At 36.2% G+C, this 72089-nt stretch overlaps 2 protein-coding genes across 2 annotated transcripts; both read right to left on the reverse strand.

Moving 5' to 3' along the window:
* Positions 1-8922: 8922 nt before the first annotated feature.
* On the reverse strand, positions 8923-10994 carry LOC131597939 (uncharacterized). The gene is made up of 3 exons (XM_058870599.1): positions 10468-10994; positions 9919-10425; positions 8923-9727 (listed from the first exon to the last, which is right to left on the reverse strand). The coding sequence occupies exons 1-3, from the start codon at positions 10992-10994 to the stop codon at positions 8923-8925; spliced, it is 1839 nt and encodes a 612-aa protein (XP_058726582.1).
* Positions 10995-33285: 22291 nt separating this feature from the next.
* On the reverse strand, positions 33286-42540 carry LOC131624679 (pathogenesis-related protein 1-like; the record flags this gene model as incomplete). The annotated part of the gene is made up of 2 exons (XM_058895611.1): positions 33286-33737; positions 42519-42540. Coding segments are annotated over 2 exons (474 nt in total), but the record flags the coding sequence as incomplete, so codon positions are not given.
* Between the last annotated feature and the right edge of the window lie 29549 nt (positions 42541-72089).

The raw sequence follows: 72089 nt of genomic DNA on the forward strand, positions 1-72089 counted from the left end.
CCCAGAACCGAATTGAAGTTTTTGGTGATTTTTTTGTGTTCTTGATGATGGTTTTCTCTGCAGAAATCCGTCCCCTAATCTATTGCTCTCACTTGTATACTTATAGGAGAACTAATTTAGGTCCAAGAGAGAAGCCCAAAGCCCTTGAATCCATGGTTGCCATTTTAGAAGAGATTTGATTTGAAAATATTTCTAAAATGTGCTCAATTCCAATCTAATCTTACCAATCTGATTTAGCACGAAATTGGATGAATATTATGGCATTTAAGTGATTGAATTTGATTAGAAATCAAAACTAAAACAAATCTTGCACATTTCCTTTATTTATTTTGATTTAAAATATGTTTAAAATGAATAAAAATTCACTAAAATTATATTTAAAAATCAAATGGTCGTGGGATTTAATTTAGAGGTTCTTAGTAACCTTATAATCAAGATTGGGTCATAACAAGATAGGCCCATTTGCAAAGTTTCTTAATTTGAACCTTCTTTTTTCACATTTTGCCTTCAAAAATCACCCAACTTTGATCAATCATATCTCACTCAATTTTTAAGCTATGAGGGAGTTCTAAGACTTTTGGAAACCTCAAGAGGTCCTCTATAAGCCACTTTGGAATATATTTTTCATTTGGAGCTTTTATCTTGATCATATCCTCTTTGGAAAAAAACTGCTTTTGGAGGATGCCTGAAAATGACCTGTAATCTTTTGTATTGTATCTCTCAAATGAATCATTTCTAGCCCTGGCTTGTGAGAGACAAAGTTGTAGGGAATCCAATTTCCTTCAAAATAGGCTTTGAGTGGGGAATTTTTGATGTTCCATGTGAAAGTTATGCCCAGTCAAAGTTGGGTTGACTTTCTCCTAAGAAACCCTAATTTGAACCTTTTTGCATTTGTTCATCTCTGAGTTTCTATTAATGGAATCATGATCAATCTTTGATCAAATGATAGTTATGCACCTCTATACTTGATGTTTGACCAATGATCATAGTTTGAATCATGCTTTGATTGCAGTTGACCTTCAAGTTTGAATCAGTTGACTGTGGATCTTGGGGATTGTTTGAGCAAAGCTTTTGGCACTGAATCTTGAACCTTGAATCATTGTGAATGGAACATGGAGGGCAAATTTTGGGGTATGACAGTGACCTGAACCAACGATATAGCAATGGAGCACAAAATCTAACCAAACCTCCCTTCTGCCTACTCTTGTGATGAATGGAATGATAAACATCCCCCAGAAGTGTAGGAACCGGATTCTGCAGAATGAACATATGAATCGCGTGCATGTCAACAAAGTTAGGAATATTTGAGAACATCATAATACCATAGATACTTAGAGCCAGGATAGCTCTAAATGTGTCCCATTCCTCTATTTCAGCAGCCTCACAACCTCTTTTGACCAGAAACTCCATGCAAAAACCAAAACCTTCTCCCTTCTTGGTGAGATTTGCTTCCACGACCGACTTGCTCAAATAAAGAGCCTTAGCAATTTCAATGGAATCAGGGGCCCTCATGGTGCCATAGTATGGTACTTCCTTCTTTATAGGAACGCCAAGAAATAGGGAATACTCTTCTAATGTTGGAACCAAGAGGTAGTCGGTGAACGTGAAGCAGCGAAGGGGAGGATTATAGAACTGAAGCAAGGTATGAACTCCCTCTTGCTCGTACTTGGTGAACGGCATCTTAAGAATGCTCCGAATGTACCCATATTTTTCTCGGAAATTGGTTGACTCATCTGGCGTAATCTTCTTTGCTAAACACCCAAGGGAATCCAGATTCGGATCCAGGAAAGAATAAGAGGGATTACGTCTACCAGTCTTCATTGGTAGTGCCACGTGTTGGTCGGAGACAAAGCCAAAAATTCCTGAAAATAAATGAACATGCATGTTAAATGATATGGTGGAATGCATTTCATCGGGAGAATCCTAAAGTCTTTTCATTATTTTTCTTTTTCTTTTCTTTCCTTTTCCTTTCTTTTCTTTTCTTTTCTTTTCTTTTTTCCTTTTTGCAAAAAGTGTACATTTTGTCACTATTTCCGGAAATAGACTTTAGGATTCTCCACGAATGAAGTGAGGTGGATGCAATAACATGATGTGTCATGTGTGTGATGCGGTGAGAGACTGAATGTCCCTCGCAGCTCTGAATAACTGGGTAACACTGAATGTAGCAGGTTCAAAATTCCGGCTTCAGATTGCAAAATGGAAATCAGGGCATGATGAAGGCTAGTATCCTGTCCCACCCCAAACTCACAAGTATGAATTCTAGACATGGACAGGTGGTCCCTAATGGTCACTATGGTCTCCAGTTTCCATGGGGTACAAAGTGTTTGAGGCAGCAAGCGTGCCAGACACGGTGTTCCATGAGAACCTCGCCCAGTTATGGTACCCCATGTTGAACTGGATCGTAGCAAGAGCCACGGGAGTCAACATGAGCATCCACGCTAATCCTATGTGTCACTTGGCCTGGGTAGTGGGCCTTTTACCTCAAAACCCCCACCTGCAAAACAAAGCAGAAAAATATGTGGCCCCCACGGAATAGACATGATATGTAAGCAGAAAATAAAACATGCAAACATATATACAAGATATAAACATAAAAAAAATAAACACCCAATAAAAATAAAACAAACAAAGGCTAGGATCGACTTGCTTAGGTTATCCCCAGCAGAGTCGCCAGCTGTCGCACGCTCGCGAAAAATGAACAGGGTCGCCACCAATATATCTATCCCATAAGGGAAAGGAATATCAGGAAACCTAGCAAAGGAAGGAACAAGGTCTTGCGACCAAAGAATCAAGGTACGGGAGTCGGTTACGCAAGGGGAAGGTATTAGCACCCCTCGCGCCCATCGTACTCGATGGGATCCACCTATGTTTGTTTCTATCTAAAGGGTGTGTCTAATGTCTATGTCTACATGCGAATGAATGCAAAAAGGAATACGGGGAAAAGAAGGGTTATTTACAAATGTGCTCGTTCAAGCCCCGCGACTTGATGCCAACGTATCCTTTTCAGGAATCAGAGCGCCGTAGTTCGGCTCCATAGTTTCGTTTGTTTTTGTGTTTTTTAGTTGGACGGCGTTAACGCTCGCGCTCTTGCATAAGGGATCGCCTAGGATGCAATAGAGTGGGGATAACGGTGCCCTTTAGAAAGGAGATGAGAGAGAGACTTTGAGCGTTTCGAGGAAATCCCTAAAGCAAGGGAAACTCGAATTACTCTATGGTTTGTATTTTTTATTAGTTGGGAACTTACGCCTGAATGGGACCCTAAAGCAAGGGAGATCCAGGCACTCGAATGATTCCCTAAAGCAAGGGAGATCCAAGCTTCCATTCCCTTTTTAAGAATATTCACTTTGATTATTAGTGTTTTAAGTGTTCTCTTGGTATTTTTTAATGGGAGTTTATTTGAATATTTTTACATGTTTTATGTTGTAAAAGAAAAAGAATGGAAAGAGGGAACTAGCCCTAATTTCTAATCTATGTTTTATGAGTTATTCTAAGGGAAAATGAGGAGGAAATTATTTTGGTATTTCACAATATATGGAAAATATTCACAAAAGAAAAGAATTACATCTAAACTATTTACAAGCAAATGCATTTTATTCACGTGAGACTATTTGAATTATCAAAGAAAGCTATTATTTTGTTTATGGTTTATTAGCCAATTAACACTCGAAGAAAACAATTATTAAAAATCAATTAAAAGAAAATATTATTCTAAAATCTAAAAAATGTTTTTTATACCGTTTTTTGAATTAATGGGCAAGAAAAAAAGGATAAAAGAAAAATCAATTTTTATTATTTTTATTTGAGAAAAAAAGATTTATGAAACAAAGAAAACTAAAATTGAGAATAAAATTGGATCTATACTACCAGGGGGTGCATCAGCAATTAGAAAAGGGACTAAAATCATGCACAAGTAAAACTGGGCCTAATTCGTGGGGGTGGAGGAAGCAACTGGCGCTAGGCCCAGATCCAGATGGCACGTGGTGTAATAGCAAATGTGGGGGTACAGTTCCAGAAAGAGTCTAGGCCCAGGATTCGTGTGGCCCGATACATTGTTCTCTATTCCATTATTTCACTCTTATTAGCCAACATTTATTTTATTATTGTTTATTTGGCAGCATGTGAAAAATAGATGCAGCGTGACATGAAGATGTTAAGGCCTCGCATCAATTGGTCACTAAGTTTTTAAAGTGAGATGAGGACAAAACACAGGCCTAGCCATTCAGGATATGACACTTCACTTTCCAATCATTGCAATAAGACAAAAATCAACCAAACAAATAGGAGATAAGCTAATCACGACGTGCCACGTCAGCAGACAGAAACGAAAACATAACCAACAGAGACGCCGGAGCTAGGGCTCCCGCCGTCTTCCCCGGCCACTCTCCATCGGAGTCAAATGCGTTTTTGCCCAGAAATTCAAGACTCCACCATCAGTCCGCTCGGGATTTTATGCTGAACACAGACCCGGTCTCTGTTTTATCTTATTTTCTCTCTAACATCATAACCGATCCATGTCTCTAAGCCCTAACCTTCAAGATCTTCACTAAATCTCGTTTCAGATTCAAGTTTAAACTCGTACGCATTCAGAGAGCCTAAGCATAAGATCTAAACATGTAAACCACGCTCATAATAAAATCAATATCAAGAATCCATGGACGAAACACACATACAAACAGATCCAGCTTAGGTATTTGCAGATGCACATGTCGGCATTAAGAGGCTAAAGAAGATATGAACACTTACCTGTTAACGAATCTTGACCGAAGAGTGAGAAGATCCAACACTTTGGCTCCGAGTTCAGACGCACGCCATTGATTTGACGAAGCTTCAATCCTTTGTTGAACTCTGAGGGTGGAGGAAGAGATAACGAGGGATCTGCGACGGAAGCAACTCAATGAAAATGATAATTGGAGTTGAATGTGAGGCTGTAGATCAGCAGAAGATACAGTGTAGATTGATGAGTACGATTGGAGACTGATGAGGGCGGTTAGAGGTGATTGAAGGTGGCCGGAGAGTTCTGTTATGGAGGCGGTTAGGGTGGCGAGGAGGTTGTTACGGAGGTGGTTAGGGTGGTGAGGAGGGAGAGTGAAGGGAAGAGAGAATGAGAATGAGGTGAGAAACGAGAGTTTGTGTGTGTATGCTGAAAGTGAAAGAAAAAGTGTGTGAGGAAAAGTGAGCATAGTCCTTTATATAGGGTGAGGAGAGCGGTCCAGAATATGCATTTTTTGGTGTGGGGCTTGAGGTAACACTTAGTGCACAAGTTATGTGTAATTGTGGCAAATTCTTAGTGAACCTTTTGGACAATCAACATGTGCATGGCTCTTTATGGAACTGTTGCATTGTATGGAAAACATTGTATGCCAAGGATAAATAGTTAATGGCTGTGGCTTTATACACACATAACTCCCATTCCAGACCTCCATTTGACTCAAATTCAAGTTCTTTGTGAAGAAATGATGGAAGTGACGAATTAATATGTTGAAACTCCCTTGAAATAATACCTGGATGGATGACAAAAATGCTTGGAATGTGGTGGTACACAAATGGATGATGACTGCACGCGCATGACTCAGTTCCTTCCCAGATGCTAATGCCAATACACACTCTTCAAGTGCATGGCTTTGGACGCCTCTTACTAGCTCAATATGTGCTCAAAATTGATGAGATTGGATCCAATGGATAGGGAACATGGCAAAGAGTGCTTTAGGATCGAGCTTGTTCAATATGGGAACTTGTGGAGGAAGAAAAGTGCATTGAAATTTGGCACACCATGTGTTTGTGCAAATGCATGCGCATGACCTAGAAATCTGCCTTGGCTGCCTGCAGGATTTGACCAGTGTTGGGGCACTACTTTGAAGGATTGCATCTCACTCAATACTTGTTCCATTGACCCAATTTTTGTTTCAATGGATAGGGGGGATGGCAAGGAAGAGATACATACCAAGTTTGCATTCATGGCACTTCTGTAGAGCTTTGAAAATGGCTTGAGATTTGGCATGCCATGTGTTTGCTGAAATGCCTGGGCATGACTTGGCTTGTGACTTGGCTTGTGACTTGGTTCTAATAGATTTTCAGTAACTTCAAACAACTTTAACTCTTCATACAAGCTTCAAATGAAAAAGTGTCCAACTACAAAGTTGTTTTCTTCCATGAGAGGAACAACTTTGATGTTGGGAGTTTCTTCAAAAATGTCATTTGCCACGTGTAAATCAGGGCTGAAGTGGACTGCTCCTCAAGACTTAAAATGCCAAAATATTTTCTAAGTGTTGAAACTTTCTATTTTTGTCATTTTTCTATTTTTGGCAACTTTTTGTCAAACTCCCGATTTTATCCATTCTTCGACTTTTCTTGACCGATTTTCCACCAAAAGTCAATATTTGAATAATTCTTCTGATTTTGACCCAAAAGTCAACTGTTTTAATTTTTCCGACTATTGATGAAATTCCCGATTAAATCTTTTCCAGTCAAATCCAGTCAAACAAACACATCCCCATAGTTAGTATGAGAGCTTCTCACTCACAGAATCCACTCCTGATTAAATGTTGACCAAAAAGTCAACTGGTTGACTTTGGTCAAGAAACCCTAATTCAGGATGCCTAGATGAACAACAAGCTTGTCTCCTCTAACCAATGTCTTGAGTTGAGAATGAGAAAACCCTGATTTCAAAAGATCTTGGACGAGATGATGACACCCCATATTAGGCTTCAAGTCACTTTTTCTGATCAAGGACCAATGATATGGATGCATGCAATGGTATGACCTAAATGGATGTATGTTTATGAGTGGCAAGCCATATAAATAAGGGTAGGACAAACTAGGGGTATGACAACTGCTCATGAAAATGCAACAGGAATATGAATTTCACTATCATGCAAAATGTGCCTAGCTGGGCATTATTAACCTCTCTTTTGCAGATGATGTCTTACTATTCTGTCGGGGAGATACTCAATCTGTGCACCTTCTAATGAGCACGATTCAGAAATTTACAAGAACTACTGGCCTTGTGATCAATCCAGCAAAATGCAAACTATATTGTGGAGGGCTGGATGAGGACTTAAGGAGAAAGATCAAAGACATCACAAAGTTTGATATGGGGCAGTTACATGTGAGGTACCTTGGAGTACCTCTAACAAGTAAGAGACTCAACATTAAACTCTATTTACCCCTAATTGATAAAATTACTGATAAAATCAGGCACTGCTCATCTAGACTGTTGAGTTATGCGGGTAGGATCCAATTGGTGTGTACCATTGCCTTCACCATTGCACAATATCGGATGCAATGTTTACCACTGCCCAAGTTTGTAATTCACCATATAAATAGCATCTGTAGGTCCTTTATCTGGACAGGAGGGCCTGAAGTGAAGAGAAAAAGCTTAGTGGCCTGGAAAATAATGTGTAACCCGATAAGCCAATGTGGTCTTAACATCCCTAATTTAGGAGGTATGGAACAAAGCTGCAATGCTGAAATATCTATGGAATGTATGTAAGAAAACTGATAACCTTTGGGTTAAGTGGATACACACCTACTACTTGAAGAATCATGATCCGATGGTGGTGCCTGTTAGTAAGTCCTGGTCATGGATTTCCCAAACTGTCCTGGGTAATAGAGACATTACTGTGGTACATCTCCATGTCTGGGAGAAACAACTTCAATGTAATAGATTCTCTATGCAAGAGATGTACCAGGCCCTTGTGAAGGTTGACAACAGTGTACCTTGGAGATTCCTGATTAGAAAAAATTATGCTAGGCCTAAAGTTATCATCACCATGTGGCTAGTATGCCAAGGGAAATTAGCAACTAAGGATCGGTTGGTGCGTTTTGGTATGCTGCAGACTAATACTTGTAGCTTATGTGGAGACAAGGAAGAAATCATTCAGCACCTTTTCTTAGAATGCCGAGATACTAAACCGATTTGGCTAGCAATTCTGAAATGGAAGGAGATCACTCATGAACCTAGAGGGTGGCAGGAGGAGTTTAGCTGGATTCTGCATACAACTAATAGGAAGGGATGGAAACCGTCTGTCCTGAAGCTTGCGATAACTGAAACTCTACACGAGGTTTGGTTATACAGAAATAGTATTATATTTGAAAAAAGAAAGAACACAAAGATAGTGGAAAGCATTATAGAAAAGATTACTTATAGAGAGTGGATGTCTAAACACCTTAGGAAACACATAGCAATCCTTATGATGTAATTTGGTTTGATCTTGTCTTGTAAGAGGGTTGGAACCTTGATTTCGACTTGTAATCACTGTTTTTTGAATTAATATATTCCACTTGATTAAAAAAAACAATATTAACTTACAAAAGTAATAACTAAAAATATTAAAAACCAAAAAATTGGTTCCAAAATTGTTCCGTGATTAAATTGTATCTTTTGTGACCGAATTTCATATGTTTGTTATCTTTTTTTTTTACCGAAAGAAAATCAACTCATATCATTAATCATTAAAGTAGTAATACAAGGAGGGATCATATTAAACCAACTACGCCTAGACCAAGAATCGGCCGCTTTTACTATAGAATGAGCAACCGAATTCGCTTAGCGTTTGATAAACTTAACCTCAAAGTTTGGAAAATTATTCAACAAAGTGCGGATAGATGAAATAATAAAACTAAATTGCGAAAAACCGGGTTGAGGTGAAAGAATCGCCTGGATAGTTCTTTGAGAATCACTTTCGAAGGAAACATTCTCCATGTTGGAGTCGATAGCACTAAGGATAGCCTCTTTGATTGCCAAAGCTTCCGCTTCAACAATTGAGAAGGACTCAAAATCCTAAGCTGCTCCTCCGCACACGAAATTCCCCATGTGGTCTCTCATGCACCAACCCCTATTCGTAGTACCTCTATTAGTGTTAAAGCCCGCATCAACATTACATTTCAAGCGCCCCTCCACCGGGGGACTCCATCTAGGAATAGTTAGGGGGTGTGCTCCCTAGCTATGTGAGTTTGAGCCTTGAACCAATCTTGCCAATTACAAAGAGCATGAAGTCCGAGAATATTGTGAGCCTCACTTTCATTATTCCAAATCATGTTATTACGGTTTTTCCAGATAGTATCAATCATAACCGCAACTCTCCCCGCCACCAATGAATCTTCCTTACAACATATATCAAAAATCAAAGAGGTAGCATCATGGAAATTATGCTTACGAGGATCCACAATATGAGCCAAACCTGCACTTTGCCAGCACCGGTTCACAACATCACAACCGAAGAACACATGCCACGAATCCTCCATATATAACTCACAAAACGGACAAACAGTTGAGCAAGGCACATGAAATTGTTGCAGCCTAACTCTTGTGGGGAGACAATACATACAAATCCTCCAAAGAAGATGCTTCACTCTAGGTGGAGCCTTAATATTCCAAAGACTACTCCAATCTCCAGCCACCCCCTGGAAAGGCGACCGTACCTCCTTCCTCCATAACCTGTACCCTGACCGAACACTGTAACACCCATTTTGCTCCTCTTTCCAATTCCACTTATCTTCAACCACATCAACAATTAAAAGAACTTGGAGAATAGCTTTCCCAGCATCGGAATCAAACATCTCCCTGATTAAAGGGACATTCCAACATTTACCAACAGGAGATAAGAGATCACTAACAGAAAGACCATAAACATCTTGACGTTGAGGCCCACTCAATATACCCTCGGTACGACCTCGAAGCCAAGGTGCACCCATCACTGGAATATGCCTCCCATCACCAATACTCCACCTACAACCAAGAGAAAGAATCCTCCTAGACTCCTAAATGCTACGCCAGACAAAACTAGGATTATTTCCCAGATTGGCCTCAAAAAAAGAAGAGCGAGGAAAATACCTTGCTGTATAAGTTCTTGCCACCAGAGAATGCGGCCTAGACAACAGATGCCAACCTCTCTTAGCGACCATGGCCAGATTAAATGCCTTGAGGTCTCGGAAACCAAGTCCCCTGCACTCTTAGGACCTGTTAACTTATCCCACGCCATCCACTTGATGCAACTTTGATTACAATTACCACTCCACCAGAATGCGTTAAGCATTTTTTCAATATCATGAATAATGCCATCAAGAAGAACGAACAGACTCATAACATAAGATGGAATAGACTGCAGCACCGATTTGATCATAACTTCCTTGCCTGCTTTAGAAACCGGCCTACCCCTCCACGAATTAATCTTCTTCCAAATTTTGTCCTTCACATACCCAAAGATGACCTTCTTACTGCGACCAATAAGGGAAGGGAGCCCCAGGTAGGTTCCAGTACCAAGAACATGACGCACTCCCATGATGTTAGCCAAATCCTTCTGAGCAGAAATGCTGATATTCCTGCTAAAGAACACCTCAGATTTGGACAAATTAATTTCTTGGCCCGCGACATCGGCATATAAGTTAAGGATCTCCATAATGTTATGCACCTCCATGAGATTTTCCCTGCAAAAAAGAAAACAATCGTCAGCAAAAAACAGATGGGACACACTAGGTGCCCCTCTGCATATCTGAACCCCGTGGATATCCCCACGAGCCACTGCTCCTTTAACCAGAGACGAAAGAGCTTCTGTAACAAGAATTAAGAGATAGGGGGATAGAGGGTCCCCCTGTCTCAACCCTCTTCCTGGTTGAATAGGACCAATGCTATCCGAATTCACAAGTACAGAATAATTCACTGACGAAACACACGTCATCATCCAGTGAATCCACCTCTCCGCAAAACCCAACCGACACAACATACCCCTCAAAAAACTCCAATCCACACGATCATACTCCTTACTAATATCAATCTTGAGAGCCAAGTGGGCATTATTCCCCGAGTTCCTTCTTTTAAGAGCGTGAATAACTTCAAAGGCAATCATAGCATTATCAAGGATCGATCTTCCCTCCACGAAAGTTGATTGCTCCTCCCTAATGCACTTATCCAAACACTTCTTTAATCTGTTGGCGAGGAGTTTAGAGAGAATTTTGTACACCACATTACATAATGAAATGGGACGCAAATCTGACATACTAGCGGGATTCCCATTTTTCGGAATAAGACAAATATTAGTGTAATTAATATCAAAAGGAAAAAAACCTATTTCTAGCTAAAGCTTAGCTTCTATAAAAATGTCATCACCACATATGTCCCAGAAGTTCAGATAAAAAGTCGGGTTAAATCCATCAGTGCCCGGAGACTTGTCAGGTCAGGGTGCATCTAAGCGAGAGCCGTATACAGTTCTTCCTTAGACAAAGGTGTAGTGAGAGAGTCATTATCTCTATTAGTAATAACAGGATGAATCAGTGCCAACACTGGCTCATACGATCCGGACTTTGCTTTGAACAATTCCTCAAAGTAATTTTTTGCAACCCCACACAAACCATATTGATCCTGAATCTCAACTTGCTCGTCATTCATAAGCCTACTAATTTTCTGGAAATTCCGGCGAACGGAAGCTGTACGTTGAAAGAAGTTAGTGTTCCGATCACCGTCCCGAAACCAATGAGTCTTGGCTCTTTGTTTCCAATAAGTCTCCTCCCGAATAAGGACCTTGCTATATTCTTGATTAGCCACCATATAGTGAGAAACATTAACAGGGTCCGTGCTACCCCTATATAAATCCAGCTTAGCACAGAGGACATCTAGCTCCTCATTATTCTCCCGAACCCTCACCTTTTGCCACTGCTCCAAATCTAATGCACACCTTGAGATTTTATCCACAACAGAACTATGATTTGCATCTGTCCAGCTCTCCTTCACAACATCCAAAAGACCCTCCTCTTCTAACCACCAATTTTCAAACCGAAACCTTCTTCTACTATGCCGCTTTTGGACCGGATCACAACTCAGCAGGATCGGACTATGGTCCGAGTGTGAAGCTACAAGATTAGTTAGCTTAGCAAAAGGGAAATACTGCAGCCAACTTACAGAACCCAGGGCCATATCCAACCTCTCCTCGATCATGTGCGGTGCACCTCTGCTCTTAGTCCAAGTAAACGGGTAACCTTCGAGAGGGATTTCCATGAGGTTACAATCACCAACAACTTCTTGAAAACCTGAACACAACCAATCGGGATGGGGATGCAAACCTCGTTTATCATTTTGAGAGAGAAGATCATTAAAATCACTAATGATACACCACGGGAGCGTCGACATATCATGAAGCTCACGAATCAAAGCCCAAGCTTGTCTTCGTCTAGCCCGTTTCGGAAACCCGTAATAACACGTAAGATGCCAATCACCTTTAACTCCGTCTTGCACCAAAATATTTATGAAATTTCTATTAAAGTTAAGAATACTACACTTGCTACTGTTATTCGACAGAACAACAATGCCACCGCTCCTCCCTTCCACATCCACCGATAAACACGCATCGAATTTTAAGGTTACACGGATACTTTCCAACTTCCGAGAATTAGAAAGGGTCTCAGACAGAAACAAAATATCTGGGTGGTACCTTCGAGCAAGGGTGCGCAAGTTGGGAATCGCCCTCGGGTTGCTCAAGCCCCGGCAATTCCAGCTAAGAATCTTCATTAGTTCCGGCAGTCCTGGCTGCCAGGACTTGCTGATAAAAAATTCAGTTTATCCTCACATGGTGCAACCATCTTCACAAGGTCATCATCTCTTCTACGTTTTTTTTCCATCTGTGAAAGCTCTGGGGAGGTAATGTTGCTAGAGTCATAAGAGCTGGATGAGCCATTTAAACTCGAGGGAATAATCGGTTTATTTCGGGAAACAATAGGTTTAGAATATTTGGTGGAAGATTTTTTGGCTTTTGATAAACTGGTTTTTAGCTTTCCTAACAGCGGGTTAATGGGGACAGTGTGACGGTGTGACTCTAAATGAGGGAACGTTGGGGGCATTTGGGGTGATGTTATGGAACTGTTTATTATGGGTAGGTGGTTAGTGAAAGATGTTGACACAGCTTGGGTTTGTTGAGACACCAGGTTTTTGAGAGATCGGTTATTTGTGGGATTAATGAGGAATTTCCTAGGGGACATGGGTGTCCCACCTTGGCTTTGGGACAATGTGTGTACTAAAGGTTGAGACACACTAGAAGAAAAAACAACGTTATCCGCTGAAGCACCGAAAACGACATTCGGGCCCACCTGAAGAGAAGAGCAACCAGACAAAACAACATGTGGCAAAGGCAAAGGGCGTAATAGCTGGGCAGTATTTAATGTATTGCCGGCAGAGGTAATGGACTGATAATTATGAGGAGATGATTGCACATAAATGCCAACATTCTCTGAGTTAATAGCCAATGATTGCTCATTAAAATTCGGAACAGGCCTGTCCCCAACATTCACAGCGTGCGGGTCCCGCATTGTCTCTGCTGGAATTTCACTCTCCTCGCGAGTCACGTGAGTCTCACGCGCCTGGGAGGAAGAACCAGAACCAGTACGTTGACCACTACCCCCATCCTCTTCTCTTAGCCACCGAGAATTCCCCCTCCAAATCTTCTACCTTCTGCCCTAATGCCTGCTGAACAATCCCTGTGACCCGTATCATCTTCCATAGCAAAACAGACGTCGCAATGATGCTCAGAATGTCCTAGTATACCACAAACAAAGCAGAAGAGGCCCAGTTTTTCATATTTAAAGTTCACAGTGCACCACTCACCACCTGTGTTCTTCACTTTAGTATTCTTCTTTAATGGCACCCGCACATCAATTTTGACCCTCACCCGCATATAATGTCTCCAAAAGCTAGAGTTGTTGTTCTTATCATAATCCACAAAAGACCCAATAAAATTAGCTATTGTCTTCCCTACTTTCTCGAGCATAAAGCCTGCCGGTAGATTATGGATTTTCACCCAAAAATCCACGTGGTAAAGTGAAATGTTTTCGATCTGGACTCCCAGCTGCACTATCTCAAGTATTAGCAGATGGCTATCGTACGTCCAAGGCCCACCCTTCAGCGCCGCCTCCATATCCAACCGGTGATTAAATTGAAACAAGAACCTGCCATACATAGCCTCCTTAATCATGACTTGTTTAACAGGCCTCCATATATCCGCCATACGAGCTTTCGTAGATTTCCCATGAATCAGACGATCACTCAAAAATCTTCCTACTAAGCAATATTGCAAATTTTCTCCACTTCCGCCGTCTCCTTCTACGTCAAAACAAAACCCTTTGCCAATATCTTCGTCGTGAATCAACAAACCTTCAAACGTGGGACCAGTCGCAGATCCCTCCATATCAGTGAATAATCTGAACCAATGAAACCAGAAATAGTTGGACAAAATCAACCAGAAAAAAAGAACCAAGCTTCTCAAAAAAGAGAAGAAAAGCAAACCCTAGCAGAGACTAGGAAAATATTTTTGTTTTAAAACTGTTGAATTGATACTTAATAAACTATATGTTTGGCATCTTAATCTACATCATCTTCATAACCTCTAAATTCATACTTTAATTTTTAAGTTATTTAAAAAAGAAAAAAAAAACTCTAACTACTAGGTACGCCATTTTTTCATTTGGCGTATCAAAATAAAATAGATGTTGATTGCAACCAAACCAAAATCATACACAAAAAATAGTTTAAATTAAAAATATTGAAAAATTACAATTTGAAAAAATTTATAATTTATTTTGCCTTAATAACATGATTCAACTGATGGGGCCCATTTTGTTGAATTAATAGCAGGTTATGAATATTTAGTTATGAAAATATTAAGGTTAGGAGTTTTTGTTTTAATTAAGATATATTAATAAAAGAGTTAATACCACTTTACCCACTGCCATATCGGTGTATTTTGCTTTACCCCCTCTAAAAAGAAAATTTATTGGACAAACCTTACCAAATAAAGATTTCAAAAAATTTGACCGTGGATCAAAATTCCAAGAGAATCTACATATGTGGCATGCGCATGTGGCATTTTTCATTTTTATTTATTTTTAATTTCCACGTGGAATTTTGTTTTTTTTTTCAAACTGCACCTTCTGAGCTTCAGTGCATCCCATAACTCTGAAGATCTTCTCAATAGACTTTAGCCATTTCTGTGCAGCATCTGGATCATGAGTACCCTCAAATGTAGGTGGCTTGTTACTCTGGAACTTTTCCAAATTACGAAACTCAACATCTCCAGCATTCTGATTGTTATTCTGCACTGCTTGCGCAATAACATGCAACGCAGCAACATGAGCAGCATCGTTTCTCCCAGCCATACTCTTTCACATTAACAATACAGGTTAGAAGAACACACAAACATATCCATTCCATGGACAGACTCTACTACATTACCTGGCCGGACGGACCGACCTGCTCTGATACCAATTGTAACACCCTACTATCCCCATTAATAAAATATATAAAATAAACGCGGAAAATTTTCAGAGTGCATAGGTAGGATGTCACATTTCATAAAACACCATGAAGTCCTAAGTCACTTCAGTCACTTTATTATTCAGGAAATAAATTAAACAGCGGAATATTTAATTCAATCACTTCCATGGCATTAAAGCCTTAACAACAATAATCTCCACAAAGCACGTGGTTCAATGCACGTCTGAAAACGAGATACGTAACGAAATAAAACAAGTAAAACATAAAAAATTTCCCATCCCGTGTTACGTATCAGAGCGACTCCTAAGACTCGATCAAGTAATACGAACTTCTAGCACTACTTAGGTACTTGGTTATCTGTACTCCCCAAGGAGCACAGACACAACAAAAAAAAAAAGGGGTGAGAATTACATTCAATAATTAAACGGTGAAAAAAATAACACATGCTAAGGAGTAATAATTCACACCAAACAGACATTCACAACTCACACACAAGCCATGCTCAATTCACAACCAAATATAAATATATATCTATATATGCAATGTGACTCACTGACACAAATACATGCATGCGGTACCAACACAATCCATACGGTTCATTCATTGAACCCGATTACCGTCGGAATCCAGATAAGTCGTATACGTTCCTCTGAACTACGACTTATCTCCATCACAACTCCCACATGGAGTCCGGACAAGACTAGGCACCCATCATGGATTCCCACCTAGCTCATCTCCACATGACACAAATGAATGCATGACATACAATTATGCACGAGACATCACCATTGGTGCATAATACACGATCCTCCATGATCACACGTGAGCCATATACTCAACATAACTCCCACTGGAATTTACCATACCTGTATCAATACTGTTCACACACGAAAATCACTAAAATTATCTACCAAACTCCACAATTTATCACATGATATAATAACTTTAATTATAAACAGGCACCTAATTTAATTAGTCATCTAATATTAAATATTAGTACGGCTGAATTTGTTTAATATATTAACAAGGCTAGAATCGGTTTAATAAGGTATAGGCAATCGGCTTCCACCGAACAATAGTAGCGGTGAAGATAATTATCAATGTAGCCATTCATAACTCAAATCAATAAATACACTGTGTATCTTGCTCACACAACCTCAATTACATAATGCTATATAAGTTCCTGTGTAGTAGTTTTTTTTGTTGATGTTAATTTTAATTATATGGTGTAGTAGGCTAGTTTTTTTAAAACATGAATTATATGGAAGTATAGACTAATAGAGTTTAACACATCTCATGTCAATTTGTTTACTACACTCATTGTACAATCACATGTACTTAAAGCATGGAAACTATTAGTAACTAGCTACTGTCATGTATATAATTCAAAGCCGGTAAAAAAAAATATCGCTATTGCACCGAAAGATTTTCATGTGCTCACTATTATGAAAACAAGAGTACTTTGGTTAGTACCAATTATCCCCTCTCTTAAATATTAACAATACTACACAGTACCTATTCCAAATCAAATGTCTAAGACACATTTGAATCATTAGATTAACATTTAGAAACAACAAATATTTTCATAATTTTAATGAGTGCCTTTCAACGATGTTGCTTCAGGAAACTAATTAAGACATTTAGCAAATTATATTCTTATTCTAAAACACCCAATTTTAACATAACTTCATCTCTGAATCAATTAGTACAGAATTATAATTATAATTACTCATTCATCATACTCATCACCAAACACATTGAGAAAACACAAACCCTATTGGAGGTTAAGGGAAACCTCTATATCCTTTCATGATTTAGACACCTTTAAATGAACAATCTCCCCACTTACCTTAATTTTGAGCTTGAATCTACAAAAATTGATGGAGATTTCTTGCCCTAGGTCTCTCTTGTTCGCCCCCTTCTTTTTCACGTTCTAGCAATTATTCTTCCAGACTTTGCCAATCTCTCCCTAATTTTGTTTTTATTCCCCTTAATTAACTCCTAATAATAATATTACTAGCAATAAAATAAATTATTAATAATAACATTATTATTATTATTACTATTATTATTCTAACGGAACGTTATATATTAGTAATTTATTATTAACTTGAATCAATTTCTATGGCTATCAATTTTAACACTACAAAACTAATTAACAGGCTCTATGGTTTGCATATATAATCGAACGCATTATAATATGATGATACAGTAGAACTTATATATATATATATATATATATATATATATATATATATATATATATATATATATATATATAATCATTATGCCTATTTATATAAATGAATGACAATACTAACAAAACAATATATGTATATAAAACAATGGAATCGAACCAACAATATTCACAAACAACACACAATGATTAAATATTTTAAATGGGGTGTTACAATTACAATGCTTCTTAAAAGCGATAATCACAACTGTGATATTTCTCTTACAGTTTAAGCTTAATCTCACTAATATATAACAACAACAATGTAGTGAGCTTTGATGAAGATGAAGTCTGTGAGCTTTGATTTGAACAGCGTTTCAGCAAGTTTGTATTCATAGAAATTAGTCAGAATTTCGTTAACCTTGCTTCTCATCAGAACTTCATATTTATAGGCCTTTGAGAAGATGACCGTTGGGATCATTTAATGCTTTGGGTATTCCGTACAGCATTGCATTTAATGTTTCACGCTTTTGTCAACTACCTCGAGCCTTGTCCACGTTGTGTCTACTGACGTTGCCTTTAATAGCTTGTAACGTTCCTTTTGTCAGTCAGCGTAGCCTGCCATCTTGTACTTGCTTCTGATCTGATGTTTTTGTATACAACGTTTGAATATCATCAGAGTCAAACAGCTTGGTGCAGAGCATCTTCTTGTCTTCTGACCTTGAAGTGCTTCTGAGCGTGATACCATGACTTCAGCAACTTTTGCTTCTGATCTTCTAGTTCCTTCTGATGCTTCCATAGACCCATGTTCTGATTCTGCTTAACCATCTTTTGATGTCTTGTCAGACCATGTTCTGATGTTGCATGCTGAACCTTCTAAGTCAAAGCTTCTGAGTGTTGATTTGTGCATACTCTTTATATATTTCCTGAAAGGGAAATTGCGCAATGTATTAGAGTACCACATTATCTTATCCAAAATTCATATCCTTGTTATCATCAAAACTAAGAATATTGATCAGAACAAATCTTGTTCTAACAATATTTCTCTTAAAGTTTAAGCTTAATCTCACTAAGATATTACAACAGCAATGTAGTGAGGTTGATGAAGTTTTTGAGAGCTTTTGATTTGAACTGCGTTTCAGCGTTTTTGAATCAAGTGTCGTATTGAGCTTCTCATCAGAACTTCTATTTATAGGCGTTTGAGAAGATGACCGTTGGGGGAATTTAATGCTTTGCGTATTCCGTACAACATTGCATTTAATGTTTCACTCTTTTTTCAACTACCTCGAGCCTTACTTTTGCTGTGACTACTTACGTTGCCGTTAATAGCTTCTAATGTTCCTTTTGTCAGTCAGCGTAGCCTGCCATCTTGTACTTGATTTTGATTTGATCTTTTCTAGATACAACGTTTGAATCTTCATAGTCAACACAGCTTGGTGCAGAGCATCTTCTTGTCTTCTGACCTTGAAGTGCTTCTGTGCATGATACCATGAAACTTTAGTGCTTCTGCTTCTGAACTCATGTTCTTCTGATGCTTCAAAGGACCATGTTCTGATTCTGCTTGACCATCTTCTGATGTCTTGTGAGAGCATGTTCTTATGTTGCATTCTTAACTTCTTGGGTCAAAGCTTCTGAGCGCTGATTTCTGCATACTCTTTATATATATTTCCTGAAAAGGAAATTGCATAGGATTAGAGTACCACATTATCTTAAGAAAAATTCATATACATTCAAGACTAAGAATATTGATCAGAACAAATCTTGTTCTAACATCTATATCATGGATTGCGGAAGAAAGAGATCCAGGAAATACACCTTCAAGATTCCCCAGGTTGAGGAACTGGGAAAGCTCGGAAAACTGGTGGTTAACCCCCAGACTTTCAAGGAGAAGTATGGAAAACTTCTGCCTCTTTTAAATACCAACATTTTGGATGGTATCCTTCCCACATTGGTACAATTTTACGATCCAACGTATGACTGCTTCACCTTTCCAGATTATCATCTTATGCCTACGTTGGAGGAGTACTCTCGTCTGATTGGAATACCCTTGTACGCGCAAGATCCGTACTCCGGTTTGGAAAAGAATCCTGACAACATCATCATTGCAGCAACTACTCCTTTAAACGTAGTCGCATCATAACTCATATGGTGAGTAAAGGAGGAATTCAAGGAATGCCCTCCAAGTTCCTGTTGGATCAAGCTCGGTACTTCGTCAGCATCCAAGATATGAGCGCATTTGAGGAAATCTTGGCTTTGCTTATCTACGGATTGTTTTTGTTCCCTAACATTAACGACTTCGTCGACATCAACGCAATTAAAATCTTCTTAATTGGAAATCTAGTTCCAACCTTGCTTGCGGATGCCTATCACTCTGTGCATTCAAGAAACCTGCAGCGAGGAGGGTTAATCACATTATGCGTACCGTTGTTATACGAATGGTTCATCTCGCACCTGCCAAAGTCTAGCACTTTCTGGAGCATGAGGGATGGCCTTTAATGGTCACATAAAATCATGTCCCTCACTCATACTGACATTGAGTGGTGTAGTCCTGACAACGACTAAACCAAGATCATCTTCAGTTGCGGAAGTTTTCCCAACGTACCCCTTATTGGAACAAAGGGAGGAATCTGTTAAAATCCAGCTTTAGCCCATCGTCAATACGGCTATCCCATAAAAAATATATCGAGTAGTATTCAATTGGAGGGTCTGTTCTTCAAGAACATCGACGGTCATGGTAACATGCTGAAGAAGGAAATTGTCCAAGCCTGGCGTCTTGTTCATAGCAAAGGGAGAAGATTGTTAGGAAAACATCTTTGCATGTCCCTGGATCCTTACCTTCAATGGGTACGCGTCAGAGCATTCAAGCTCAGAATGCCATATCAGCATCAAGAACCTATTCCCCTAAGGGAATCAATATACCTTTTCTCCACCGATGTTGAAAAACTGCAAGCGACATTGAAGAGGTATGCCAAGAAAGGAATGCTTGGAGGAACAAGTATTGAGTCGTCAACACGGAAAATGTTGAGATTCATAACACCCTAAGAAGGAAGGATGAGTTACATGAAGTGCTCGATCGACAGGTGACACAATCGTCAATTTCTCATCATATCCCTCATGCTTCCTAGATCATCGATCAACTTACGTCAGAGAACGCTCAGCTCAAGAAAGAGAAGAAGATGTTAGAACGTGAAGTCAGCTCTTCGTCAAAGTTTTAGAGTCCTTTCTCTCTATTTCTCTGTATTTCCTTTTTCAAAGTGTGTAAAAAACAGCATTTTCGCTTAATCAATAAAAAGTTTGATGTTTCATAACGTAATTATGGTGTTTCCTTGAAAAATATTAATTAAACATCATGCATCACTTTAGTCGTACGCACTGACACGAGAATTGTCGCGGATCTAATTGTCACTTTCCTTTCTCCAGAAAGAGAGGAGGAGAAGGAGGTGAACCAAGACTTTCAAGCTGTCTCATTCATACAACACTCGTTCAAGTCACAAGAAAAGAATGGAAGACTTTGAGCAAGAAAATGGAGAAATCAGAGAAGAGGTCACTACTCTCAAAGATGTTGTTGAAAGGCTCAATAGTATGGTAGAAGCCGTGGTAGTTACGCAGAATCGACAAACACCAGAAGAACCACAAAGGACTGTGGTTTTCGAGATTGTTTCTACTCCTACTCCTCAATATACCATGCCGCCCAACCGACCTTGGGGCAAGCCGTATAACTTTATTCCAGAAGGGTACATACCCCCAGTTTTTGAAGTTCCAAGAACTACAACGGTGATACAACCACCGGAGGGTTACAGACCTCTGGAAATTGAAGTTCCAAGAGCAACGACAATGGGTTTCGCACAACAAAATGCTGAGATTCCAAGATCTGTTGTCATGGCTTCTCCACAACCGATTATGCATAATTTTCCTCCACCGGGTGGACAAGTATATCATCACGCTCCCAGTGAGGACACTGGCGTGTATGAAAGATTGGACGAGTTCCAGGAACAATTTCGGCAGATGCAGAAGGAACTCAAAACTCTCCGAGGACAAGATCTATTTGGAAAGAATGCTGCAGACCTCTTTCTGGTTCCAAATGTTAAGATTCCTCACAAATTCAAAGTACCAGAGTTCGAGAAGTACAAAGGGAATTCATGCAAACAAAGTCACCTTGTGATGTATGCTCGAAGAATGTCAACTCAGACTGATAATCAACAATTACTCATTCATTATTTTTAAGACAGCCTGACTGGTGCTGCACTCAAATGGTACATGAACTTGGACAGTTCAGAGATTCGTACTTTTCGAGACCTCGGAGAGGCCTTCGTCAAACAGTATAAGTACAATAAGGATATGGCTCCCGATAGAGTTCAACTTCGGGCCATGACTCAAAAGGATAGAGAAAGCTTCAAGGAATACGCTCAAAGATGGCGTGAAGTTGCTGCTCAAATATGTCCACCACTTGAAGAGAAAGAAATGACAAAAATCTATCTCAAAACTTTGAGTCCGTTTTACTACAAACAAGTGGTTGCAAGTGCACCAAGTGACTTTAACGAGATGGTAAACATGGGTGTACGTTTAGAAGAAGCAGTTCAAGAAGGATATTTGAACAAAGAACCAGAATCTTCTATTGGTCCAAGGAAGTATGGAAGTTCTTTCCAGAAGAAAAAGGATCAAGATGTCAGCAATGTATTGCACAAAGCTAAGAAGAAGTTTCCACCTCAAATTGCTACAATAACTCCGGTTGTTAACTCAACGCCAACTTATCAACCTCAGGTTTCTCAACAACCATTTCAACAAAGGTCGCAGCAACCTCAGCAGCAGGTTCGACCTCCAAATTACAACAATCGGGCTCCAAGGTATCCTGCCTTTGACCCCATACCAATGCCGTATGCAGAATTATTTCCAACATTACTGGAAAAAGGACTCATTCAGACAAGAAGTCCTCCAAATCCTACAAACAGTTCCTCGCCATGGTATAAGGCTGACCAATTTTGTCCCTATCATCAGGGGGCACCAGGTCACAATATTGAGAACTGTTTCTCTTTCAAGATTGACGTCCAACGATTAGTAAAGAGCGGAATGCTATCCTTCAAAGATACTAATCCAAACGTCCAAGCAAATCCTTTGCCGCAGCATAAAGAAGCTTCAGTAAATCTGATAGATCAACACCCCAATGTCATTCAAATCTACGACATTCGTCAGATAAGGGAAAATCTTGTCAAGATGCACGCTAGACAAGCTGGGTACGGCCATGCGCCACCTCACAACTACTTCACATGTGAAATTTGTCCAAAGAATAATCAAGGATGTGCCGTAGTTCAAGCTGCATTACAAGAACAAATGGACTTAGGATGAATTCAACACATCCGAGTCAAAACTGAGTACGACGTCAACATGGTTCAAGGATGTCCAGGAGAATACAAAATCTACAAAGTTGAAGATCTCGAAGGATCGGTAGTCAGGTTCCATAAGACTTTAAATGGACTTGCCTACTTTGGAACGGATTTCCATCCTTACAGTAGATGCAGAATTTGTCGAAGAAATTCACGAGGATGTTTGCGCATTCGCAAAGACATTCAAAAGCTAATGGATGACAATACCATTACAGTTCTTGCCAACAGAGATGATGACAAAGTCTTTACCGTATCTCCTCAAATTAGTCATGTTGAACTAACGCAAGTTAAGTATGACAGCAGGAAGACAGTAATTGCTCTGTTAGTCATCTACTTACCATGTTGTGTACCGTATGAGTCTAGCAAGGATATACCATACAAGTACAATGCTACATTCATTGAAAATGGTAAGGAAATTACATTATCGTCTATTGTCAACATTGCTGACGTTAGTCGAGTCACCAGAAGTGGACGAGTCTTCAACAGAACAACAGAAAATGTGGAGAAATTTTCGGAAGAAGCACCACATAGGCAAGACAATCATCCGACCAATGATGTTCAAGCGAAAGAAAATGATGAGATCTTAAAGTTAATCCAGAGGAGTGAATACAACATTGTAGATCAACTGCTTCATACTCCGTCTAGGATATCTGTTCTCTCCCTACTATTGAGTTTTGAAGCTCATAGGGAAGCTCTACAGAAAGTTTTGGAACAAGCTTTTGTAGAACCTGGCGTTACCATAAGTTAATTCAACAACATTGTTGCCAACATCTCCGCAGGAACTAACCCGAGTTTTTGTGACGAAGATCTTCCTGAAGAAGGAGTGGACCATAATCTTCCACTTCACATCTCAGTTGGCTGCATGGCTGACGTACTCACAGGAGTCCTGATAGACAATGGATCCTCTCTCAACGTCATGCCCAAATAAATATTGTCAAGATTATCCTTCAAAGAATACCCTCTAAGGGACAGTCACGTCATCGTCAAAGCATTTGATGAATCGAGGAAGTCAGTTTTTGGAGAAGTGGATCTTCCCATAACTATTGGACCTCAGACATTCAAAATCACCTTCCAAGTTATGGATATCCCGGCAGCATACAGTTGTTTGCTAGGTCGCCCATGGATTCATGAGGCTGGGGCAATTACTTCAACACTTCACTAGAAACTGAAGTTCATTAGAAATGACAAATTGGTAACCGTGTGTGGAGAACGAGCTCTGATAGTCAGCAACCTGTCATCTTTCTCTGACATAGAACCAAAAGAAGTCGCTGGAACTAAATTCGAAGCACTTTCCTTGGATAAAGAAAAAGGAAAGGAGAAAGCAACGTCTATATCTTCTTACAAAGATGCAATCCAAGTTGTAAAGGATGGCATTACCAATGGTTGGGGGCACATTAATATTCCTACCAACAACAAGAACAGAACAGGAGTTGGATTCTCTCCAACATCATCAAAGGCTATTCCAGGAATTGAGGTAGTTCTTCCAATTCAAGAAACTTTCCACAGCGGAGGTTTTCTTCAACCTGTTTAAGAAATAGTCAATGCCATCGGTACAGAAAACACCTATGAAGAGGAATGGCTATCCTATCTTAACAAAGCAGGATACACTTCCCTACCAGTGTCTGATTAACCTTGTTGTTATCCAACTAAAGGATCTGAAAGTAGGACTCAACAAAGCAGTGATGAAGTTACAAACAGCTTCACCACCAGAACTCATGGTTCATCAGAAGAAGTTCCTCCTATCCTTGAAGAAACTTGGGATACATTAGGAGAACCAAGCGGAAAATTCGACTACATGGTGAAATACTCTGCTCCTGAAAGTTTAAAAATCTCTCTTGAAGACATTGTTCCGACTGGATGGGACATTGATTGCGAGTACCTTAGTCATCCAAAAGAGATATATAACCCTTGTTATTTATCATCATCGACTGGTGAAATCATCATTGATGATTATATCCCCAAGTCACCATCCGAGGCTACGGATCTAGAGTTCGCATACCTAGTTAATGCCATCTTGGGAGAAGAGCAAGACCAAAATACAAAAGAGGATGATCTCGAAAGTGTCTCTGACAACGAGTCTCTCCATTCAGAAGATTGGAAGTTTCCTCAAAAGAAAGTACGACATACTCCACTTGGAAATGGGTATGCTCACACCGCTCAGTCTGCTGAAGTAGGAGAAGATCGTCTGAGTGTTGCAAAGACAGTGGTTGGTAAATCAAGACTTACCAAAGGCCAGCTTAAGCCTAAGATGCCGGATTACCTAGAGCACAATGGGGTTCGCCACTATTGGACAGCTGTTGAAGTTACAACTGTTGTTCGCACTCCTAAGTATGAACTTTCACCGTTATTTTGTCCTCTCACCATAGCCCAGGGTGAAGAGATGTTTCATAGGGCTTTTCATTTTACTATTTCTTAGGAAAATGTCCCTCTTTTCTTAGCCCAAAGCAATAGAGTTTTGTTTTATAGGGTCTTTGTTTCAAGAAGTGAGTGTCGATAAATAAAAATGACATTTTGTTCCTTCGTTAGTTTTTCCCTTTTCTTTTTTCGGAAATTGGTAATCTTAAAAAACACCCTTAAAAAACATTTAAATATTTCATTAACTGAATACACCGAGTCTTCCTCGTTGTCTAAATGAAAATCATCACTCATATGCAGTTTAATCATAAAATACCCCGTTGAAACGTACGATCGTATGACTTCTCCAAGCTTTGGGTTTCCTGTATTTGAGGCAGAAGAAGAAGAAGACAGAGAAATATCAAAGGAAATTTCACGATTACTTCAACAAAAGGAAGAGGCCATTCAGCCATACAATGAGCCTCTAGAGATCATTAACCTTGGTTCTGATGGAAACAAAAAAGAGGTTAAGATTGGAGCTTCGCTCAGTTCAGAGATCAGAGAGAGTTAGATACAGCTACTCAGAGAATTCTCAGATGTCTTCGTTTGGTCTTATCAGGATATGCCAGGGTTGGATACCAGTATAGTGGAGCATCACTTACCATTAAAAGCAGAGTGCCCTCCGGTCAAGCAAAAATTGAGAAGAACTCATCCGGAGATGGCTATGAAAATCAAAGAGGAAGTTCAAAAGCAAATCAATGTTGGTTTCCTCGTCACTTCAGAATACTCTCAGTGGTTAGCTAATATTGTTCCCGTTTCTAAGAAAGACGGAAAAGTCCGCATGTGCGTCGACTACAGAGATTTGAATAAAGCTAGCCCTAAGGATGATTTTCCTTTACCACACATTTATATGTTGGTGGACAGTACAACAAAATCCAAAGTTTTCTCATTCATGGATGGATTTTCGGGATACAACCAAATCAAGATGGCGCCCGAAGACATGGATAAAACAACTTGTATCACCCCCTGGGGAACGTTCTGCTACCGCGTTATGCCTTTTGGACTAAAGAACGCAGGGGCAACTTATCAAAGAGCCATGACCATACTTTTCCACGACATGATGCATAAGGAAGTGGAAGTATATGTGGATGACATGATTGCCAAATCAGAAAATAAGGAAGATCACATACAGAATTTGACAAAGTTATTTCAACCGTTACGGAAGTTTCAGTTTCTCCTGAATCCCAACAAGTGTACCTTTGGTGTCTACTCAGGAAAACTCCTTGGTTTCATCGTCAGCAAACGAGGAATTGAAGTGGATCCAGATAAAGTCAAGGCAATTCAAGAAATGCCTTCACCCATAACCGAGAAACAAGTTAGAGGATTTCTTGGACGTCTGAATTACATCTTGAGATTCATAGCCGCTCATGGAAGTCCAGATTAATCCCTTACAAAGCTAGTAATCATCTATGAATCAACATAAAAACCTGATAACAACCTGTTTTCTCAACGAATCTCGGCAATAGATTCCCTAGTAAATCTCAGCAGTAGATTTCCTAGTAAAACTCAACACCAGATAACTCCCAACAAGTCTCGGTAGTTGACTCTCCAGAGAGTTTATTTTGAATCTCCCCCAACAAGTATTCATCTAAATGAGTCATTTCTGGAATTTTCCCCAGTGGACCTTCTTCACCTATCATCTCAATTAATCCCTAGCGAATCTACATTGCATATTACATCCCCTAGAAAAGGCATACACCCACACCCATTGTATCTCATTTCATTCCATTTTATTTTCATTAGAAGGACAAAATTTGGTTTATTTGTATTTAATTACCTTGAACACCTGGCACTTGGTACTGATATGACCTAGTTCTCCCTAGTTGAAACAAGTTACAACTAAACTCTTGCATTTAGAAACATGATGTTTTAATTTTTCACACTTGAAACATTTCATGCACGTGTACTCTGCACCATGATGACCTAACTCTCCACATCTGAAATACTTCAAAGAAGAAGGAGTATTTCTCCCACTTGTTTCTTTCCCACATGTGGTCTTCTTCTAATACTTCTATTATCCCTCATCCATCGAAGTCACATACAGCTTACCACGATCTCTAGTTACCATTGTTCTTCTCACTCACAAATTTTTCATTTTTTCTCTAGCACTGAGAAATGACTAATCCCTTCATAACCAATGATCTTCTTGATCTCTAGATGTAAGCCACTCTCAAACTTTATGCACATAGATCCTTTAGCATCCACAACATTATAGTGAGGACAAAATCTTGAAAACTTCTCAAACTTTACCGCATAGTCAACACACACATATTCCCTTGGTTCATTTCCAAGAACTTTATTTCCTTGCGGCTACAAACATTACTTGGAAAATACTTCTCTAAAATGACATTGTTGAAATTAGTCAGAGTAATTTCTGCATTAGAAAATTCTATCCTCTAGCGAGTATTCTCCTAACAATACTATGATTCCACATATAGCATATGTATTCCAAACAACACCTTATGTACAAAAATCTTAATATCTCAAAGCGATAAACAAGGAAAAATACATATATGTCATACTACAACATAACAACAGCTAAGACTCCTCAATCTGAGAATCTGCACTACAAGCGTAAAAAACAACACTAACAAGCAAACAAGGGTGATAATATATTCATAAATGTTAATGGTGTATAAAACAACAAGAATTTCTTAATATAACTAATTATCAATCACATATATTAATTCAAAACAATAAATAATCACAAATGCAGTTATGTAATGCAATTTAAGTTTCTTCTTCTTCTTCTCCAAATGCATGTGGTTCCAAGGTTTGGATGTTAGAGTTATGATATTGATCGATCCATAAAGTTTGTGTCCTCTCTGAACCAATAGTTACTCTTTAAACCTGAGGCCCGTTACTGGTTCCTTTTAGAATCAACGATTCCTCTCTAAATTTGTGATCCTCACTGGACTAAAGTCCTACCTATCTCTAATATACATGATGCGTACAATGCAACAAACAATATCATTACAATAATCATTATTGATTCTTCTATGAACCCACAACATCGCCAATTTAAGACCATTATCATAGTTCTTCTCTGAACAACATATCTAAAAGAAAATCACAAATATAAGGCCACCACAATTGTTCATCTCTGAACTACTCACCTCAACACACACACACACACATACGTACACACACACACACACACACACATATATATATATATATATATATATATATATATATATATATATATATATATATATATATATATATATATATATATATATATATATATATATATAATTATACAATTACTCAAACAATATTAATTTAACATTACATAACAATCAACATTCAACAGAGTCCACTCATAACTCAACAGAACTCACAAGAACTCTTTCACTATTTATTTAATAACTTAAAGAGTTATAGGGCGTACTCTAACCTTAACTCGTAACAATTCTAACAAAAATCAACTCAACTCTAACCCATCAGATAACTACCAACTTAAATCTAAACCTATCAATTTTAACTCTAAACAACTCAATAACTCCATTTCAACTCATTTGATTCTCAAATATAACTCTAATATATTAAATAACTCAAAATTGAACTCTTTTAACTTTACATAACTTAAACTCAACTCTAAAGTGTCATATACCCTTAACGTGAACTCTAAACACGTCAATAAACTCTAAACAACAAAAAAACTCAAATCCAACTTTAAAAAACTCAAACTCAAGTTATTTATAATTATACTGAAATTCATTAATTGTTCAAGGGTTTCCCAAGAAATGTTATTTTTCCATTGGCAAGGGTTTCTCAGAAACACTCGCCCTAAAATCTAAAAATGTTTTGATCTGATTTTAAGATTTTTCCACAACTCTATTGGCATAATTTAAACAAATAAAAATAAGACTCTAAACTAATCAAATAATTCAAAACTCAACCCTCTTGATTCAACTCGACACTAAAACATATCAAACTCAATTCCAACTCATAAATTTATATGAGTTGATATGTTGTTATTGATAAAAGTTATATGTTGTTAGTAATAAAAGTTGTATGTCGTATGTAGTTTAAGATATGTTGTTGATGATTTTGTTGTTGTTAATAAGATTTGTTTGTTGTATATTGTTGTTAAAGTTTGTTTAGAGGATGACTTTATTATATCTTATGTGGTTTGAGTGTTTTTTCAACCCATTATCGGATATATAACTTTTTGAATTGAGTTAGAAAGTTATAATATGAGATATTAATTTATATTAAAAAAATACATTGATCAATCTTATATAGGATTTTTCCATCCCATTGTCCACATTTTTGTCTTTATCTGTTAGAAATTTGTTTAATGTGTAGTTCTTCAGCCTCCCCTTCAATCATCTCTAATTTTTTTTATTGCAAAATGAACTAGATGTAAAGGAATGTGAGGTTTAAGAACTAGGAGCCTTGAAACAAAATCTAACCATTAAAGAGAAAAATGCGGATAATGGGCTGCAGAAATCTTGTCTAACATTAAACAGTGTAACTTGTTCTTCTAATATAACTTAATTTGTCATATTATAATGTTATAGATCATATTGAAAGATTATATATTTAGTGAGCATTGGTGAAATAAACATTCTACATAATTTATAATAAACTCAATGTATATATCATAACGGTTGTTTAGCACCACCGTCGCTAAATGATATGTGTTGGTTGGGTGATGCTAAGAATATCACAACGGTTCTTTAAAGTAACACCATTGTGATATGTAGCGCGTTACCTAGTTTATAATCAAGACCTCTTGGTCGTGATAGAAAACATCATACTTACAATAATCCCTACCTCACAACGGTTAGTTAAGTATGGTAGTATCCCTTTTCCAACCGTTGCAAAATAACTTTTACGTTGCAGTAAACCTGGATCTAGAGTCTGACCATCAACAATAGAACAAAGACCTCCAACAAAAGTAATGACAAAGCCACATGCACTCTAGACCAAATTTGAAATTTGGATCTAATATTGATTAATCAAGAGAATAGGATTCTAAAGTTAGATGAAAAGGTGCACGAGATCCCCTTTAACCTAATCGAAAACCATTTACAAAGCAAAACTACTTTTTCTCTCCACTTTTTACATATTTGTCATTGAACTAGAAAAAAATAGTATCAATTCGAGCCTTCCAAGTGATATAAACAACAACATATCAAATCATAGCAAAACCATCCTTAATCTCAACCTATCATCTAAAGAGAGAAAACTTTCAAAGAAATACTTGAATCTCTAGAAAGATCTACCTGCCAACTGTCACCAGAATCACAAAAAGATTTTATAAATTATCCATGTTACTCTACTTGATCTTTTAAATAAAAAATTATACTTTTAAATTTATTAAATTAACAATATAACAGAATAATTATATAAATCATATATAAGAATTATTAAAAGAATTTAAATAATATCTTTTATAGAAATTCGATAAAGTGTTTATTTAAATAAATTTACCATATTATTCCATAATCAAAGTTTTTTATTATTACAATTTACAGTTGGTATATTCAAAAGTAAAATAAACTTTTTATAATGTTTTGATGTAATTTTAAGATTTTTCCCACAATTCTATTGGCATAATTTAAACAAATAAAAATATGACTCTAAACTAATCAAATCATTCAAAACTTAACCCTATTGATTCAACTCCTCTAAAACATATCAAACTCAACTCCAATTCATCAATTTTTATGAGTTGATGTGTTGTTATAGATAAAAGTTATTTGTTGTTAGTAATAAAAGTTGTATGTCGTATATAGTTTAAAGTATGTTGTTGATGATTTTGTTGTTGTTAATAAGAGTTTGTTGTATCTTGATGTTAAGGATTGTTTAGAGGATGACTTTATTATATCTTATGTGGTTTGAGTGTTTTTTCAATCCATTATCGGATATATAACTTTTTGAATTGAGTTAGAAAGTTATAATATGAGATATTAAGTTATATTAAAAAAAATACATTGATCAATCTTATACAGGAGTTCTTTAGCCCAATGTCCATATTTTTGTCTTTAACGGTTAGAATTTTGTTTAATGTATATAGTTCTTCAACCTCCCCTTCCTTCACCTCTAATTTTGTTTGCAAAGTGAACTAGATGTAAAGAAATGTGAGTTTGAAGAACTAGGAGCACTGAAACAAAATCTAACCATTAAAGAGTAAAATGCGGATAATGGGCCAAAGAAATCTTATCTAACATTGAACGGTGTAACTTATTCATCTAATATAACTTAATTTGTCATATTATAATGTTATAGATCAGATTGAAAACTTATATAATCAGTGAGCCTTGGCGAAATAAACATTCTGCGGAATTTATAATAAACTCAATGTATATATCATAACCGTTGTTTGGCACAACCGTTGTTAAATGCTTTGTGTTCGTTGGATAGTGCTAAGAATATCACAACGGTTCTTTAAAGTGACACCGTTGTGATATATAGCACGCTACCAAGTTTATAATCATGGTCGCTCGGTCGTGATAGAAAATATCATACTTACAATAACCCCTACCTCATAACGGTTAGTTAAGCATGGTGGTATCCCTTTTCCAACACAAAATAACTTTTACGTATTAATGAACCTAGATCTAGAGTCTGACCATCAACACCAAAACATAGACCTCCAACAAAAGTAATGACAAAGCCACATGCACTCTAGACTAAACTTGAAATTTGGATCTAACATTGATTAATCAAGAGGATAGGATTCTAAAGCCAGTCTAAAAGGTGCAAGAGTTCCCTTTTGACCTAACCGAAAACAATTTTCAAAGCAAAACTACTTTTTCTACTTATTTCACGCTTGTCACAGAACTAAAAAAAATAATATAAATTCGAGCCTTTCAAGTGAGATAAACAACAACATATCAAATCATAGAAAAATCATCCTTAATTTTAACCTATCATCTAAAAAAAGAAAACTTTCAAAGAGATACCAGTATCTCTAGAAAGAACTACCTGCCACCTGAACAAGATAAATATTTTATGAATTAGCCATGTTATTCTATCTGATCTTTTATATAAAAAAAATTTAAATTTTAAATTTATTAAATTATCAATATAAATGAACGATATATATTAAATTTTAAATTTAAATTATCAATATTAAAAAAATTTAAATAATATCTTTTATAGAAATTTGATAAAATATTTATTTAAATAAATTTACCATATATATTATTCCATAATGAAAGTTTTTTATTATTACAATTTAAAAAACCGTTGGTATATTCAAAAGTAAAACAAAGTTTATATAAAATTTACACAATAATAGATTTGTTTATTCCATGATCTCTTCATCAAATAAAGGGAGACTGAGAAATTACATAAGAATTTCATTTATAAAATACCACAGTTTTTAAGACAGGTGTTATTAATTAACTCCCTACAAGAGATCAGTTATGGAGAAGAGGAATTATGGTGAATGACAGGGAGAAATTTTGTGTGTTTTGTTTTCGGGAAGACGAGAATTCTAGTCACCTTTTCGACTCGTGTTTAATAACAAGAAGAATTTGGGAAAAGGTATAAGATTGGATCGTATTTGGGAAAAGGCGTGAATATTAAAGCGGAAGAATTAAGGTCGTATTTATATCACAATCATAAGATTAAGGACTCATATGAAAACTAACAGTCGGGGTGATTTAGTTAGCGGTGATTTGAAATGTTTGGTTGATGAGGAACGCGATAATGTTTAACGGTAATATTTTCAATTTTAATAATTGAATTACGTCGATCATTTTTGTGTCTTGGAAATGATTTAGGTCTGTTAATGTTTCCTCTGTATGCTGTAATTTTCATGTTTAGAATAACTTGCTTCTAAGATCTATCAAGATGTGAGGTAGAGGAATTGTTTTACTGCTTGAAATTATTCCTGTGGCTTTATTGAAATCATTACTTATTGAAGAAGAAAAAAAATTGCAAGTTATCCATATGAGCAACTCACATTAACATTATTTATTTAAAACAATGAGTCTACAACTCATCATATATGTATCTTCTTTCACACATTTTATTTTATTTATTTATTTATGCATTTATTTATATATAATATGGATTTTATGATTGAACTTAAACAAAGGAGAATATATATGATGCACTCAGTATGGTCTCTGGCTACCATAGTTTCCAGGTGGATAGTAGTTGCAAGTAACGAATGTTCCTCCATTCTCACATCTAACTTTGGCACATCCAAGATTTGTTGAGTTTCTCCAAATAACCTGAGTATAATGGCCACACCTACCACCAACACAAGAGTTACTATTATAATCATAGTAGGGTTTCTCTTTCACCCACAAATTCACTGCACGTGTGCCATTGAATTTGCCACCGGTGCTAGTCGCGAGATTCTCTCCGTAAAGGCCACCACCGCCGGAGTGGATCAGTTGACAATCTTTGTGTTGATTAGCATAAGCTTGGGCAAAAGCAACGACATTCTCGTTCCAAACAATATTTGGAACACCTACCTCAGATCTTGCTACGTTATGAGGGTTCACATATTCGGTTATATGGTCTTGTGCATGTGCAGCATGAACCATAACAAGGGACAAGACTAAAACATAGAATGGAAAAATAAAAACATTTTTAGTTATAACAATAAATTTCAGAACTACAAAATAGTATGGGATGAAATTTTTTTTTAGTAAGCAAGAGATATTATTAATGAAAAAGGAGAACAAAGGGTTCTCCAAACCTTACAAGCGAATGCGGGAAAAGACCCGAACAAAAGAAAAATTACAAACCAACTATTACAACGAGAGGAAAAACAAAGGATCCGTAACAAACTCGTAATAGGAGAAATTGGGATGTACAATTTTACCGCAAAACATCCACTTCCAAGCTAAAGCTTTAATATTCCAAACTATATCGTTAATACTCCACCTATCCTTCCGAAAACGCACACCATTTCTAAGAATCCAAAGGGTCCAAACACAAGCAAGCCAAATCATTCTCTCCTTTCCTTTTGTCACTTTCTTCAAACGGAAGAAGGTATGCCAATCCAAAAAATTAGTTTTGCAATCTTCCTCATCCTTCTCCTTTTTTCCCACCCAACCGGCAACTTCCCACCAGACCTTCTTGACCACCCCATAAGAAAAAAAGAAACGCCTCATGTTCTCCCCACAATTGTCGCAAAGAATACAATTTAGACTATCCGCGGAAATTGCCGTACCTCTTCTCACCAAGAGATCTAAAGTAGGAAGTCTATTTCGGAAAAGTCTCCAACCAAACGCCTTCACTTTAAAAGGAACCTCCGATTTCCAAAGAATCCCAAACGCCTCAAGATTTTTGTCAAAAGGACCATGAGGAGTCCGAACACGCCTAATATACTCATAACATGAAGCACCCAAGTATTTCGGACCCGTATCCGCCTTTCCTGTCCACCCCACAGCATCCCTACCTTCCTTCAAACCTCCAAAGTCCTCCAACCGGCCCTTTAGAGCGCCATACATACTATCGGCCCCTTCATCCCCCAACACCCCTTCTTTCACACCTAAATCCCCCAATTCCCATATACCCTCTTCCCAACCTCCCATGGCCGCAATCGAAACCTTTTTCAAGCAAGATTTTTCAAATACAACCGAAAAGACCTCTCTAAGGGGTCTCTCGTCCAACCAAGAGGATTCCCAAAACGGAGTGGAAAACCCATTATACACTTTAAATCTACACTTGTCAACAATGGGATCAAACAAGGAAAAGGAATTAGCTTTAACTAATATGGACTATTTAACAAAAAGAATATGTCTTCTAAAAATACAATTATGGAAACGTATCTTTAAAAAGTTAAACATATTCTTGGTTTTCTATTTTAATCAAAATAAATTATCATCTAAATTCTAAATTTAAGTTTTTTATCATAATAAACAACTTTCAATATCTTCGCTTTAGTTTTGCAGAGGAATTAGGTTCATAACTGAGGAAAAATGCTATATGGTCCAATATGCTAAAGTATAGGTATCGTAAACCCGCGGTTAAGATGTAAAGTTATATTAAAGGGTGGTTCTATATGGTGGTGAGATTTAATTATGATTAATGATTGGAACGGCTCGAAGGGCCTCTCTGCTTCTGATCTGTTTTATTGCAGGGTCAAAAACGAAGAAAATTCGTCCTTTTGGTTTAATAGGTGGGCGAGAAATCAATCTATTTTGGAAGCTTTCCCAGAGTTGTATGTCAAGGTCGTTTCATTTATGTCTGTAGCGGAGGATGGTTCCTGGGTCGGTTTGGAATGGGTGTGGGATAGCAATAATTGATTGAAAGAGGAGGATATTGATGACCACGATCTGTTGCTGCCCTTGACAGATTCATTGCACCAGTTCATGCCGCAACAATTCGTCAAAGATTGGTGTTATTGGGATGTTAATGAAGAGTTATGGATCGAAGATTTTAACGTGGCTCTTTTGAGTAAGTGGAAGTGGAGAATTTTGGGGGGAAAGGAAGCTTTATGGTATAAAGTGTTGAAGGCACGTTATGAAGATGTGAAGATGCGAGTAATAAGCGGAGGGGGTAGAAATATAGGGAGAAGTTTCAATTCTGAAAGGTGGAAGGATATTTTGGCTTTAGATAAATACTCTCTTGTAAATTTCTTCTCGCGCGGATGTCGCTTTCGTGTGGGTAATGGTTTTGAAACGGCGTTTTGGCATGCTTGTTGGACGGAGGAGGGAATTCTAAAAGATTTATTTCCTGTTCTTTATTTGTTTTCTATTCTACAGGATGTTTCTATTGCAGCAATGGGAGGCTGGATTTCTAATTCTTGCAGTTGGTTGGAATATGGTATCCCTCACAGCATCTGCTCGGTTCAGCAGCTGGAACCGATGCTTGTTCTATTTCACTCTCTGCTTCACCGATATTAGCTTGATTATGCAGGGGTTGGCGGGGTTATTGTAGGCCCGTCAGTTTCAAGCTATCCTCTGCGCACGTCCTCTATTTTGCTTCTGGATGTTGTGTCTGCAGGGCCGGACAAGGAGTGTTGGATTTACGGCGACGAATGGGACTTCTCTGTATCAAGCTGTCATTGAGTCTTAAATGTTGATCATAATCCTTATGGCCCTTTGGAAAGGAATGATCTAGCTTTTGAGCTTGTTTGGAAGATGGATGTTCCCATAAAAATGAAGGTGGTTTTTTGGAGGTGTTTTATTAATAGAATTCCGACACGAGATGCACTTGAGATTAGAGGTATCATTTCTAATCCTTCTCTTCTCTGTGGTTTATGTGGTTTCTTTGCTGAATCGGTTAAGCATCTGTTTTTGGATTGTTGCGTTGCTTTTTGGTTTGTAAAGAGATGGCAGATTGGATAGGTTGGGAGGCGGTAAAGTTTGATAACATGAAGGATTGCTTTATGAAGTGGTATGGCTTTTGTAAATTTAAGAAAGTTTGGAAAGGAAAAGAAGGGGTTTTGTGGATGGCCATATGTTTGAATATTTGGTTGGCTAGGAACGGTATTATGTTTAGAAACGATTCGTGGAATATCAACGATATCGTGTGGAGCACAAAAATTTTGGTATGGAGATGGATGGTTATAGAAAAAATTACCCAAACCAATTGTAACTTTTATGATTTTAGCAAAGACCCTTTGTTGTTTTTATCTTAAGTGCTAATTGGCGGGTAATTTTTCTTTGGGGAGTTCTTATCTCGCCCTTCTTCGTAAGTTCGTTTGAGAATTTGAGTTCTCGTTTATCAATAAATTCTTGCTTAAAAAAAAATTGCATTAGTAGATAATTTCAAAATATAGTACTTTTTAATAAATTATTTATTACATTTATTAATTAAAAACATTTCTATTTTACTTTTTTTCTTAAAGAAACCACTACTTCCTATAAATTTGTTTTAGTTTTCTCTTAAATCCTACAATTTCTCAATTGCTCTCTTATTCTAAAACCGTTCACCAATTTTTTCTGATTTTATTCTCTCCATCTCTATTTTATTAATATTGTGATTTGATCGTGCATATGAGTTTCCTTATTATTTTCACACATTTTTTAGATGTCACACCAAAGAGAATATATGTTTTTACTTCTTCACCAACAAATTTATATGTATTAGGGTTCCTTTTTCCTCTCACTCTTTTTCTCTCTCCACACTTATATTAACATTCTCGGATTGACACATTTATCTCTGGTTGACACATTTATGTTACCATCTTTGTATTTTTATTGTAGATCATATTAAAATTCAACAAAGTTTTAGACTACAAAAGAGTAATGTTTTTGAGATTGAATTTCATGACTTCAAAAATTTCATGTCCAATTATAAAAAGGCAAGTTATATGTTGTACTTATGAGTTTCATGGTTGTTTTAGATGAGGCATTTGATATTTTAATGTTTAATTTGTACTACTAGGTTTAAGCACCGGAAAAGTGATTGATAAGGTCAATGAACATCATAGAAATTAATGGCCGGGTTTTTAGCCTCCGCAGATTGTTTTGCGGGAGTTGTAAAAACTGCCGTTTATATGATTCCCATAAATTATTGGTGGGGTTTTACATGATTGCTGGTATCCTATCAAATAAACTGAGGAGGTTTTGTTGAGGGGGTTATAAACCCCCGCAAAGTACTTAAAAATATGTAAAAGAATTAAACCAGAATACCGAGTTATTTTTTGTAAAGGGTAAAAAAATTATTATTTATAAAATTATCCATACATAAAAAAAACACTCATCACAAAATAAACAACAAGAATTATAAATCTACAAATCAACTAACATTCTTACAACAATCCATTGGTACATATCAAATAAAACATTTTATTTACAAGTGATCAAAGTTTACTTATCAAATAAATTTAAAATTGAATATACTTGAATGATTGAAATTTCTAACAGTGCTCTCATAATTTTGTCACATATTGAAGTCAAGTAACCTGACCTATGTATTGAATCACAATCAGCACAAAAATTGCAGATACTTTAAAGTGTTTCATGTACTTCTTGAGAAGAAAAGTTCAAATCAAGTTATGAAGAAAAACCAATTTTTTTGCAAGATACAGTCAATTTTATTTATTAATGATGTGATTTTTAGTTTTTATTTTTGTAATAATTGAATTATTTATCATTTTATAATTTAAGGCGTGGAAAGGGATAAGTTATAAATTATACATTATATTTTAATAATGTTTATATTAATTTTTGGTTATGTTTCTTGTTAAAAAAATCTCATTAATAATACTATTATTTATATTCAAAAATACTTTTTTTAATAATTATGACAAATAAAATTAAAATCGGGATGCTTACTAATTTTTAAAACGAAGTTTATATATATATATATATATATATATATATATATATATATATATATATATATATATATATATATATATATATATATATATATATATATATATATATATATATATAATTAAATGAAATTAGTTAATAGAAAAATGTAAATCAAATCAATTACTTTAGTTGTTGAAAAATAAATGATATAGAAACAAGTTGTATGCTAAAAAAAAAGATTTTTGCAACAACTTTGATTGTTTTTGAAAAATATATTATTTGCAAGGACTATAGTTGTTGTGTTATACCTAGTAAGGCAACAATAATTTTTGTTGCAAAAACATTGGTTATGACAGCGACATTAGATGTCGTTATAAATTTTTTTTGCAACAACACTTATACCAACGGCATGCAATGATAATTTTTTCGTTGCAAAAATTACATTTTGCAGCAACTTTGTATCTTTCTCAACAACTTTTGTCGCTGCAAAAACTCTTTTTTCTTGTAGTGTAATGGTTGTATTCACAAAGAGTAGCATAAATCTCTACCAATGATCTTCTGATATGTCGCACATCATAGATTCGATACTTTCCAGGACAACCATGTACCATATTAACAGTAGCTGCTCCATGAGGAGGCAAAGGATTGTTTCGTACATTGGTACCAACATCATGAAACGACAAGATACTAGCACGTACCAATCTTTGAACTTCAGCTTTTAGAGGCCAACAATCCTCTAAACCATGCCCAGGGGCATTCTGATGAAAAGCACAAGTAGTATCAGCTTTGTACCACCAAGGGATCTTCTCTGGAACTAGAGGAGGTGATCTGGTCTGAAACCAGGTTCTTTTGAATCAAAGCATGGAATAACTGTGTAGGTCATAGGGATAGGATTGAAATTCTTCCGCGGATACTGATTATGTCTGTTTTGTTGTTGCGGATATGCAGGGTTAATTGGATCTTCATTCATAATAGGAGTTACTGACGCAACTTATTGAGGTTCATAGCAAGCTTTTACTTTGGACCGACTTGACCTTCCATGGGAAACTACATTAGTATTCGGAGGAGGTGATCTCGTCTGAACCAGCTTCTTCTGAATCAAAGCAGGGAATAAGTTTGTGTAAGTCATAGGGATAGTGTCGCTACCGCGAAAATTAACAGAGTCGCCACTAACATATTTATCATGAAAAGGACGGAAATGCCCGCTAACCACAAAACAAAACAACGGTCCCACGACCAGAGAAAAAGGGTAAGGGAGTCGGTGGGAAGGTATTAGCACCCCACGCGCCCATCGTACTCGATGGTATTCACGCATGTGTCTAAAACTATGGGTGTGTAATAAAACTGCGCTAATCTGGACTAAAATGCATGCAAAATGTAGGGAAAAGAAAGAGTTATACTCGCACGGGCCCTACCCCGCTGCCTACGTATCCTTTTTGAGGAATCTGAGGTACCGTAGCTCGGCTAACTAGTTTATGTTTGTTTTGTGTTTTTTAGGTGAACGAGTTACATTCACACTCCGCTATTCGACCTTTGGAGACTTATGCTGGGAATGGAGCAGAAATAAGAAGCTCTTAAGAAAAGAAAATCAAAGAGCGTGGTTTGTGTTTTAAAGAATGCATGAGGAAGACCTAAGCTAAGGGGAAAAGCTTGCTACCTAATTTTATCATACAGAGGGTACAAGTCTAAACTAAACTAGCAACCTATGAGGAAGAAGGGAGGGCAAACAATAATATCAGACAAACAAGCTCTGCTCGTAAAGCAAACAAAACCAACAGTACTGACCGAGTGGTAGAAAAGCGGTCCCGCCATAGCCAATGGGATCAAATCACCCAAGTCAACCAAGCATTAGACCTCGCGAAAATGATCGGGCCATAGACAAGAGGAGAGAGTCCCTCTCAGTAACCAAGCCGTCACGGATCTGAAAGGAAAACGGTGCGCGCGTACACCGAGCATCAACGTCGAACAACGCGGGCTATAGGAAATGCGGGGGTCCGGTTGCATGAACCTTTTTCCTGATATACTCGATAAAAAGATCTTGTGCAGGTTCAGAAGCAAGCCACGCGTAGCGTACGCATACTGAACAGACTCGATGAAACTAGGCGGGGGTTGATTGCTAACCCTTTCCGCATGCCTTCCATGAGGACTTAATAGAGTGCCGTATAGGACTTATTACACTGTGACTCCCTGCCGCAAAGCACAAATATAAACACACCAACAAAAACAGAGCCTCTTTCGAGGGCTTGGCCAGATGCATGTCTAAGTCCTACTTCTCATGTTAAAGGATGATGCGAGAAAGCGATAAAGTTCGAGAAAAATAAAATGAAACGGGATCAATACCAAACGGATGATGATCCGTAAACTAAAGCGCAGAAAGGCAAAGAAACTGAGGATCCCGCGAGCGATCTAGCAAAGCAAAAGAAAATAGTCAGCACACCGATTAGCCATGAAAGCACACACAGGTTGATATGCGCGTCGAGCATAATCACAATACACCTGCAAGAGGAACAAGCAAACCAAACAAGCAGATATAAAGTAATAAAGACGTGTCTCCAGGATGAGAACACGAAGCGAGCAAATGAAATCGTGTTCCGTAAATAAACCAGAACACTCACGTAATAAGCATTGATCGGTGACTATCCAAATGCCTTGCACACTAGCACACAAGTTAGAGATAACAACATATCACAATCGGAATTGCGTTATTTGAAGGATAAACGAACAATAAGGGAGAAGCAAATAAAACTGACAAAATATCGACCGAAACCCAATTTAAACATCACCGATGGCTCTAGAAGCATCACTATACTCAAAAAAAAATATGCACATGCATAAAAACTCAAAACGATGCGAGCGATACAACAAAATGAAGTTGGAAAAAAAACTAAAAAAAAAGCATGTAAACGGTTACATGAATCAGGTAACCGGTTACATCACTGGCAGAAGCCATTTTTTGGAAAAAAACAGGGTCATGTAACCGGTTACATGAATCAGGTAATCGGTTACATCACTGGCATAAACTATTTTTTGGAAAACAGGGTCATGTAACCGGTTACATCACTGGCAGTGACGTAACATGGTCAAAAACAAGTCATGTAACCAGTTACATCAATCAGGTAACTGGTTACATCAGCACCAGAAGCAAAAAACAGCAAAATTAACATCCAAAAGCACTTCAATTATGCATCCAATAAGAGATGTAATCAAGCACGAATTAAACTCGATTTGCACAACGTTATGAGCATCAAACAACCACAATTAGGCATCAATCCACATAGATTTCAAGTCATCATCATTGATTATCAAACAACAAATTCATGCAAGCATTGTATCAAACACATAGTGCACCAAACTTGTATCAACATGCAATTGCAAGCAAAGTTTCAATGAATCTAACATTTAATCATCATCAACATCAATTAAGCGTAATCAACAACTAGATCTAGCATTTGAATCAAGCTAACATCAACAATTAAGCACTTAATTCAAGGTTCGAAGGCTTACCAGATGAAGATCTAAACCGACGCGCGAACACGAACACGACACGAACGCGAACATGAACGAAATCGAAAAGCCAATCCGGAGAAGAGTGAGAGAGAGGCGCGCAAGACTAGAGGAGGGGAGAGCTAATCCGAACTCGAGATCTTGATCTTCAATCCATGTTGCTCTTGATTCTTGAAGAAAGATGATGAATATCGATGAAAGTTTTATAGAATTTGTGGTTTTGATCCTTGAAAGTTGAGAGAGAATTGGGAGAAAGTGTTTATGAAGATTTTTGGTAAATTGAAGTTATAAGAGAATGTGAAGGAAAATAACGTATATAGTATGAGTGGTGAAACGTCCAAAACACCCTAAATTATATCTTTTTGGCCTATTTTTAAGGAAACTCGATTCGGCTCTGAATTCCGAAACGAAACCAACGCCATTGCGAAGATGACCAAATTCGTGACTCATTGCCGCAAGAATCGTCTCAATCCGATAAGCGATGAAGAAAATACGCCCATTTGAATGACGAGAAACGCCGATTCATCTGGTGCGACTGTGCAGAATTTTGTGAGTACCGCTCAAAGAACTCGATAAAACTCCATCTTCGGCTCGAAATCTGAACAAGCATGTCTGACGAAGAATCGAAGCTAACGAAATTTTTGAGAAAATTCCGCTGGAATGGACTTCATACGATAAAAATCGAAGAAGTTATAAATTTTCAAACTTGGCGCGACATACCCGAAAATGCACTTTTTACTGAAAGATTACGACGTTCTTCAAAATGCTGGGAATTTTCAGTGCATAACTGGTCTTCGGTCCAAACATATGAAATCTCGGTAATGATGGCATGGAGCTCCCTTTAAATTTTCGAGCGAATCCAACCAGCGGGTTGTGAGATATGAATTTTCTAAGGCCTGAAACCCTACATTCAACACCATTTTTCACTGCGAAATCTCAAGTAATTTGCAAATATGACAACCTTCCTCAAAGAACTGGATTCCGAGCCGAACATGAATGTTGTATATATCGTCGAAACAGTCGGGGTAGCACGAGAACTTAGCTCATATCACCTTCCAGACAGGACTTATGAATTTTCTCGTATTTTCATTGTATAAACCATTTTTCACATCGCGCTTCCTTAAAACCAAGAGAACTCTTTATTGATTTTCTTCAATTTATGAATGACGAAATAAACGTCATTAATAACTTATAGCTCAAATAAAGAGGGCAAATATTGGGGTGCAACAGATAGGATCGAAATTCTTCCGCGGATACTGATTCTGTCTGTTTTGTTATTTGTGCAGGGGCAACTAGAGTTGCATTCAGAATAGGAGTTACTGACGCAACTTGTTGAGGTTGGTGGCTAGCTTATCCTTTGGATTGGCTTGACCTTCCATGGAAAAATGCATTAGTATTCGATTCCTTCTTCTTTTGAAAGGAAGAGCCATACTCCTTCACACTGCTAGGTGAACCGTCACTTTTAACCAAACAACCTTCTCTTACAGCTTCGTCAAATCTAATACCCATACCCACCATCTCAATGAAGTCTACAAGAGCACTAGCGATCATCGTCTTGTAGTAGAATGGGCTGAGAGTTTTCAAGAAAATCTTAGTCATTACCTTCTCCTCCATGGAAGGAATCACATGGGCGGCTGTAACACCCTTCTAAACCCCACGGCAATTAAACAAATAAATCAGAGTTACATGTACAAGGGCGTCACAATTAATAAATAAAATAAAACAACATCTGTCATAGTCATGCATTCACTGAAGGAACATTTCATTATAACTCATAATTCATAATATATCATGTAGACACAGCGGAATAACATCATCTAATTATATCTCATCATCGATGTATTAATCCTCAAATAAATTAAACAAAAATGAGTTATTATCATAAACTCAAAAACAATGTTTCCCCCAGTGTTACACCTATCAGAGCATGACCCGACGCTAAACGACATATCGACTCATGAGCTAATCCTCACCAAGTCGGAGCCGCTATCCTCAATCTGAAAAATATAGTGTAAGGGTGAGTCTCATTCGCAATTAACAAATATTATTGCATTATAAATAACAACACATCAATAGTTATATTATTCACCCAATCCATCTATATTCAGATAATCCATCATCACACAAAACACACAATACCAATCATAACAACGAAATACATTCAGTCATGTTATCAAATTCATGCATATGAATGCAACTGACTCTATGCATGTGGTACCAAACATCACCAGTGGAAATCATCCACCGACCGATCTATCATCATCCAGATACGGCCCTGCCAGCACAAATTCCACACAATGGGAATTCTGCCCCTCGCTGAATCCTCTCATCATATAGGATTCAGCCCATGTTTATGAATGCATGCAACATATATATAACATACTTTCATCATCACCATTCTATGAGTAGCATCATCTATACTCATTTCATCATCATCATCATCAATACTAAGCATGTTCATATATACATTACATCATTCAATACAATCAATCATCATCACCATCATTACAGAACATACATGTATTACACTAATCATCATCATCAAAAGTAAGAATATACATGTATTCACATCTTCCAAAACAATTCAATCATCATTGTACAATTCTCAACAATCATCACATAATCATGTTTTCCAACACGTCTTATATTGTCACATCTCATCACATATGTCAACAATATATCATCCATCAAACGAACAAAGTATTCAAATCATACTCATATTATCACATGAAATATCTCATGAGTTCCATTACACAATCAAACAAGATCATCATACGAATCATGTTTAAAACATAGCATGTATTGTCATATCTCATCATATATATGTACAATACATCATTCATCAAACAATAAATTCATAATTCAAAATTAATTGAAAGCTACACCTCATTTTATCAATTAAACTCATAGGTTATCTCATAAGGTTCATCATACTCGAAACGGCACTAAAAACGGAGTTACGGATCAAAAGTTACGCATCATTGAACTTTCAAAGAAAATCACAAAACAGAATTTTTACACACATAACCCATACGAGTATGGCACCTCCCATATGCGTATTGCCCAAACCCATACGCGTATCATCCATCCCATACGCGAATCAACAGAACTAATTTTTACACTGAAATTTCCCATACGCGTATGGACACACCCATACGCGTATGGCCTCATCCCATACGCGTATGCCAGAATTCCATACGCAAAACACCAGTACAGGGTATTTGGGACAGGGCAGCTGCGTATCATACGCGTATAGCCCTTGGGGAATGTCCCTCATACGCGTATGACCTCATCCCATACGCGTACGGCACTGTTTCATACGTGAAACACCAGAAAATGTCCAGAACCTGCAACTTCTTAACAGTCCAAAACCCACTCGTTTTTACTCATACCAGTCCACGATTTTAAGTCTAAAACACCATCTTTTCACACATTAACATATGATATTCATCCAATTTCATCAATCTATTATCCTATGTCAGTTTTACACATCAAAACCTAACTTTCTATCCAATTATTGGAAACCCATAACTCAGATTCCGTATTCATGGAAGAACACAACAACACAACAACTGATACAATACCCACAACACAAACATCAATTAACATACAATTCTATATAGAGTTCACAGAGGTATTCATCAATTATTCAACTTCTATTAAAATTATCCCAAAACCTAACTCTGACATAAGATCAAATTGACTCAACAACATAACCAAACATGCACTATCATCCATAATTACAATAAGAGATGGTAATTGGAAGAGTCCCCCTTACCTTAGCCAAAGATTCTTGATTGGTCTTCTTCCTCTTTGGTTCCTCTTTACGTTCCTCAGCTCTTCTCTTCCACTTCTCATTTTTCACGTTCTGACTCTTTTTCCTTATTTTCTTTATTTTATGAAAACATAAAATAATTAGTAATGGGCTTACTAACTTAGCACCCCCATTCTACTAATCTCACCATCCGGCCCAATGGCCCTTAATCCATAATTCTCCAATAATTCAACAAAATACCAAATAATTCTAAATAATAATTTAATTTCCGATTAAATTAAAATTAGAAAAGATGGGGTGTTACAACTCTCCCCCACTAAAAGAGTTTTCGTCCTCGAAAACATACTTCCAGTGAAAAGTCCCAGATAGGAGTCATTCGTCTATCTTTCTAGCTCCTAAGTAACATTCCCATCAGTCGATCATCAAAATCCATCTAATGTTACCAACAGAAAACATGTTTCATACATTCAAATCCCAGTTCTTACGTCGCATTTGACCATCCAAAAGTATACCACTCGTTATATCTCCAAAAGGTTAACTACAATAGAACATTGAGGTACAACCTATACAATACACTCAACAACTGAGTAATACAATTACACAATCCATAGTATGATCACACTTGATCAACAATGCAGTAATGCATTCCATCTACCAAGCATACCAACCTTAGACACACTCTTCCATCTGAGCGATAAAATAATACTTACTCTTTTCACCAACTGCTTCCTTCAAGAAACTCGATAATAACATTCCTATACCATTGAATTTCAACTATCAGACTCCTCTCAAGTCATACCGGTAATTATCCAACACATTACATTCCACTTTTGCTGCACTATTTTGATTACTCATTATAATCATCATTACCAATTAGACTTCTGAGTTATACCAAACTCTGGCCCTTTTTACTCATTCGTTCAAGAATCATTCTTTACCACCCATGATACTAATCCACCACTCGTCAATACTTACTCGTACTCAAAAACAAATTCCTGATTTACTTCATCTATTAAACATTCCAACCATCGGAATGAGTGCACACAAGTAGTTATAATCACACTCATCAGCCTCGATATACCATTGCTTACATAATAGCTCAAACTGAATCCCACTCTTCTTTAAGAATTAAATCAACTTCGTCCTTCATAGAGTGTAATTCCTCATTATATCTGGAATTTACAATAACATCTTACAATAACACAAAATTATTATAGCATCATATAGTATCAACTCATCGCCTTAACTTCGCTGAATACATATTCGTCAACCACGTTCAGCCACAATAACATGCTCATCATCTTGGCATTTATTCAAAAGAGTTCCAATCCTCCGGCACGACATCCTTAAATCCACTAGATTCTAAATCCAACATATAGATCAATACATATTCTCTATGTAGGCTTCCGACATATTAATTCCTTACTTCCCGCGAGTAGTACTCATAACACTACTCCACATCACACTTTCGCTGCGCGACTCTGATTACCCGTCTTAAGTCATTTGTCCATCATGTTGCACTCTTTCATATTCACCTCTTCATAAGTTCACACAACATAGTGAGTGATTATTCCCACGGCTTAGTATTCATCACATTTTATACCATTAAGGTAACAAAACAAGCTCATCTCATCTATATGATTCCACCTACTACCAACAAGAGATTTAGGGTGATCAAGTCCTAAATTTGTCAATAGATAGTTGACAATCATATTTAAGCATAAACCGTCGTTACTACATAATAGTGTCCATTTCCGAGTTTGCACCCAAACTCATTAACATCGTCATAGTTCAATAATTCAATACGGTGTCCTTCTTCTAGAATATTCTTCCGAAGCTCAACACATCAGTTACACAAATCCAATCACTCAACCTAATTACACCGTTCTCGTCGATTATGAATTCACCGCTTTTACCTTGGTAATTCAAAGTCAACCTATTGATCAACTCAACATCATCTTTCTGACCTTCTCTAATCTCGTCAAGAATACCACTAGTCATCTTCTAGCATACCCAATCTAACAATATTACGAGTGCCTTCACATACCAACTCAAGTCTCAAATTGTCCAATTAAATCCAACTCATCCATCATTAGCACCGACATATTAAAGACTTCCTACGCAACACAATAACACAACATTCATAACTCGTGGTTTTAATCCAAATTCCATGACATCCTTCACGTCCAAATATCATTCCACTCGGAATCTCAACAAAGTCTTCCTCACATTAACAGATGTTAGAAATTCCCTACAATTCTTCTTTTATACTTATCGTTACTTTGCCATCACAAATACGATTTCCAAGAGTTCTAAAGTTTATTCCATCTTTACTACTAATTCACTCTTCACTAAAATCCATCGGAATTCAAATCATCTTTATTACCGAATATCTCATCGACTTATTCATCAACAACATGTCCTACTCAACTTCGTTTCAAATAATCGGTAGTAGGCATCCCTATTCAACAAGTTTCACTCTTCCTTAACCGACTTCACAACATCTCCTCATAGGATCAATCTACTATATTTATAACTCTCTCATAAGGTAGAACATAATTCCACCTCTTCGTAGGTTCAAACGGCACATTAATCCGATACTCGGAACTCAAGATATGAATTTTCCAATCATTGCCCGAAAAATGCAACACTGACATCATGCAGCGACACTCTATATGATATATCCAAAACTCCTCAATTGGTAAATTCAATTCTTAAAATTACTCCTCAACAAACCTTCTAATTATTCCTTCGATCCATTCAACACTGACACTGACATCCCGTGCAGTACCAATAAACAAGTCTAGTTATAAGAACAAGAGTAACCGTAACTTCACCTCTTTCCAACGTCATCCTGTCACAATTAAATATGTTACAGCTGCTGCAACAATTTTTATAACAAAGTTCATCTCGTTAGATTTCCGACGCTTCAAACAGAACTCAAATCGGATGTCGAGAACTCCAGTTATGAATTTTCGAAGTTCCGCAGCTATTCAGCAATTTTACTGCGTTTTGCTTACGAAAATCTCACTCCAAAACTCATTCTCTTCAAATCGATGACATTCCAAACAGCCCCTTATCATGTCTCTTCACTTCCAAACATTCTCATAACTTGAGCAACACATCCCATTGCCGAAGTGCGATTTCTGAAACCTTACGATCGCAAACCTCCTTGCAACTTGCAGCTGAACTTCTTCTGAGTTGCAAGGCTACTCAACTGACAACTTCGCAGCCCCTCAGCAGCGCTGATACATTGCAACTTTCTAATTTTCCCCTCCTACAAATAATCATCAATTGCATATAATCATCCTCCCTCAAGATGCTCAAACTTAATTACCAGTCCAGTCCTATTTCCAAGTCACCTTCAATTCGGGAAACAACAAACTCCAACAACGCTTGCACTGTTGCCAACAACAGCCTACTGAATTAATCTCTTTACAACTGAAACATAACCAAGAAGCGAAGCTTCTCCCCCACTTGTTTCAAACCAACCTCCGCAACCAATAACCAAGTACCAACAGTGATTCACTCACATGTCGCGTACCAAGGGATAATATGCCGAAAGTATTCAACTGTCGTGCAACTCAACTGACTCAACAATTGACCGGACGGACCGACCTGCTCTGATACCACTATTGTAACACCCTTCTAAACCCCACGACAATTAAACAAATAAATCAGAGTTACATGTACAAGGGCGTCACAATTAATAAATAAAATAAAACAACATCTGTCATAGTCATGCATTCACTGAAGGAACATTTCATTATAACTCATAATTCATAATATATCATGTAGACACAGCGGAATAACATCATCTAATTATATCTCATCATCGATGTATTAATCCTCAAATAAATTAAACAAAAATGAGTTATTATCATAAACTCAAAAACAACGTTTCCCCCAGTGTTACACCTATCAGAGCATGACCCGACGCTAAACGACATATCGACTCATGAGCTAACCCTCACCAAGTCGGAGCCGCTATCCTCAATCTGAAAAATATAGTGTAAGGGTGAGTCTCATTCGCAATTAACAAATATTATTGCATTATAAATAACAACACATCAATAGTTATATTATTCACCCAATCCATCTATATTCAGATAATCCATCATCACACAAAACACACAATACCAATCATAACAACGAAATACATTCAGTCATGTTATCAAATTCATGCATATGAATGCAACTGACTCTATGCATGTGGTACCAAACATCACCAGTGGAAATCATCCACCGACCGATCTATCATCATCCAGATACGGCCCTGCCAGCACAAATTCCACACAATGGGAATTCTGCCCCTTGCTGAATCCTCTCATCATATAGGATTCAGCCCATGTTTATGAATGCATGCAACATATATATAACATACTTTCATCATCACCATTCTATGAGTAGCATCATCTATACTCATTTCATCATCATCATCATCAATACTAAGCATGTTCATATATACATTACATCATTCAATACAATCAATCATCATCACCATCATTACAGAACATACATGTATTACACTAATCATCATCATCAAAAGTAAGAATATACATGTATTCACATCTTCCAAAACAATTCAATCATCATTGTACAATTCTCAACAATCATCACATAATCATGTTTTCCAACACGTCTTATATTGTCACATCTCATCACATATGTCAACAATATATCATCCATCAAACGAACAAAGTATTCAAATCATACTCATATTATCACATGAAATATCTCATGAGTTCCATTTCACAATCAAACAAGATCATCATACGAATCATGTTTAAAACATAGCATGTATTGTCATATCTCATCATATATATGTACAATACATCATTCATCAAACAATAAATTCATAATTCAAAATTAATTGAAAGCTACACCTCATTTTATCAATTAAACTCATAGGTTATCTCATAAGGTTCATCATACTCGAAACGGCACTAAAAACGGAGTTACGGATCAAAAGTTACGCATCATTGAACTTTCAAAGAAAATCACAAAACAAAATTTTTACACACATAACCCATACGAGTATGGCACCTCCCATACGCGTATGGCCCAAACCCATACGCGTATCATCCATCCCATACGCGAATCAACAGAACTAATTTTTACACTGAAATTTCCCATACGCGTATGGACACACCCATACGCGTATGGCCTCATCCCATACGCGTATGCCAAAATTCCATACGCAAAACACCAGTACAGGGTATTTGGGACAGGGCAGCTGCGTATCATACGCGTATAGCCCTTGGGGAATGTCCCTCATACGCGTATGACCTCATCCCATACGCGTATGGCACTGTTTCATACGTGAAACACCAAAAAATGTCCAGAACCTGCAACTTCTTAACAGTCCAAAACCCACTCGTTTTTACTCATACCAGTCCACGATTTTAAGTCTAAAACACCATCTTTTCACACATTAACATATGATATTCATCCAATTTCATCAATCTATTATCCTATGTCAGTTTTACACACCAAAACCTAACTTTCTATCCAATTATTGGAAACCCATAACTCAGATTCCGTGTTCATGGAAGAACACAACAACACAACAACTGATACAATACCCACAACACAAACATCAATTAACATACAATTCTATATAGAGTTCACAGAGGTATTCATCAATTATTCAACTTCTATTAAAATTATCCCAAAACCTAACTCTGACATAAGATCAAATTGACTCAACAACATAACCAAACATGCACTATCATCCATAATTACAATAAGAGATGGTAATTGGAAGAGTCCCCCCTTACCTTAGCCAAAGATTCTTGATTGGTCTTCTTCCTCTTTGGTTCCTCTTTACGTTCCTCAGCTCTTCTCTTCCACTTCTCATTTTTCACGTTCTGACTCTTTTTCCTTTTTTTCTTTATTTTATGAAAACATAAAATAATTAGTAATGGGCTTACTAACTTAGCACCCCCATTCTACTAATCTCACCATCCGGCCCAATGGCCCTTAATCCATAATTCTCCAATAATTCAACAAAATACCAAATAATTCTAAATAATAATTTAATTTCTGATTAAATTAAAATTATAAAAGATGGGGTGTTACAACGGCCACTTCACGCCATCTCTAAGCATATTCCTTAAACAATTCTTTATCTTTCTGCACCATAGCCCTCAACTGGTATCAGTCGGGAGCCATGTCCATATTATACTTGTATTGCTTAACAAACGCCTCAGCTAAGTCATTGAAAGTGCGAATATGGGTTCTATCAAGGTCCATATACCACTTAGAAGCAGCTCTAGTTAAACTATCATGGAAATCATGAATCAACATACGCTGATCATCAGTGTGAGTGGAAATCTTTCTTACATTCATCACCAGATGTGCTTGAGGACATAAACTTCCCTTATACTTCTCAAATTCTGGTAATTTGAATTTGGCAGGTACCTTCACCTTTGAAACAAGACAAAGGTCATGTACATTCTTTCCAACCAACTCTTTTCCACGAAGGGATTTCATCTCTTTTTGTATTTCTTCAAACTGATCTTGGAATCCATCCATTATATCGTAGATACCCAAACCATCGCTTAATGCAGCATCAAGATAAATTGGCTCTGAAGCAAATGGACCAGTATGCACAATCGGAGGTGTAGTGCGCATAATGAACATAGTACGAAGAATCACTTTAGGAAAGGACAAGTAACCTTCAGGCATGCCTCATACCCATTGGGCATACATAGTTGCGTAGCATCAGTACTTGGATTAACACGAATTGTCGTAGAAACAATCTTTGAGATCACAGTAGCTTGCACTTGAGGTTGGTTCTAAACTTGCGGATTGAATGGAGGAGGGACCTGATTATGGACTTGAGTCTGAGCCTGAGCCTGAGCTTGAGCTTGAGCAACAAACAAAGTTTCCACCAGGGCATTGAGGCGCTCCATTCTTGGCCTTAAGGTAGCAAGCTCTTCACGCAACTCTATGTTCTCTTGTTCTAGCCCTTCCACCGTCCTTTGATAATTAGCTTGAGTTGAGTACCGATGGGACAACTTGACTGTTGAAGTGAACACATAATCATATTTTGAGACACCTCTGGAATGCAAGATAAAAATGCAAATGATGCATGATATGCAATGCAAGTATTTTTATTTATTATTTGAGTTTCAAGGAACTTTAAGATAGATATAGGCGCGATAATTGAATAACTCTTTTATTGAATAGATAAGAAGGATTACAACTTGAGTACATAGTTTCATAATCATATCTATACAAATAAAAGCTAAACCCTAGAATTTGATGAAGCCCAAGCACTCTGCAGCATATTCTTGAGCTTCCTGATCTTTGACTCATATGATTCCTGCATCTTCATCTTTTCTTAGATCAATTTGTCTACGACCGCCTTCCAAGCACCCTAAGTAGCAACAATGTTAGAATACTCATGCAACAACATAATGCTAGAGGAAAATAAATCCTATTGTATGTACTCTTCTCTTCTTGTTGGATTTCTCCATTAGAACGTCCTTCTAGTGAAGTCGATCATTCTTTTGTTGTAGTAAGACATCCTTCTGAAGAAGCAATTCATCCTTCTATTTCAACTGCCTGAGTAATTCCACCTTCTCTACATCAGAAGCATGAAATTTCTCTTTCCATTCATCTTTCTTAATCTTGAACAGATCACAAGCAACTTGAGGATATTCTAAATCTTCAGCAGGAGTAATAGGCATGATAGCATCAACAAGAGTACTGGATGATGGAGGAAATGAGGGATACGACATCTTCAACTTATTTGCTCTATCAGTTACCCACTTCACAAAAGCTTCCCTAGCTACACAATCCTTATTTTCGAGTTCTTTCTACTCTTCCTATGGATGTTGTGTCATGCACGTACAATCCTCTTCCTCAATCCTTGCTCATATTTTTCCTTCATAAAAAAGAGTCCTTCCACTAAAAGAATACCAGGTTTGTCATTCAAATAATATCCCATATGACGTCTAGCTAAAATAAGGTTGTAGTTCATTCCTCCTTGTGTATGAAGAAGAAACACATTAGAGAACTCTCCACAACTATCAACAATCTTGGCATAGAAGTAAGAGACATAATCGCACATTAGAGGCTGTTTAAAAAAAGTAGGATCTCTAAAAAGATCAATATGCCAGACTGTTATCCAGCCACATAAAGATCTTATAAATTTGTCATGTTACTCTATCCAATTTTTTATATAAAAATTATTTGGATCAAATATATTAGTTATTAAATAAATTTAAATAATAATTTATAGAGATTTGATAAAGTATTTACTTCAATAAAATACCATACTATCCAAGAAAGAAATGTTTTTATTATTACAATTTTAAAAACAGTTGGTATATTCAAAAGTAAAATAAAATTTATATAAAGTATACAATGATAGATTTATTTATTCCATGATCTCTTGATCAAATAGAGGGAGAGTGAGAGATTACAGAAGAGATTTTACATATAAAATACCACAGTTTTTAAGACAGGTGGTATTAATCACTTGCAAGCTATCCATGATCAATTCACAGTAACATTATTTATTTATAATAATAAGTCCACAACTCATCACATATGTATCCTCTTTCTCACATTTTATTTATTTATTTAATTATTTATTCTTTTATGATATTTCTTCATGCACTTAGTATGGCTTCTCGCCATAAATGTTGCCAGGTGGATAGTAGTTGCAAGCAACAAATGTTCCTCCATTGTCACAACGAACTTTGGCACATCCAAGACTTGTTGAGTTTTTCCAAACAACCTGAGTATAACTGCTACATAAATAAACACGACTAAAACAATAGTCACTATCATAACGATAGAAAATTTTCCCTCCCAACCAAAAATTCACTGCATCTGTGCCATTGAAAAGCAGCCACAGTCTCGTTCCACACAATATTTGGAACACCAACCTCAGACCTTGCTACGTTGTGAGGGTTCACATATTCAGTTATATAGTTTTGTGCATGTGCAACGTGAACCATAACAAGGGATAAGACTAAAACATAAAATGGAGAAATTGAACACATTTTTAGTTATAACAATTTGTTTCAGAACTACAAAATGGTATGTGATGAAAAATGATGGGACACTTATGATGTATTTATAGGAACATGTGTTACATAAAAAAATTAAAAAGTCATTATTGGTTATAAATGATATTGGGTCCATAACTAGAAAATCTAGGTTTGAATTTCCATAATTGTAATTTAATTCTCATTAAGGAGGACTAGGTTAAAGGGAATCAAACAGTGACTTTAACTTCTGGTGTTGGCTTATTAAAAAATTGTTATTTTTCTTTTTTCAAAATGTTTATTTATAAGTATTAATAATTTATTTAAATTCATATATTATAAAAAAAAAATTAAAGCAAAAAATTGAACTTTTTGAACAAACAATTTAATCCATTTAATTAAACAATCATATATCAATTAAGATCTCACACACCCATTAATATGGACTATTCAACAAAAAAGAATATGTCTTCTAAAACAACTATGGAAATGTATCTTTTAAAAAAATTAAATATATTCTTTGTTATTTATTTTAATCAAAATAAATTATTATCCAAATTTTAAATTCAAAATTTGATCATAATAAACAATTTTCTAATTACCCGCTTTAGTTTTGCTGAGGAATTAGGTTAATAAATGGCATAACAAACATGTAACATATGTGATTTTTTTTGGTAAGCAAGATATATTGATAGAATGAAAGTTCTCAACTCGAGATTACATAAGAACGACTAAAGTCGACAGGAAAATTGTCCACAAAATGAAACTTAACTTTAATAAAAATTGTCCACCAAATAAACATGTTTTCCATAAATAAAAATATTTATATCAACAATATGTTTTTTTCAAATTTAAAAATTATTTGTTTAAATACTTAATTTTAATTTAATAAAAGTTAACTATTTTTATTTTTAAATTATAAAATTATTTTCAAAATATTTTATTTTATTTTATTATTATAATTAAGGAATTCTTCAATTTTTATTTATCAATTATATAAATTTGAAGATTCAAAATATATTTAATTATATAATAAAATATTTTACGTTTATATCAACTATAATTTATAAAGTTGTCCATTAGTTGAGCACAAACTTTTTAAAATAGATGATAATATTTTTAATTTAAGTGTGTTTTATTTTATTGCGATGTATATAAAAACTTTTCAATTTGATTGTTCTAGGTACAATAACAGTCTTATTTATAATTGAGAAAAATAAATTTAAAGAAAAATTAATTTGTATATGAAGCAATTATAGTCGTATTTATAATTGAAATCAGTTTCATTAATGCATACAAAGAAAAAAACTTAAGGGGAAAATCAATTCATATTTGATGCATATTAAGAAACTATTAAATCAAAATAGGCGCATTAAAATTCAAAATCAACTTCATGAATTTATAAAAAAATACATTCTACAAAAGGGATTCAAAAGGTAAAGTGGAAAGGTATAAGGCTCGTCTTGTAAAAGGTTATACTCAAAAGGAAGGGATTGATTTTAAAGAGACTTTTTCTCCAGTTTTATCAAAAGACTCTTTTAGAACAATCATGGCTGATCTTGTCGCACATTATAACTTGGAGCTTCATCAAATGGATGTCAAAACATCTTTTCTTAATGGGAACATTGATGAAACAATTTATATGATTAATTCTCAAATTGATATTGAGAATGAAATCATTGCATTCTATAGGACATTGATGGGCAAAGAAGATGATGATTTGCAAGGCATTGACTTGGTGGCTATGCGGAAAGGGCCCCAAATCTCAAGAGCTCAGAGGACTGACATGGAGAAGCCCATTTGTCAATCTAAAATTCTTGCAGCCCTTAAAGGGATCCATGATATGTCTGCCCCCGACCTGGATGGCTTTAATGCCAAATTCTTTAAACACTGCTGGATTATTGTAAAACACGACCTTACTGCGGCGGTTCGGGAATTCTTTGTCAAAGGGAATATGCTTAAAGCCTTCAACTGCTCTCTTATCACTCTCATCCCAAAGAGTAACTCAGCCAAGACTGTCAGGGATTATCGTCCTATTTCTGTTTGCTCAATTGTCTACAAAATTATCTCGAATTCTGACCAGAAGGCTGGGTCAGGTTATCTCGAATGTGATGAGCCCTAATCAAGCAGCCTTTATTCCGGGCCAACAAATTCAAAACCACATTCTTCTTGCTTTTGAATTGATTAAAGGGTAAAATAGGAACTGTGGTCCTCCAAGGTGTATGGTTCAACTTGATATGGAAAAGGCGTACAATATGGTGTCTTAGAAGGCCTTACGGAGCATAATGCAGGAAATTGGTTTGCCACATAACTTCATCCACTGGGTTATGCTTTTGGTCACCACTGTTTCGTACAAATTTAATATCAACGGGCATATATCCCAAGTGATGCAAGCTAAGCGTGGGATAAGACAAGGAGACCCCATTTCTCCTTATCTTTTTGCTCTTATCATGGAGTATCTCCATCAATCCCTCCACCAAATGCAGTTCAATTGTGATTTTAAACATCATTCGAAATGCGGTAAGCTTCTCTTAACAAATTTGATGTTTGCAGATGACGTTCTACTCTTTTCATGAGGTGACTTCCCATCCATGGACCTCATGCTCCAAGCTTTCTCCAACTTTTCCAAGTCAACAGGTATGAAGATCAATACCTCTAAGAGTAGAATGTTTTTTGGTAACATAGTGGAAGATGCGAAGCTTCGTATTCTTCATAAATATGGTTTTTCTGAAGGCTGTTTACCGTTTAAGTATCTTGGCATTCCTCTTTCTAGTAAGAGGTTAACTATTAGCCAATATATGCCTTTAATAGATAAGATTGTTGGAGGGATAAAACACTGGGCAACCAAGCTCTTGAGTTATGCCGGGCGAATCCAATTAGTTAAGAGTATTTCTTTTGCAGTTGCTAATTACTGGCTGATGGTCATTCCTTTGCCTAAAATGGTTATTAGGAAAATTAATTCGATTTGTAGAGCTTTTATCTGGACTGGATCGGATGCTGGTAGTAGGAAAAGTCCGGGTGTCTTGGGATACTATGTGCAAGCGGGCTAATCAGGGGGGTCTCGGTCTAATTGATTTGGAGATTTGGAATAAGTGTGCCCTGCTAAAGTTGCTGTGGAATTTGTGTAATAAGATTGACAATCTTTGGATAAAGAGGGTTCATTCCTATTACTTAAAGGGAGGTGACATTAAAGTGGCCAAAATTAAAGTTGACAATACTTGGATACTTAAGAAAATTCTGGAGCAGAGGGAATATATTGTGACACATAGTAGCCTATGGGAGAGTATGAATTCAAAAAAAAGATTTGTGATGCATGAGTTCTATAATTCTTTGAATCAATCTCCTCGGGTTAATTGGTATAAGTTGTTCGTAAGGAATCCGGCTAGACCGCGGGCACTGTTCATCCCGTGGCTTACGTGTCATGAGAGGCTCGCCACGAAGAGTAGATTGATGAAGCTTGGAATGATGGCTAATAACGAATGTATTTTTTGTAGGCAGGAAGAGAACCTCTCTCATATTATGTTTGAATGTGATGAACTGAATCATATTTGGGCTACTATTCTGCAGTGGTTGGACATTGTTCATAAGCCCACAAACTGGCGTTATGAGTTAGAATGGTGTATATCGCTTGGCAAGAAGAAAGTTTGGCGTGCTACTCTTCTGCGTCTAGCATTTGCGGAGACCGTTTATATTGTGTGGGCATATAGGAACTTGATTTCCTTTGGTGGAAAAAGGGACCGCAATCTTATTATTCAGGAGATTAAAAATAAGATTGTGTATCGAGGGTGGTATTATCGTTCTATCAAGCCTAACCTCACGAGTCTGTTATTAGATTAGGCTCTTTCCCCTTGTTTTCTTTGTCTTCTTGTTAGCTGGATCTCCAGATCGCTTTGTATTACCCTGTTTTTTTGGTAATAAAATCTTTATTCTTAAAAAAAAAAACAATTTATATGGTTCAACTAGAAAACTTTTTGTCAGGAGATCCAAAGACAATAGTTTGCAAATTGACCAAATCCATTTTGGGCTAAAGCAGGCATCTCATAAGTGGTATCACAAATTTCATCAAGTAATTATCTCATTTGTCTTTGAGATGAATGTAATTGATGAATGTGTGTATCATAAATTCAGTGGGAGCAAATATATTTTTCTGGTATTGTATGTTGATGATGTACTACTTGCCACCAATGATATAGGTATGTTGCATGAAACTAAGAGATTTCTTTCAAGGAATTTTGAGATGAAAGATCTTGGTGATGTCTAATTTGTGTTATGGATCCAGATACATCGAGATTTCTCTTGGGGTACTTTAGGATTATCACAAACGAGCTATATCGATAAGGGGTACTTTAAAAGGTTGGGCATGCAAGAGTGCAAACCAGGCGATACCCCGGTAGCTAAGGGAGACAAATTTAGTCTCAATTAATGCCCAAAAGGAAATTTAGAAATTCAAGAAATGCAAAGAATTCCTTATGCAATCAGCTGTAGGAAGTATAATGTATGCTATAGTTTATACACGTCCAGACATAGCATACATTGTTGGAGTGTTAGGCAGATATTTAAGCAATCCAAGAATGGATCATTGGAAAGCCGCTAAAAGAGTTATGAGATATTTAAAGAAAACAAAACATTATATGCTCACATTTAAGAGGTCAGATTCTCTAGAGATCATTAGGTATTCTGAATATGATTTTGCTGGATGCCAAGATAGTAGAAGATCCACTTTGAGCTATATATATATATATATGTGTGTGTGTGTGTGTGTGTGTGTGTGTGTGTGTGCGTGTGTGTGTGTGTTGGCTGGTGGTGCAATTTCTTGGCATAATGCCAAGAAAACTCTTCTAGTTTCATCCACCATGGCAGCCGAGTTTCTAGCAATTTATGAGGCATTAAACCATGGTATTTGGCTGAAGAACCTTGTCACTGGGCTACGAATTATAGAAGGAATCAAAAGAATGCTCAAGTTATCCTGTGACAAAAATCACCCGTCTTATACTCCAATAACAATAGGAGCTCAACAAAATCGAAACATATTGACATCAAGTTCTTGGTTGTGAAGGAGAGAGTACAAAGTGGACAGATTTCCATAGAACATTTAGGGACAAACTCCATGATAGCGGACTCTATGTCAAAGGGGCTTCCACCCAAGGTCTTTCATGAGCATACTGCTCACATGGGTGTTATACAATGAGAGGATTCTTTAGTTTAGTGGGAGTTAGTCATTTGTTGTTAGTTATGTTCTATGTTTGATAGTATATATACATACTTATATATTTGTATTACATTCTAATCAGAAATAAAGTTTGGTTATTCAGTTCATTTCACTTTGTATGATATAATATTAATCTCATTAAATTAAGGAGTACCAGTTGAAAATTGACATGTATTGATCACCTTTATGTGATTTTCATGTTGCACATTTCATGATTAATCTATGCCATTTAGTTGTGTTTATATTTGTGATCATTGATTGGTTTAATTATGATTTATATAATGAAAACTGCTTTGGTCCTATATATTGATGCAACTATTGGACGGGATAAGGATATATCCAATATTTATAGTGGAAAATTTTGAGTTCATAAAGTCTAACACATTTATAAGGAAACATATATGACCAGTGGGAGATTGTTAGAATTTTTGGGTCATACATGTATTAAATTAATGTGTTAGGACCATTATTTAATTAGCCAAGTTAAAGTGATCTATTAATATAATGTTTATGGCTAACGATATAATCATCATGAAAAATAGTGTGTAGATACCAAAAGTCTTATTTTATTTTGAGATGGATAAAATTAGAATAAAAAAGCTTGAATAGTCATGACCCTTTATGAAAGGGCATGAAAGTTTAAACATGAATAAACATGACCCTTCATGAAAGGGCATAAGATTCATATAAATAAGAGGTTATGGTCCCTGATTGTAGACACACAAAAAATATTATAAAATATTTATTCTCTTTATACCATTGGAAGAGGAATGAAGGAATTAAGAAATTTACAATTGAAAGATCATTGCCTTGTCAAAATTACTCTCTTCTTATCAAGATTACACATGAATCCTAAAGGTACGCTTCCGCATTCATCATCTTAAACTGATTTGAGTTTTACTTAAATGCTTTAGTTTGTTAAAAATGTTTCTTGTTAATATTAATTTGAAGATATATTTAAGATTAGAAACTGGTTAATTATGAACAAACTAATTCACTTGGTTTTTTATTTATATTTCTACAGCTACAATTGGTTTTTTAATTATGAAAAGAGAATGTCATTTTCTTTCGATTAACAGCTACTTGTCCAACATTATTGTAGAACGCATAAAATTACTTATCTCTATTTTTTGTCTTTTCTCGTAATATCGTTTCCCCCCGTACCTCTAACCAAGTCTTCAGATCCATAAAAATCAACACAACAATGTCTACAACCTATATCTTAGATTTACATTATGAAATAATTAACCGTAGAGCCTCTTCAATTTAAAACAAATTATATTAAGTAAAAAAATTGAGGATTTATCACAAAGTCAGAAAAAAAGTATGAATCAATGTAAACATAAGAGCTTCAAAGAATGGAAATACTGTTAGCAATCTCTGTCACGCTTTGTACTTGGTAACAACATTAGGAGAAGTGAGATCCAACTCCTTCTCATCTCTCTCACCATATGACATGGTGAATTGGCCTATGAAATACTCTAACAACCAAAAGAAACATAAAGAAAAAACTTCACCGAAGCGGGTCTTGAAATCTAGTAGAGAAAATGGAAAAGAAAAAAGTTTATTGAAAAACTTCGACCAATGTTATTCGCCGAGGTTTGGATTGATTGGAAAAAATGAAAGGGGAGGAGAGGTATTTTAAAACTAATTTCATTTTTAACCTTGTAATTTTACTATAAGATTCACGATATTTACTATTTATAAGTATTCAATTCGATAACATCAACAAAATTTATAAAAACATAACAATTATAATATATAGTTTAAAAGAATTATCGAATACAATAAAATCTAACAAAAATATTGCAATAGTTAAAAAGTAACATAAAAATATAAAAAATAAAATTAAAAAATTTAATTATAATTATAACAAGGGTAAATATGTAAATATAATTATAATTAATATGAATCACCTCCCCTCCCCTCTGAATCCCCCAAATCGGAAGGAAGCAAAAAGTGTTTGTAGAGGGAATTTGGTCCCCTCCATCTACCTCCCCTCTCCCTCTTAAAATTTGAACCAAACACCTAAACTATTAAAAATCTCCTTCTCTCCCATCCCCTCCCCTCCATTTACCTCCAACCAAACAAATCCTAAGGGTCTGTTTGATTCAATTGAGGGGGAGGAGAGGAAATTTATTGGAGGGGAGGGAAGGGGAGGTGAGAGGATTTTTTTAATCAGATGGGTGTTTGGTTCAAACGAGGGGGAGGGGAAGGGAGAAGTTTTAATTAAAAATATGTTTGATTTAGGAGGAGGGGAGAGGAGTTTTATTAATAATTTACATTTTTATCCTTATTATCTTATATAAGTGATGCAATATGATATTCAAATGTGAAAAATTTATACATATTTTTTTGTTAGTAAAATTTCTAATATTGAGTGACTAAAAAGTTATATTTACTACATAATGTTAAAAAATTGAGTTCACTTAATTCGAATAAAAAGTTCAAAAACAAATTAAACTATATGTTGATAACAACTTTTAAATCGTAATGAATTATTTAACACATCAAATACATAAAATAATTTATTACTAAATATAAATGGTTTAAATGTTTTAATAAAATAAATAAAAAATTAAAATGAATGATTTAAAGTTTGATATAAAAGAAAACATGTTAGGATACATAACAAAATTAGAAAAAAAATATAAATAAACATAAAAGAGTTATTAAAAAATCAAAAAAGTACAATGATTATGATTTATATTAAGGACAAAAAATTTAAAATAATTTGAAGGTGGAGATTAATTATAATAAGTTGATAAAAGCAATTAAGAAAAATCACACAGAAGATAGCAGTAATACAAAAGAAAATGAATAATTTTGAAATATTAAAATAAAACTGAAGATATTATAGTAATCCTTAATATATTAAAACAAAATACAGGTTCCCTCCTAATTCTTAATAAGTTTCCCTCTTAACTTCTTCCTAATCAGTCATGTGCATCGCACAGGTTACTAGTTATAATAAGTTTTAAAATATCAATGTTCAGATTCCCTCTCATCCCCTCAAAATCTCCCCGATTTGGGGAATGCAAAAAGTGTGTTTTTGAGGGGTTTTGCTCCCTTCCCCTCCCCTTCCTTCATAATATTTGAACCAAACACATTTAATTAGAAATATTCCCTCCCCTCCATCTACCCCGAAGCAAACACACCCTAAGTTACAGTGAAGTTTCTAGAAATTAGGGTTAATGGTTTATATAGAGGATTTGTTGATGTCGTTACATGGATGGACAAAAGTGTAATCGAAACGAAAAAATACGGACCAGTTACAAACTCTTCCGCATTAACAATTTCATGAAGATGATGAGAAATAAAAAAAAAAGATGAGATTAGGAACAAGACGATAAAAAACCATTGGTAAAATGAATCGATTAGAAAATGAAGATAAATTGTATCTTTTGATATTATGCTAATCACTCCAAATATCAAGCTGAAATTGAAAATAAGTTATGTAACAAAATGAAAAGATGGAATTCAGTGAATTGGAAATGAATAGTTTAGAAAGGTAAATTTAACATTTCCATTATTTTGATAATGAATGAATTTTTCCTATGCAATGGTAATAGAAGGAACGCGCATTGGTAGTAAAAGAAAGGTTAGAGTTTGATTGGTCAATCTTTGATCTGATTAATAGTATCATAATTGCACGTGAAATCATTCAATGATAGTAACCTATATATAAAAGTAATTATTATTTGGATTATGAGTTTTTCTAACCTATGCAACATTGCATAGGATAAGGGCAATTAATATATTATTTTCTTTCATATAAATTATCATATTAATTATTTTTTTTGAAAAGTCTTCTTTTATATTTTCTCTCCCACCTTAATTAATGGATCAACATAAATAACAATTAATATGATAATTTATATTTAAAAAAGTGGTGTATTAATTGTCCTTTATTCTATGCAATGTTGCATAGGTTAGAAAAACACAAGATTGACAATAAAGATGCATACTAAGTCTAGGTAATAGTTGCAATCAATTAAAATAACCAATTACTATTAAAGATCTGATTAATATTTAACGATAGTACAATTCACAACTCCCGAGTGGTTTTCGTTTTTAGCCAACAAAGGTATCGAGTGTGATCGGGGAACTTGGTTAGCAAAGTCGTCCTTGTTGGTGGGTTTTTAGGTGGTTTTTTGTTGCTGTTTGGTGTTTCTATGTATTTGGGTTGGCACCCGTTGTGCTAATTAAATACAAAGTTGCTTATAAAAAAATATTTAATGATAGTAACCTAATCCAATTTATGTATTAATTAGAATACACAAGGTTGGCAGTAATGATTCATACTAAGCCGCAATCAATTAAAAATAATCCATTACTATTAAGGATCTGATTAATATTTAATTAAGAAAGATAAATATTTATAATGACATTTAGGCGTATGAAAAATCATTTCTAAATTGATTTAGTTAGGTTATTAAAATAATTTTAGTAGTATATTATTTTATTATATTTATAATTGATTCTCGAAAAATGTGAGATGATAACAATTTATATGATACATTATTAGAAATTGAATATGTTATCAATTTTTATCGTATAAATATGAGAAGAAAATCAAAATTATTTTAATTTAAAATTGATGAATTAATTTAATAAATAGATTACATATGGAGAACAAAACTATAATTAAACTAAAATTAAGCTTTATCAATTTTAATAAAAATATTTTTGTTTATTATTTTAAATAAATTTGACTTGTTTTTATTTTTATATAATGACATATATTATTTATTACAAACCAATTACTAACTAATTCTAAAATATATATTTTTATTAGGAAAAATTATCTTTTTCCTCTTTTTACGGGAATCATTTAATACATAATGAACAACTTTCATTCTTTAACTCAAACCAATTAAGTTAATCCTAAAGAATTATATCAAAAATTACACTCGAGTTCTTTAAGTTCAATAATCATTGGTTATCTTTTAACAATCTCTTCGGGTTGGTCCATATCTCTTGGTTTGATTCTATGTTCCATGGTTGGAAAGTTTTTGTTATTCAAAAGAAACTCAAATATCTCAAGGTTTTCTTAAATAAAGATATGAACTAAATAGGTGTTTTAAAATCTTGATTTCCTGATTGAGTCTTTAATAAAGATGGTGAGTAATTTGGATTCCTGAGCCAGTGTGCATCTTTGGTCCTAGTTGAAGAACTAAAGATTCTCAATTTTTTAAAAGATCTAACGTTAAGTAATTTTAAGAAGACGATGATAATTCTAGTTATTTTTATAGTGTAGATGATGTTTGGATTGAAAATGTTTCTTTTTTTAATTCAGATATATTCAAAAGAGAATTAAGGGTTCTCGAATCAAATTATAAGGAAAGCAATGCTACACCTCGGCAAAAAGAAAAATTATTATCCAATTGAAACTCATGATAGATAAAATAAAGCATTTTTGCTAAATTTATAGAAATTATAATTGGGATGAGTAATTTTTTTGACGAATGACCATCTCCAAACCAAAGTTTTTGAATTGAAAATAGGCATGAGATTCGACAAGAGGTTTTGATTTATTATTTTTTAAAAGAGTCAAATTTAGATATATAGACCATATATGATGAGTTGTTTTTCGCTCTCTTTCTTATGAAGTAAATATTTCCTTAACTTTCATGTTTATTCTTCAATAGTTGGATTGGATAAGGGCTTTGTGCAATGGTAATAAGAGTTATGGTCATATGATTATAGTTTTGAGTTTTGAGAAGATTCTACAACTTGTTAGGGTATTATTTAAGGATTAAATTTGATTAGTTTCATTGTTTGTTGATGATGTGGTGGTTCTAATGAGGTCATTGACTGGCTAATCGATCCATAAAGTCATGTTTCATATTTATGGTGAAATTTCAAAATGCATACGATTCAATAAGTTAAAGTTACTTATCAGCTTTGGATATAATAATAAGATAAGGTATTGGGTGAGAGTTTGTGTGTCTGCGAAAAATCTTGTTATGTAGGCACTATGCCAAACAAGTATATAGACAGCGTTTTTTTTAGCCTTTAGCAGCGCTGCCTAAACCAGCGCTGCTATAAGCAAAGGCAACGCTTTGGATTAATTCAAAAGTGCTGCTACATGTCTCATTTAGGCAGCTTTTTGACTTTTAAAGCGCTGCTATATGTCCACTTTAGACAGCACTTTTGTTAGTACCCCTTTAGCAGCGCTTTTGGTAATCTTTTACGCATCACTTTAGACAACACTTTCTTAAAAATTGTTGTCTATTCCCCCCTTTAGGCAGCACTTTTGGTAATCTTTTTATAATATAATACTTATTTTCACTTACAAAAAGTCCTGCTATATGGAATAAATTTTCACCATATTTTGCACCAGATTTGATAGTAATATGTATTTTTAACATCAATTTAGCATTTTTAAGTTGTTGTTGTATATATCACCAATTCCATATATGTAGATTTTTTGTATATGTAAATTTGGTGATATATATATATATATATATATATATATATATATATATATATATATATATATATATATATATATATATATATATATATATATATCACCAAATTTACATATACAAAAAATCTACATATAATATAGAATTGGTGATATATACAACAACTTAAAAATGCTAAATTGATGTTAAAAGTACATATTACTATCTTCGAGAAATTCTACAAAAATAACAACAATGAACTTGTTAGCTCTATCTTTTACATATGCACCTATTACCTGAAACAAAACCAAAAGATAGAAAAGAGGTTTGTGAGACCCAGTGTGTCGCCGTGGGGAGCTCCAATGTTATTGGTTAAGAAGAAAGATGGAAGTATGAGACTTTGTATTGATTATCGTCAGTTGAATAAGGTGACAATCAAGAACAAGTATCCGCTTCCAAGAATTGACGACTTGATGGATCAATTGGTTGGTGCTCGCGTGTTTAGCAAGATAGATTTGAGGCCGGGTTACCATCAGATTAAAGTGAAAGATGAGGATATGCAGAAGACGGCTTTCAGAACACGTTATGGACATTATGAGTATTCCGTGATGCCCTTTGGTGTTACTAATGCACCTGGAGTATTTATGGAGTACATGAACCGCATTTTCCATGAGTATCTGGACCGTTTTGTGGTGGTGTTCATTGATGATATTTTGATTTACTCTAAATCAGAATCAGATCATGTTGAGCATTTGAAGTTGGTATTGTAAGTCTTGAAAGAGAAGAAGTTGTATGCTAAGTTGTCCAAGTGTGAGTTTTGGTTGAAAGAGGTTAGTTTTCTGGGGCATGTCATCTCGAGTGATGGTATTGCCGTGGATCCGTCTAAAGTTGATGCAGTGTTGAGATGGGATACTCCTAAGTCGGCTACCGAGATTCGAAGCTTTTTGGGACTAGCCGGTTATTATAGAAGGTTTATTGAAGGTTTCTCTAAGTTAGCCCTTCCATTGACTAAGTTGACCTGTAAGGGTAAGGCTTTCGTGTGGGATGTTTCTTGTGAAGATAGTTTTACCGAGTTAAAGAAAAGGTTGACATCGGCACCGATTTTGATATTGCCTAATCCGAAAGAATCGTTTGTGGTTTATTGTGATGCTTCTAAGATGGGTTTAGGAGGTGTACTCATGCAAAATGGTAAAGTTGTTGCTTATGCATCGAGACAGTTGAGAGTTCATGAGAAGAACTATCCTACGCATGATTTGGAACTTGCTGCTGTAGTATTCGTGTTGAAGATTTGGAGGCATTATCTATATGGTTCTAGATTTGAAGTCTTTAGCGACCATAAGAGCTTAAAGTATTTGTTTGATCAGAAGGAATTGAATATGAGACAACGAAGGTGGTTAGAGTTGTTGAAAGATTACGATTTCAGTTTGAATTATCATCCAGGAAAAGCTAATGTTGTTGCCGATGCTTTGAGTCGCAAGACTTTGCATATGTCGGCAATGATGGTTAAGGAGTTGGAATTAATTGAGCAATTTCGAGATATGAGTTTGGTATGTGAAGTGACCCCTACGAGTGTTCGATTGGGTATGTTGAAGATTAACAATGATTTTCTGGATAGTGTCAGAGAAGCCCAGAAGTTGGATATGAAATTGGTTGATTCGATGATTGGAGTCGATCAAGCTGAGAATGGTGATTTCAAGTTAGATGCGCATGGTGTGTTGAGGTTCCGTGATCGGATTTGTATACCTGATGATGTGGATTTTAAAAGATCCATTCTTGAGGAAGGTCATAGGAGTAATCTGAGTATTCATCCCGGAGCTACAAAGATGTACCAAGATTTGAAAAGTTTTTTTTGGTGGCCTGGAATGAAGCGTGACATAGCTCAGTTTGTGTACGCATGTTTGACTTGTCAGAAGTCGAAGGTTGAACATCAGAAGCCTGCTGGTTTAATGCAACCGTTGGAAGTCCCGGAATGGAAATGGGATAGCATTTCCATGGATTTTGTAACAAGTTTGCCGAATACCATGAGAGGACATGATTCGATTTGGGTGATTGTTGATAGGCTTACGAAGTCGGCTCATTTCATACCTATTAACATCACTTATCCGGTTTCAAAGTTGGCGGAAATTTATGTCCGTGTGATTGTGAAGTTGCATGGTGTTCCTTTGTGTATTGTTTCGGATAGAGATCCGAGGTTCACTTCAGATTTTTGGAAGAGTTTGCAAGAGGCATTGGGTTCCAAGTTGAGGTTGAGTTCGGCGTATCATCCTCAGACAGATGGTCAAACGGAAAGAACGATTCAATCTTTGGAGGATTTGTTGAGATCTTGTGTTCTTGAGCAAGGAGGTACGTGGGACACTTATCTTCCATTGATAGAGTTCACATACAACAACAGTTACCATTCGAGTATTGGGATGGCACCTTTTGAAGCGTTGTATGGTCGGAGATGTAGGACTCCGTTGTGTTGGCATGAATCGGGTGAGAGTGTAGTACTTGGACCCGAGATTGTTCGAGAAACTACCGAGAAGGTTAAGTTGATCCGTGAGAAGATGAAGACTTCGCAAAGTAGGCAAAAGAGTTACCATGATAAGAGGAGGAAGGATTTGGAATTCCAAGCTGGTGATCATGTATTTCTAAGAGTTACGCCAACGACTGGTGTGGGAAGAGCCTTGAAGTCGAAGAAGCTAACTCCTCGTTTTATCGGACCATATCAAATTTCCGAGAGAGTTGGTAATGTGGCGTATAGAGTGGCCTTACCGCCTAATCTTTCGAATTTGCATGACGTGTTTCATGTGTCGCAACTTCGAAAGTATGTTTCGGATCCTTCGCATGTGATTCATATGGACGATGTGCAAGTGCGGGATAATCTCACGGGGGAGACTATGCCGATAAGGATTGAGGATCGCGAGACGTAGACGCTTAGAGGCAAAGAGATTATTTTGGTGAAGGTCGTTTGGTCGGGTGCTACCGGTGAAAGTATGACGTGGGAATTGGAAAGCGAGATGCGCGAGTCGTATCCTGAGTTGTTCGATTGAGGTAATTTTCGAGGACGAAAATATTCTAAGTGGGGGAGAGTTGTAACGACCGTTTTTCTTTAATTATTTATTTATGTGAATTAATTGTGCATTATGTGTTAATTATATGTTTAATTGATTTTATGTAGTTTTATTTGGGGATTATTAGTAATAATATAAGGTAGTAAGTGATGTTGATAATTGGGCCTAAGTCGGTATTAGTAAGTGAGGGGTGTTAGTTAGAGCCCATTAGTAATCTAAGATAGTAAGGGTTTAACTAAAACATAGGTTTTAGAGGAGATAGAAATTAGAAGTTCATTTTGGGGTTTTGGTGAAAGAAGAGAAGAGTAGAGTGAAGAGAAGGAGGGGAATCTCAAGATTGAAGCTAGAGTTGTCTTCAATCCAAACCTAAGGTAAGGGTGGGATTCTTTCATGCTAAAGGGATGTATGATGATGTTTTGGGTGGGATTTAATTGTATGTTGCATCCATGGAAGTTGTGTAGAGATTGAATAGAGATTGTTAGGGTTTATGAACAATTGCTTGATTTGATGATTTGGAATGTGTTTCAATTGATGTTATGATGTTATAATACCCATAATATGTGTTGTAATTGTATTTATACCATGTATTCTGTGATTGTTCGTGATGTTTGATGTTTTCCAACTTGATTGAGTTGAGTTTGGGGGTTTTAGGATGGGTTTCGTATGTTGTTTTCTGTGTTTGGGGTTTTCTGAAAATCGTCAGTTCGCGCCGCGAACACCCGTGCGCGCCGCGAACCTCTTGGCAGAAACTTGGGGAAAATTGGATCTGCTCAGTTCGCGCCGCGAACTGCTTGGCAGAAAGTTGGGGATTCTGGATTCGCTTAGTTCGCGCCGCGACCTCCTGTTGGCGCCGCGAACCCTGTTTTGCAGAATTTTTCCTAAACTTTGAAATGATGTATCTTTTGAACCGTAACTCCTTTTTAAGTGCCGTTTGAACCTACGTGAAGCCCTAATTGATGTCTTTCCATTGAATATGCTTAGTGTAACTTTGAATACTCTTAGAATGTTCTTGCATTGGATTTTGTTGACATTGGATATCCGAAATTGATTATGTTGCCTAAGTTGATCATGCCGTTTACGTGGATTGTGTTGTTCGAGTCGATTATGTTGTTAAGTGTGATTGTGAATGTGCATCATTGAGTCACATTCATTGCATTGTTTGAGACGGCCCTAGTGGCAAATGTTTGAGACGGCCCTTGTGGCGAATGTTTGAGACGGCCCAATGGCAATTGTTTGAGACGGGAGTTTTACTCCAATGGTACCACATGCATTTGCATTGTTCGAGTTGCATAAGTGAAGTCGTGTGATGAGTCGTATTTGAACATTTGTGTGTGCATAACATGAATGTTATCTGTTTGAATGTTGCCCTCCGTTGGTAACGTGCAGGTAATGACGCGGAGTAGTTGTGTACCTATAGCTCGAGTCGGTGTGTGTCAATGCTCTGATACGTAGCACTCGGGGAACTTTGGTTTACTTGTTTACGTCTGGTTTCTTATGCTTATCCTTGTTGAACTTTGTCCTTATGTTATGCTAAGACTTGTTAGACGTATTGAGCCGTGTTTGGCCTTGACATTATGAGTTGTATTGTTGTTGACTTATGATTTTCCGCTGCGATGCAAGTACTTAATTTGATGGCAATGATTAATGATGTCGAGATTGTTCTCCTTTATGTGTGCTATGTATCTAAGTGATTGAGCATGATGTATGTATGCGATGTTTGTTGTTTAAATGTGACGCTCTGAATCGTTATGTCATATTTGCTTGAGATTTTGTACTCTGGTATTCCTCTTTATTTCGGGGTAGATTTGGGGTGTTACATGGAGTCTCGTCATTACATGCGTCCAACATGATGGAAGATATGTGTCATAATACCTGCTCAATTGGCAATGAAACACAATGAAATTGACAACTTGTCTAAATCAATACTAAAGTGGGAATCTAACAAAAATAAGTACTTACTTTATAGCTGCTTCACGGAACTGCTCCGCAACATCGTCAAAAATGAAAATTGCAATCCTTCTCTTTTCAGGAGTCTTGTCCCTTCCTCCACCTTTTCATATATTTCCTTTTAATCTAGCACTAACCTCCATCCAATGTATATGCACTATCAGTTCAACTAATTTTCATCACAAAAAAACCATACCCACCAATACAGACCTGCAATTCTGCACAAAACCCACACAGTCATAAAAAAAATAGATAAAAGGAGGTCCCTCACAAAACCAGTTCAACCTTCCAATTCACCATACAGACCTGTACATGCCACTGAAGAATCATTACCCGAAGGTTCTTTTTCAAGACATTATGCAAGCCTGGGAATATCATTTTCCTACTGAATTATTGAACTACAATCAGCCCTGCATCACTAACACAAAGTCGGTTCAGACTTAAACCAAAAGGAAATGAGTTGAGAAAAAGTATATTCAAAGCAACCAAATCTCAGTGGAAAATTCTCAAACAATTTAAAGATAAGGTCACAAATAAAACTCAACTCATAGACGACTCGCTTGCATAAGAGCGGTTCAGAAAAATCCAATTTAGTTTGCAAACGTAACGCAACACAATCATGCTTCCAAGTTCAAAATGCATTCAGACAAGGTCAAGTTAACACAATTCACTACATTAACTCAAGGTTAACCATTCAACATCAGTGCATCATTCACAAACATTGGCCGAAGATCCCCAAGCTTTTCCCTTGCTGAACTCCTGAAATGCCAACTCTCTATTTTCCGC

This window comes from Vicia villosa, linkage group LG1 (assembly GCF_029867415.1).
Source record: "Vicia villosa cultivar HV-30 ecotype Madison, WI linkage group LG1, Vvil1.0, whole genome shotgun sequence".
Classification (NCBI taxonomy): Eukaryota; Viridiplantae; Streptophyta; class Magnoliopsida; order Fabales; family Fabaceae; genus Vicia; species Vicia villosa.

Excerpts from the sequence above, each read along its gene's own strand:
- LOC131597939 (XM_058870599.1), bottom strand. The coding sequence starts at position 10,994 with ATGTCAGATTTGCGTCCCATTTCATTATGTAATGTGGTGTACAAAATT. Across the intron at positions 10,426-10,467 it reads TGCAGAGGGGCACCTAGTGT|GGAAAATCTCATGGAGGTGC; the intron begins GTCCCATCTGTT and ends TCTTTTTTGCAG. Across the intron at positions 9,728-9,918 it reads TTGGTTTCCGAGACCTCAAG|GTGGAGTATTGGTGATGGGA; the intron begins GCATTTAATCTG and ends TCTTGGTTGTAG.